Source organism: Amphiura filiformis, chromosome 7 (genome assembly GCF_039555335.1).
Source record: "Amphiura filiformis chromosome 7, Afil_fr2py, whole genome shotgun sequence".
In the NCBI taxonomy this organism is placed as follows: Eukaryota; Metazoa; Echinodermata; class Ophiuroidea; order Amphilepidida; family Amphiuridae; genus Amphiura; species Amphiura filiformis.
Window position 1 is genome coordinate 34,848,635 of NC_092634.1, and position 72,089 is coordinate 34,920,723.

The following is a 72,089-nucleotide window of genomic DNA, read 5'->3' on the forward strand; positions in this document are numbered from 1 at the left end:
TCTACATGTTGTGTCCATAATGTTGTCTATCCCATCCGGTCTCAATCAAATTCAGTCATAATCTTGTAATAGACTTGCTTCAAGTCTGCCAGGAAAATAACTAAACGCATTCAAAATTGTTGCAGTCATTTGATGTGCTTTGAGTGTGAAGAGTGAGTAGTATGTGATCAAGTTGGTATGGAACTTTGAAATCATTTGATTGAGTTTCTTTTGCTTACTAATTGCCACAGCAAACAAAATTCCAATTTTGAATTTCTTCGGCAACAGAAACAAATTAGTTTGATCTTTCGATCAACCATCGGTGCTTGGTCAATCCTTATCATTTATGAAATAAATTAAAGGTCCGTAACCCGATCGACAGCATCATCCCCGATTTTTTTTCATTGTTGATGAGGTTTTGGTATCACATAATAGATACTATTTTTCTCATTACTATCCTGAAATTTGACGCTCCAAGTCGATGTATTTCGGAGAAATCATGAATCACAGCGGTTTTACAGGTATACCAGTTTGTAAACAATGGTAAATACTTTGGAATTCTGGGAAGGAATTATGAACGAAATATCAGTCACCGCAAGACGGTGCGCCGTATATAGTTATGAAAACGGCAACAATAAGCGTGGTGTGCTAAATAGCTCAATTGACTAGCGCGTTTGTTTTTTACCCGAGAGGTACCCGGTTCAAAACCCGGTCTAGGAAGGTTTTTTTCCCTCTCCATTTTACCCAAACTTTTTTATATTCATTTGAAATGTACATATTGCAAGGGAAATATATTTTGTTTCCTTTTTTCTGAAACGATACGAAAAAAAAACATTTTCCGTTCAATACGGGCCGGGCATTGTACAGCATGTCAGCATTCGTCATTGCCTGCCCAGAATGCAATTCACGTATACCAAGGTATTGGATTGCAAATTTGGCTATTTATTCACATTTACGCTGAAAATGCTCTCGTTTTTTCACAAAGCAGCATAAAGGAGGCGATATTTGATATTATTATGTAATTTTAAAGACAATCCATATCCAAAACCAATAGGGTTACCCCCCTTTAATTGACTATTGTTAATTGTGATAGCATATGGATATTTGCCTGTACTGATATTGACCAATATAAATTTTGCGTTTATTCCGATTAATTAGTTGATAGTTCATTAATAATAAGCATTGAAGCAGCATCGACAGTCGAATCAAATATCAAACACATTTGGTTCTGGTGCCTTATAATACAATGCAAAATGGTATACAAATATCTGGCAACATAAGGTCCAAATGTTTTATTGAATTGTATTGTTAAAACAATTACAAATGAACAAAAAGCTATTAAAATATATACAACAGTAATGATTAAGGGCTCATATTGAAATACCCTACCACCAGGATTCCCCTCGCTAAGCGCACGCCTCAGGAAAGCTCGGTCATAAAACGGATGGATTATATGCATCAGTGATACACCCTGCCCAGGATTTAAACAAAAGAAGGCTAGCACAGGAAAGCTGCAGGATGGCGCACACCTTCCTGTGTAAGGGTATTTCAATATGAGCCCTAACCATATTCAATTTAATTAATGCCCCTCCCTTAATGCCCCTCCCTTAATTAGCACCCCTGGCATCTATTGAAGTGCCACTTTTCAATGCATTTTTAAAAAAGGGTAAGGGCTTGTACAATAATTATGAGCCATGGGGAGGGTAAAATTGGGGGAGAAAGAATTTTCTGGCAAGCTCAATGGGGGCAAGCAAGCCATTTTTGGCATGCAAAAACGGGAAGTCAGCAAATATTTGGTACGCATTTATGGGGCACCCTTTAAATAAAACGCTCTAAAAAGGCTAAGGATACAGTACAGACAAAATTAAATATATGTAAGGTTTCCTACTCGCATTATATATCTAGACCATTCAAGCTTTGTAAATTGGTTCCCAAAAATTTAGCATGTGCAATGGAGAGGGGCAAGGAATTTTTGGCAGGCCGAGGGGCAAGCAATTTTTGGAAGGCCAAGACAAGGGAAGGGCAAACAACTATTGGCAGGCCGGGGGTAAGCAATTTTTAGCATGCTGCTTGGAAATCTTCAAATCACAGCAAAAACATCTCAGGTAGAGTTGCAACACCTGTGGCATTTGTACTACTGATACTACTGCTATTTTCACCAACTACAACATTCTTAATTTGCATGGAAAAAGTCCAGAACGACTTGCAAAGCATGGGTTACAATTATTAAGGGGGGAGCCATGCTCAAAATTATTCATTTGGCCTCTCAAGGCAGTGTTGTCAGCACTTTGTCACAGTTACTTTGCATGTGTACATATGTATCCCTCTGATCGCAAGCATGCAAGTTCTTCTAAGTCAATTATACTGCGCCCACTGGAACGTGTACTGATGTGACTGCCTCAAGACGGCCAAAATGAACTATTAGGTCGAATAAAGTAACCATGTTTACAATATTAACAGCAACCATATTTATGTCAATCAACTATTTACATTGTATGTAGAATCTCTACACTGTTAAATGTTCAGACTAAGCTTAGAACTATAAATACCATTTCTACAAAAACATAGGATCAAAAAAAAATTGTTTCCCGCCTTTGTTCCAGAGGTGGCCTGAAAACCAAAATGCAGTTTTCATTTTTTCCCAGGATTTATCATAAAATGTTGTGTTTTCCCAATTTTAAAACAGGTTATATAAGAATGAAAAGTTTGTGAAAAATGATTTTTTTTTTACTTTTTACTATTTCTGAAATGTTTTTCCAGTCTTAATGGATTTTTGTTTTTTGGATGTTTTTTCCCACAATTTTTGTTTTAATTATACCTGATTTTTCAGATAAAAAACAAACACAAATGTGGTACAATTACTCAAAAACCAAACCAAATATGTGCATGGCCTACAGGACACAAACTTGTTTTGTTTTTTGCCTAATATTCTTCACATGTATTTATATCACAAATTAACATATATAGACTAAGCTTTGAAATGACAGAAGTCATATCACTGTGTTTGTCACAGGTTCATCTGCTGAATCAGGAGCAAAATTGCCAATTTATGAGCCCCTTGCAAACTTTGTTTTCGTAACGTGAACCGCAATACTATGATAAGTTTATAATAGACGAGAACGAGAATTATTCAGTTTTTACACAAATTAAAAGTATCCTGCCGTAAAATCTCACCAGCAAATAAGGGTACTGACGCTTATTTCTTGTTGGGATTTTCAGAGGAGGAAACTCTCTATTTGTATGTGAAATTTGAGGTGAACAGAGGTTATTTATACTCAGGCAAGGAACAGGCACATTACAACTTTCCTGACACCTTTTACAGGCCTGTAATTCTTTTTCAACTATTTTTCTACTTGATTTTGTCTCCTGTTTACCACAAATGTTAAAGCTTAACTTTACAACATAATAGAAAGAAATACATGAAATTTCATGAAAGACCTAAATATTCTAGGCCTTTTGGGAAACTTCATACATATCTTCAATACGAAAGGTCAAAATTTTCAAATGATGGCCGGCTTTTTATCCCAGCTACATACAAGATATGTACACATAATATTGCCTTTATAAAGGACTGTTGAATGTCAAAAATGTCAATCTTTAATAATTTGCCATAAAATTTGTATTATACAATGTAATAATCACAAATTTCAAAAAAATCTAAATTATTTGATAACAGAAGGACATTCCTTAATATTCAGACTGCGATTTGGTGCATCTGATGTGCTCTCATGTCCCACAAAAAATACTGTGCAAAGGTGGAAGGTGGGTGACCGAGCCCTTAAAAAGCTATTAAAAAAATCATGAAAAATCTTGATTTTTGCATTTCTGAAAAAAGTTAAGTACAAAAAATTATATTATGTACCCTGTAAGGGACAGGGCCGAAAGATACCCGGTAAAATTAATTGGCATACATATCTAGGTAAATGTTGGAAGTTTCTTTTATATGTGAACACTTCCTACAACTCGCATGTTTTCTACATTGCCATTTTCTTCCTTTTTGTTCATTTTCTCAAAAAAAAAATCCTCATGAATATTCTATCTAATCCATCATTATTCATATAAATTTCAAATATTTCTAAACCCTTTGCAGGGACCACTGATAGTGCCTTAGATTTTTGCTTGAAAACGAGCCTCAATTTCAAAATTCCCTACATTAGACTGAATCTAGTATACCAGGTGAATATATACAGTTTTTCCTTGCACAAAGAGTTTATAACATAAAACATATCAGACTAGTTTGACTAACAAACACAACACAATAAATGCCATGAAAAACAGTGTTTCAATTCCTATATATAAATTTTGACATCTCTAAATGGTAAATAATTCTTGAAACAGCCTCCACCCCAAGGAATTCGGATTTGAGTTAAGTTTTAGGGTTAGGATTAAATGATTGTAATGCTTGGATTAGCATCAGGATCATGATTAGAATTAGGATTATTAAGGTTTGGTAGCAGCCACTTGTTGCTGCAGCCCTTGTAACTAAAATGCATATTAGTTCACAATGAAACATGCTTCAGATATTTCAACATTTCTGAATCATCAACCAGTTTTATGGCTGGGGTGGCAACCATTTCTTAAGTTGTTGCAGCTACAATAACTGAAGTACATAATGTTCACAACAAAAAGTTCTGATGATACTTCAAAACTTACCTACATTTCATAATTCCCTAGATATCACATTGAATGGATCAGCAAGTGTTTAAGTATATTAAGTGTGCATATATGTGACCATCCACCACAACTGAACCCGAATGTCGCCAGTGCCACTATTGAGATATGCTCCATTGAACTTAACAATAAACAATAGGAAACAAAGGATTTATTGACTGTTTTATTGATTTTCACTACTTAAATGTCAAGTACTATAGACATGATATACATCATTTTAAAGCTAATTTCAAGCAGAATATTTCTCAAAAATGATGATTGGCGACTTCAGGGCTCAGTTGTGCTGGATGGTCACATATACAGCTTTTCCTCATACCACAATAACATATCAAACTATATAGTTTGAATAACTACATGTAAAATAAATCCAATAAATGCCATGAAACCAACGTTTCATTCCTATTTGATCAACTTTGATATCTCTACATGGCAAATAAATCTTGAAACAACAGCCTCCAACCCATGAAATAATGATTCGGGTAAAGTTTTAAGGTTAGGATTGTAATGCTCAAATTAGTATCAGTATCAAATTAGGATTAGGATTAGGGTTGGTGACTTTGTTAGTTTCTGCAGCTTTAATAACTACACTACATATTGTGTTCAGAATGAAAGTGAGTCAGAAACTTCAACAATATTAAATCATCATCAAGTTTCAGGATAAGGGTTGGGCTGGAAGCTGCAGCTCTTGTAACTACCGTGCATATTATGTACACAATGAAAATTGATTCAGATATATGAATAATTCAAAAATCCTTTGATTTCTGCTTGTACCTACATTTCATAATTTCCTAAATAATATTACATTGAATGGATCAGCTAGTGTTAAGTATAATAAGTTTGCAAATATACAGCTTTTCCTTGTACCACAATTAATGACAATAACATACCGTAAAACCCGTCTACAAGCATATAGAGTGCTTCTGATTAAAGCTACATTAATCCAGGCGCCATTATGGAGTTTGATCAAATAAATTACGGATCCAAGCATATACAAACATGTATTATTTTAAGACCAATCTATTGTATTGGTATATTAACCCTTGCTTCGAATTAATTTAGCTTTCATAAAAAACACTATATATGCTTGTAGACGGGGTTTTACGGTATTGAACTATATAGTTTAAGTAACTACATGTAAAATACATCCAATAAATACCAGTGTTTCCATTCCTATTTGATCAACTTGGATATTTCTACATGGCAAATAAATCTTGAAACAACAGCCTCCAACCCATGAAATAATGATTCGGGTAAAGTTTTAGGGTTAGGATTGTAATCATGCTCAAATTGGTACAATTACCGAATACATCCAATAAATACCAGTGTTTCCATTCCTATTTGATCAACTTGGATATTTCTACATGGCAAATAAATCTTGAAACAACAGCCTCCAACCCATGAAATAATGATTCGGGTAAAGTTTTAGGGTTAGGATTGTAATCATGCTCAAATTGGTACAATTACCAAATAGGGTGCAACTTACTAGACTTGAGTCCAGTCCTCGTTTACGGTGTTTAGGGTTAGGGTTTAGGGTTGGGCAGTCTTGTAATAAGACTAGTAGAGTTGCACACTATTCGGCAATCGCTCCCATCAAATTAGTATCAGGATCAGATTAGGATTAGGTTTGGTGGCAACCACTTTGTAAGTTGCTGCAGCTAAACTACATATTGCGTTCACAATGAAAGTGCGTCAGATACTTCCAACAATTCTTCAATAAGGGTTGGGCTGGCAGCTGCAGCTCTTGTAAGTAACAGTACACATTGCTATGAAAAGTGATTCAGATACTTCAATAATTCAAAAACCTTGATTTCTGCTTGTACCTACATTTCATAATTCCCTATATATTACATTGAATGGATCAGCTAGTGTTAAGTATGGTATATTAAGTGTATACAGCTTTTCTTCATACCACAATTAATGACAATAACATATCAAACTATATAGTTGATTAACTACATGTAATGTAAAATAAATCCAATAAAAGCCATGAGAACAGTGTTTCCATTCCTATTTGATCAACTTGGATATCTCTACATGGCAAATATACCTTGAAACAACAGCCTCAAAACCAAGAGATTATGATTCGGATTAGGTTTTAAGGTTAGGATTAAGTAATTGTAATATATGCTGAGATTAATATCTAGATTAGGGTTAGGATTAGGATTCATCAACCAATTTTAGGATTAGCGTTGGGGCGGCACCCACTTCTAAAGGCAAGTGCAACTCTTATAACTAAGGTATATAGATATTACATTCACAATGTACAATTCTTCAGATACTTCCAAGTTTCTGAATCGTCAATCTGTTGGGTTAGTAGCCACTTCTGAAGTTGATGCAGCTCTTGTGACCAAAGTATATATTATATTCACAACAAAAAGTGTTCCAATTACTACTCCACAAATTCCGAATCCTCCTCCTGGTTTCTCTGAGAGTGTTTGTGCACAAGAAGTCACTGCTCTTCTTCTCTTTTCCATACGCACAGATTGGACTATTCCAGTTAAAATCCATACACACGCCCCCTATAAAAGACATAACCTTAATTTCCCACACGGTGCGTGTGAATATCAAATGTGGTTACCAGAATTAGTGGATCCATTTGACATCTACATCCCCCCCCCCTTGTGTGGGAGATTAAGGTCATGTCTTCCACAGGTGCTTTATGAATTTCACCTGGAATAGCCTACTGTATAATGATACACAAGATGACCTATTCCTATTCATCTAAAGCCTCCGCTTCCTTTAGTCCATTCTGAAGTTTTTCAACATCAACTTTCTTTACCACTTTCTTCTTTCTCTCTTTCTTCTTCTCAGGTTTCTTTGAAACTTTGTCCTTCTTTTCTTGAGCCTCAAAGTCCTCAGGACTATCGTCCGATTCCTCCCCTTCCTTGTGCTCTTTGGGCAATTTGGCTTTCCACTCTAAAAAGTCTTTACAAATCGCCTTGTGGCGTTTCTTCCAGGATTCCTCCTGGCACTCTCGAGAACAATAGAGGGCAGTGCACTGCACACACCGCTTTAGTTTTTCACCGCGTCCACGACTACATTCGTCGCACCTGCTGAATGGCTCCACGCTGCGTTTGTACCGTATTCTTAGGAGTATCTGGAAAAGAACAAAAATTGAAAGTTAAATTTAAAAAGTTTGGAAACATTTTTCCTGCATATATTTTGCTGTTTCAAATTTTAAAAAATTGACCCGAGTGGATAAATCAAGTCACTTTTACCCAAACAACTTTGTATTCAGCGTGTAATGGGATTTACCTTAAGGGGGTACTACACCCCTCGATAAATTTGTGTCTATTTTTGCATTTTTCTAAAAAACTAATAACACAGTGGTAACAAAAGTTGTGTATATTATAGAGACAAGGAATCCAATTACTACACTGGAATTTAAGTGACCCAAGACAAGCGGTTTGTTATTTATGATAGGAAATAAGGTACCGCTATGATGTACCTCGTTTCCTATCATATATACTGAACCGCTTGTCTTGAGTCGCTGAAATTTCAGTGTAGTAATTGGATTCCTTGCCCCAATAATATACATAACTTTTGTTACCAGTGTATTATTATTTTTTGAGAAAAATGCAAAAATAGTCACAAATTTACCACAGGGGTGTAGTACCCCCTTAAATGCTCTACATGTAAAGTAATAAGTACATAGACCTCTTATCTGTAAATAAATATGATTTTCACGATACCACAAGTTCCACAATTGATTTTTTGGGGAATTGGCAAAAGGTTTTACTTTTCCCTTTTAAGAATCGTCATATGACAAGATTATGAATTCAGGCTGTATGTAATGCCTCATTTGATTCATTAACACACAAAATATCGAACAGACAGGTCAACTATAATGCTCTGTAAGTGAAGTGGGTGCACTCTTTGGCATTGTTGTAAAAGCCTAACAATTCCTGCTTATTTGGTACCAATCAAAATATATTTTCAATGAATATGGCAATTGTTATATGATTGGTAAGAATGCTGCAAGTGCAAGATTCCTGCATTCTCCTAATATAAGGACACAAAGTCCTTGTTCTCCTTTTTTAAATTCTTTGAGTCCACCATTAATCCCACCCATGCGTACCTTCTCCATGTGTATTTTGAATTGCTCGTTCTTCGGCTCCTGGATGAGACACTCGCTGACGTCCATCGCTGCACGGAAGAAGTTCTCGAGTTCGTACAGCGCCTTGGAACGACGGAACATGGCTTTGAGACGCAACGGGTCCACCTTGTTCCCCTCGTCTTTCCCGATGGTTTGGGTATTGACTGCAACAAAAGGTGAAGTATGTGATGTGAGATAGAGACAAGGGAAAGTGTCATCGTACAAGTACCCAGTGTACCAGGTTTGTCTATGAGACCCACTAATTTGGGCACTTTGCACTAGCACAGAAATCTTCTATTGAAGAAATATTCAGCCACTTAATTCCTCAACGGAGTCTTTACACCAATCTAACTCACAAATATCGTACACCAAGAATACACCCTAATTTGACCAAAATTTTGCTTACACCCCTCACCCATCCAAAACCACTTCATACAGCCCAATACCATGCTAAAAATAATGAATAACTATTGAAAATTATGGCCGGTAAGCCCGGGGGTGCCAGTTGAACCGTCAATGAAGTCATCACCGACCAAAATTTCGTGGTAAAAGGGTATCTTTTTAATCATAGGCCACGTCCCGCGCGGCACTCGAAAAGGGTCTCAATTTTGGTGTTTTCTGGAAAAAAGGGTACCTTTTTTTACAATAGATATGTCGGCGTTTTGGGTTCATGAAAAATCAAAGTCCAGCATTTGACGTCAGCCGCTGTTTTCGTTCCTGATTGTAAACAACTTCTTACTTCCGGGTCTGCAAGTGTAATATATTAGTCTTGTGCCCGGTCTTGTACCATGATTAAAACTCGGTGATGTTTGTGCATGCTGCCGAGCGGGCTGCGTAGAGACGGGCGTAGAGACTACGAATTTTGTACAAGGTACAGATACTGTGTAATCGGAATGGATTACGACATACGTTTGACTGCTGAACCAGATATGACAGGAACCATGCCTTTTGGAAATCGTGAAGTGACATTTGCCATCGCTGTTTGTCACCCACGCAAAACCGAAGTTAAACGGGGAAAAAAAGTGCTTTATATTTCAGATTTCAGAGCTTAGCGCGGATCATGGATTCGCCCGGATTCAGCACTGAAATCAAAGGTAAATAGCTACGCTTATTAAGAAAATGCAATCACGTTTTTCATCGCTTTTGCTGATGTTTCTTGCTTTCTACTCCCGGGTTTCTACTTCCGATTGCGGGTTGTGTACCATTCAAAAACACACCAGTCCAGAGGGTGCAGCTTGTTTGTTGTGTATGACCACAATTTTGTGTTAAGGATGATATTCCAGGCTATTTCATTTTATAACAGAAATTGTATGTAAAGGGATTGGAAATACACTAGGTAAATATTGCTTTCTACCTTCGTCAGTGAAAAGGGTCATTGGGACATGTAAGGTCAATGATATGGGTACCTTTGTTTGCACCATGGCTGTGGTCAGTGATTTGGGTATCCTTTTTTCATAGCAGGTCAGTGGTAAGGGTTACCTTTCAGCCCTTGGGCATGTCAGTGTTTTGGGTGAAAAATAAAAGTGTCTGGTCAGTGATGACAACATGCAATGGTATATGAGTGGCACCCCCGGGCCGGTAAGGCAGTTTTGGTTTCACCAGCATTTGTTTCATTTCTTTTAAATCAACATAGTATTTTGGCTGTAACTGAAAAACACACAACTTTCAAACCTAGCTGATTTCCTATAAAGCAGTAACTGGCTGAATCATCTGCTTCTAAGAACTATTTTGATTGGTTATAAAGAGGGCTATATCATGCATTGAGCCAATCAGAGATATGATAAGAATAGTCAGTAGGGCTGCAGGGGATTAAGTTTAAAATTTACAAGAGATCTAAAAGCTCTGTTTTGATTGGTTACTCAGTTGATTATTATCATGTAATTAACCAATTAGAGGCATTGTGAGAAAACCAGTGGTGCTCATGGAGTTAAACATAGCGAGTCCAACTTCTAATTTTCTTTTCGGTATTTAACTACAAACATTTGTTTTCCAATCATACTTACTTCCATGACATCTAATAATAGCCTCATCACAGTCATAGATGGCTGACTGGTATTCCTTGAGCTGTAGATGACACTGGGCTCGGTTGCAAAATAAAGACACTGGTAAATGGTACCTAGGATATAATGAAACAAATATACAGGGTGTATTAACAGTACCATGAATTGAATGTACATGGTGTGTTATCTAAGATCAATGTTTGTAGCTTATAAGTGGCAGAACTAACAAGACTTGCTATTTGGGTACTTTTTCTTTACTCTTATACCAACCTCCTTCATGGTAGCCAGACACATCCGTATACCTCACAAATAGAATGTGATGGTCTCCCCAAAGTTCACATTCCACTCTGGCTTCCAAAAAGAACAACACTCTCTTGCTATGATCTATGCAAGCACTGTTAATGAGCTACATACAAGGGGATTTGTGTGTATATGAGTGCCGCTCTACACCGACCAACGCTTCACTGATGTTAAGATTGCGATACATTTGAATTAGCCAATCAGAGTCCCACTTCTGTGTTTACACTGTGTATGCTCTCAAAATGTAATTAACAAGTGTTGTTTATCTCTGCCAAGAAGTCAAGGGTTGAGAACCAGAAAGTCCTAACTCACACTGAATTTCATTGTGAGTTAAGACTTTCTGGTTCTCAACCTTCCAAGTGTAAATGTACAGATTTCAACTAAAATCACTCACCACTTGGGTACTTTTTCTTTACTCTTCTTCATATTGTCCTTGATGGTAACCGGACACATCTGAATACCTTGGAACTAGAATGTGATTGGCTCCCCTAAGTTCCCATCTTTATAGAAAATATCTCCTAAATCTAGTTACTAAAGACTTAAATGACTCACCATTTGGGTACTTTTTCTTTACTCTTCTTCATATTGTCTATAACCACCTCCTTGATGGTAGCCGGACACATCCGTATACCTTCTGAGTAGCGTGTGATTGCCTCCTGATAGTTGCCTTTCTTATAGAATGTGTTGCCTTCTTCTTTTAATTCCCTCGCCTTCTCTCTGTTCAGAGGCGGTGGCTTAAATCTCTCATATTCTCTCAATGCCTCTTCTAGTTGCCTGTGATATAATTTAACAATACATGTAAATTTAATAAAAAACCTATAGTTCCCGACCTTTGTCAACTATGAAGAACTTAAAGTAAATGTATTTTTGATTCATATTATCAGGTCATCTTAATTTAATAGTTTATCTCAAAGCCCCTGCACGCAATAATGCAATTGCCCGCTTTTTGCGTGTTATTCAGTGTTTTTTAACTGTTTTATTTTGATTCCACACAAAAATCTCAAGCCTAAATCATAAATCTCAATAAAATTCTTCATCTTCACCACTTTGTAACCTCCTTGTGAGATGGTCTATTCTCGTCGAAAAGCTTGTCTCACAGATAAATTAAAGTAAACAAAAACTTCAAAAACATGCATTGCGCATTAGGTTTTTAACTTAGGATGGGCTTTGAGACAAACTATTAAATTAAGATGGCCTTATGTTACCTAATCATTGGGCAATTCCAGTTGAAATCCTTACAGCCCCTATGAAAGACATAACTTTAATCTCCCTCACAGGGAGTGTAGATTTCAAATGGAGTCACTCATTCAGGTTCAACCCCATTTGAAATTCACACTCCCTATGTGGAAGATTACGGTCATGTCTTAAATAAAATAAATAAATGTAGATATTTTTATTACACTTTATGCCGTAAACAGTCTCAAAGCGCTTTAAATTTATTCCGCCGTCATTAGAATATGTCGGAACCACGTTTGCAGCCTACAAATGGCGCAGGGTTCATCAGTACAACAACTGTGACTACCCTAACAGCTTCCCATTGCACCTGGGTGGGGTGAGGCAAGTGAGGCAAAGCGCCTTGCCCAGGGGCGTAACATAGTGGTGGGAGGGGGACTCAAACCCACGCAGGTTGAGCAAGCTCTAAGATTATGAATCCCAAGGCCATAACCACCGAGTCACTGTGTCCTCCACAGGAGGTGTAGTTCAGTTGATTTAAACATCATGTGTATTGTATTCATATAATATTATTTTGTTAGCTCATAGTTTATTTACTTCTTAAGTCTTACCTTCTTGAAAATTTGCGTAGACCATTTTGAAGATCACTAGCTTTCATTCCTACACTTGTTTGCTGTGTACAGAAATAGAAGCATACAAGTGGAATTAATTGTCACAATTTTCATGTCCTGTTGCCTAAGGGTACTTGATTACAGGTGAATACGAGTAGGTGTGTGCACGTGTGCGAGTCGGACAAGTTATAAACTTTTGGCAACGTTAACCAACACCCACCATCCGAAGTCATCTTTAGCGAAACAGATTGGTGGGAAGGCCTATAGTGTAACAGGCATATTATACTAGCAATTACAGTGTGCGATTCAAAAATCGCTAGTCATGAAATGCTGGAAGCCTTTTCCCTATTTCCAGCAGTGTGCAATCACTGCAAGCGTTGAAGCATCAAAGTTGCCTTGAAGTCAACTGGCTTGCGACTTGACGCTCAGCATGCCTGAGACTTATTGTTTAGATATCGGCAGTCGCTCAGCCAATCAGCGATGGAAGTGACATCATAAAAAGATGCTACACTCCTAAAATTGCTTGAAACATGATATGCCCCAGGTAATATTCTCTCTGTTTCAATTAATAAGAATACGAAGAAAACCGTTTTGAGTCAATTCGGTAACACTAAACAGGGTCACATATTTTCAATCACAACTTACATGCTATCAAAATATTGACAAGTTAGTTATATATTGTGTGTCAAAACAAGTAAATGAATGTATATGCCTTTTTGATGTTACCTTTTATAACCCATACGTACCTTACTATCAAAAGTATCTGCGTAAGTTAAAAATTTGTCGGGTCCAAAATACTTCAAGATGTTCTTTGCCCCACCCTGTACGTCCACGCTGAGTGCCATGACAGCCAGGGAGTACACACGTAAGTGCTCATACATGCAATACATGTGAATGCCTGCTGCTCTCATAATTGCCTGTTATCAAGAGGAATAAAAAAAATTCTGAGATTAGAAATGCTTGAACAGATTCATCAGGAATGGTGTAGTAAAGCACTGTTGACTTTACCAACTACTCATCAAGTGTTGATAAAGGCAACAGTGGTTGCTGAAACATATGCAAGTACATGCAATTTCTGGATCAGATACAGAGAACCCTGTCTACTGCAAGATTAAAGATTTTTATTTTAAGTTATAAGCTTGTTTATTCCAATTATTGTACTTCAAGTGCTTATTTATTCATTTAGCAATACACCGAAATACACAACAAAATATGAAATGAGAACTGCTGAGCTGCCAGGGAGCTTTTAACTGAAAGGTGGTCTGTGTAAACCAACCATCACAAAAGAGCACTGTCAAAATAAAAGATGCAGATGCCCAAACAGAAAGATGCATAGATGCATCTTTCTGTTTGGGCCTCTGCATCTATACTGAAGCAGCTTTTCTTGTTTATATCCACAGAATTAATGTCATAGTCTTGAATCTGCAAAAATTGCATGCCGCTCATAGAGGGTAAAATAGTCACCATACATCTTTATAAATATATTCAAACAAAATACACATTTCAAGCGTTTCTGATGAGTACTGAAAGATTGGTTTTACACTTGTTTGGACACTGGTAAGATCTAACTTGAAGCTATGATCTACTACCGCGGCAAGAAATGAGACAAAACTCGCCGCATGTTGCCATAGCAACCTACCTCGTTATTGGCTACTGTCGTCTTAAAAATACCACCTAGGATGCCCAGTTTGCTGCATACCTCCATAAACTGACAGGCTAGGTTGTGATCAGGGTAGTAAACTGAAAAAACAAAATTGAAAGACAAATTTTCTAAGTATCTATATTTTAACTATTGTAATCTTAGATAGAACACTGTCATGGCAAGATAAAAATAATTTGCTTTAACTTCTACAGGTCCATTTAGGTTGCAACTTTAATAACACATGAATATGAAGTGTCATATAAAGATGTTGTTAAAGGCATGAAAGGTCCTCATTTTTTCTTCACAAAATATCTACTTGTACAGTAGCAATCTCACCTCCAATCTCCAGGTACTTAAGAAATTTGTAATCATCCATAAGCTTCCATGCAAATGTATCCGAATCGGAAGCGAGGAGCTGATTTGTGACTCGTAGACAAGACTGCATTATGGCTCTCGTCTCCAGGTTGCAGATGGGTGAACGCAGCCACTTCTGAAAACTCTGTAAGGAACAAAAACCCGAGAAATGTTATTACTTACACAAAGTGTCACAAAAGTTTCTTTACCATTTAAAAAAAATGCTGAATCTCTTGTACACATTATATTATGAACAATATGAATGGATTTCCGCAGAGGACAATGGCCATTGTTTTGACGTCTAGTTTCACCAGTTTCTAGGATAATGTTAGATGCAGAATATACAGAAACTTTTCATCACATAAGTAACAAATCAAATCAAATTACAGCGTGACACATGAAACTTTTCACTGTGTAATTTACTGTGTAAAAGGATACGTGTTAATGAGGATCAATCAATACTTTCCAAATTGAAAAGACCACAGTCAGATATGGCTCACAACAAATAATCATATACGCTGACTGGCGCTCACTTAAATTTGCAACCATTCAAATCGCATCAAATTTCATCCAATTGTAAATTTCATTTTACATAAGTGTGGTATCAAACCGGAGCTTGAAACATTTGTATCAATTTGTTTGCTTTTTAAATTAATTATGCTCAAAGTTTTGGCTCCTCAAAGTAGTGAGGACTTTCTTTTTTAGATGTGCTTAAGGAATCGGATAGCATTGGATATTATTTGCCATAAAATGTGTATTACATGCATATCGCAAATTTCAAAAGATCATAATTATTTGATATCAGAAGGACATTCCTCGTATTCAAAATGCAATTCAATATGTCGATGTGCTCAGGTCCCACAAAAAATATGTTAAAATGTCGATATCCGAGCCCTATAAAGCAATTTAGCGTAAGTTTAGTTGCATGTTATGTAAATATTTCAAGCTTTTAGAGGACACACTAGTCGATCATTGCCGTGTCATCACTATGACTATAACCGTAATAACCAGTATTACCTTCATAGTGACAGGTTCGCCTACAATTTGAGAGCGTAGTCTTGGTCCGTCCTGAGCCATCTACAATCATGCAATTAGACAAAAATATGTTATCATTAAAATGTGACTGAAAGCCTTAATATGTAAAAATGACATTCACTGACAGTGGGGTCTTCCAAAAAGGTTCCTGAGTACATACCAACTACCAAGTGTCATCTGATTGTTGTATAAATACTTGCAAACATAAACCATAGCGTTGACAAGTTTATTTTGCATCCAATTCTAGAAGGAAATGCATTATATTGTTGGGTGTTAATCAAAAAGAGATATCTTGACACAAGAAGAAACAAAATGGCAACATTTTCCTTTTAATGTCTATTTTCTTGTTTGTAACCATAGAATCCCACAATTTATGCACTTTAAACTTGGGTTTTTTTATATTGTGTAATTCTTAGGATCTCATTGGCCAAGGAGTAACGAGTATGATGCACCGACAAGATTTTTTTAAATCCTCAACTTTTTGAAGCCCTTTTAAGGCTTTAAAACAGCTCTGCTTTCCTTGAAACCCAATTTTTGGAAAAGAATTCAATAGCTTTTCATAAATCCTTTATCCAACCAACACAGTCAGCAGACTAAAATGTTGATGTGCTAATTTTGGGAATAAGGCACCAGAAACAAATATGTTCGATCTTTGGATCGACCGTTGATGCTGCTTCGATGCTTGTTATTAATGAACTATCAACTAATTAATCAGGATTAACGCTGAATTCATATTAGTCAATATCCCTACATGCAAAAATTACTATTTTATCACAATTAACAAAAGTAAATTAATTGATGTCATAAATAATAAGGATCGAACAAGCATTGACTGTCAATCGAAAGATCGAACTAATTTGTTTTGATTGCCTAAATATGGTAAACTTGAAATCCAATGATATAATATGGATTTGTTGACTGACAATTACTATCAGCAATTTTTTCCTCTTCACAAAAGGAGCAATCAAACTCCTTAATTAACACAGCCACGATCATTATCGGTCCCCTTACTCACATGTGATATACAATGGAAACTACACTGCTGCAGTGTATCCGCCCAATGTATAGCTGCTAATAACAGTTCTTTCTGATTGAAAGCCTTCTCACCAGACTCAAACATGGCCAGCCCCGCCATGGGGATGAGCCCGTACTGGTGTTCGGCTATGGCTTCCAGTTCGTGGATTTTGATGCCTTTGTTGTACCACGCCAACATGGCCTTCATGCAGCCATCTTTGTGACAGTAGTAGCCGATCTTGGGTAGGACTCCTGCATGGTACACTTTACGACTCGGTGCGGAATTGTCCTCGAAGAGATGGGCAAAGATGTAGAGGGCTATCGCCGAGGCAACATAGTCTGGTGGATCATCTGGAAGAATGAAAGGAATGAAAAATAGAAATATTGAAATGCTGATGATTTAATTTAATACATGGATGCAGTCAATGCACTTCACTGCAAATTACCAGCACAGCACACTCCCAATTTATTCTGATTCAACTGAGATAAAACAGGGACTGTCTTTTGGAATTTGCAGGAGAGTATTAAATAGCTCTTCTTCTGGAGCCTTCAAGGAGAGCTGTTTAGATCATTTACAATAGAATGTAAGGAGAGAATGCTCAACTAAGGAGAGGTAAAAATCACTCTCCTATATCAGATTTAAGTAGTGCAGTAGAGAGCTCTCACTCTCCTCAAAAGGCTGTCCCTGATAAATCAGAATCATTTTGTATTAACAAGTGTGAAACCTCAGCACTGCTCCATCCCCTCAACACTTAGATAAGTCCAGTTCCAGTTGAAATTCATACACCCTCTATGGAAGATATGATCTTAATCTCCCACACAGGGAGTGTGAATTTCAAAAGGGGTTACCTGAATGGGTGACTCCATTTGAAATCTACATCCCCTGTGTGGGAGATTAAAATCATACCTTCCACAGGGGGTATATAGATTTCAGATGGAAGAGCCCATTTTGACCTAATAGATCCCATTACACCCGGGTGTGTGGGGTGAGGCAATCAAGTTAAAATGTTTTGGCCAAGTTGAATAGTTCACAACCTCAAACTACCTACTTCGGATTATCCAATTTAGTTACTGTGTAGGCTCAAACAAACTACAAGATTCACTTTATAAAATTAGGAGAATTTTGGTGAGAATGGACGATGCCCAAATTTCTGGGCCTGTTTGCAGAGAAATTTTGACTTTTGGTGGGTAAATTTACTTCCCAAAGGAAGAAATTGTAGGAAATATTTTAGGGACATTTTTTTAGTCAAGTAGTAATTTTTGTTTGGCAAAACCAGTAAATTTTTACTTACTAATATTTCGTCCATTTCGTCGGAGGACTTCATCAGATGTGAGCATCTGATCCACTTTCCCGGGAAACTGGCTTCCGGTTTTGAGTAGTCTTACTTCCAGTATTCAAAAGTGGGTCAAATACGCGACTTAGGAAATAAGTGCCTTCCTCTCTATTCATGGTCTTGGTCCCCCTCTTTCTGATCTCCATCGCTTCTCGTACTTCTCTTGACTTTCTGACATGCTCCTTGCCCAGTATCTTGGAGTCATCCCAATTGACTACATGATTTGCCCTTGCGACTTGATCCGATATGGCTGACTTTGTTTGTTCTTGCTCGGATGCCCTACGTTCTGACCGAGTAAACTTTTTCTCGTTGGCTTTCTTTACTTCCGCTTTGTGCTCCGCAAGTCTTATCCCAAACAGAGGTGAGGTTTCGCCAACAAAGTGAGATCGCCTGACCTTTAGACAAAACTTATTTCCTAAGTCACGTATTTGACCCACTTTTGAAGACTGGAAGTAAGACTACTCAAAAACGGAAGCCAGTTTCCCGGGAAAGTGGATCAGATGCTCACATCTGATGAAGTCCTCCGACGAGATGGATTTGAAATATTAGTAAGTAAAACTTACTGGTTTTGCCAAACAAAATTACTACTTGATTTGATTTACAAACCTGATGAATCTATTCACTGAACATTTTTTTAGGCCTGCATAGACATTTCAGCTGTAAATATACATATTCATTTTTTTATATTATGACATCTATTTTTGTGTAATTTCAGGTAATTTCATGCATTTTTTTAATTGCAAAGTAATTGCATAGTAAAAACTGAACAGTTTGGTTTTTAATGACCGACATAGCTGTGGCTAAACAAGTCATTTTAGAGACCTCTGTTCTTTATACCGGCTATCTACTTGCTATACTGGTCAACAGACCTACATGTAATTACAGTGAACAAACAATTTTTACCAGGCCTGACCTTTAGACAAAACAGACTCGGGAATACAAAGATAAAAATTATGATAATAATCTTGATACAGTTGTGTCACCAGCATCCAGAAACCACTGCATACTTTCTTTGTGAATGTCTGTCTATCCAGCAATTGTGGAAAGACATCACTACTTTGAGTTTTCTTAATTCTAAAACAGGTTCCTTTTCTTTTACATTTCTGATTTTGAACGCATGACTGGATGAAAATCATAATTCCATCAAACATGTATTAATTAACTTGGCTGTAAGTTTCAAACACAGAAACATGCTTTCCCAGCTCTGCATGGTTTCATTTTAAGCATTAAAATTTGCTCTGGATATTGAATGATTGCCAACAAAAATATTAAGCTTGAGCAGTATTAGAAATTTCTTCTAGCCTTAATTTGATTTGTCCTCCAGCCCATGGGTGATCTCCATGACTTTATAACCACATATATGTGTGATTCCATTTGGGATCATTTGCCTCCCCTAAGATTTTTGCTGTAAACTGAGTGAGTGCACATTCATACATACATGTGCTTATAGTAATAGGGAGAGCGTGGCGCACTGGTTAGGGTACTTGCCTTTAGTGCATGAGGTCCCGGGTTCGATTCCCGGCGGTGGCGATTTGCTGGGATATTGACTTGGAAAAAGAAAGTCTGAAATTATTTGGCAACTCCTGTAGATTAAATTCAGACTTCCGCTCTCCCCATGGTTCATTTATAATTAGGTAAATGAATCATGAAAGTACTCCGTCCTTCGGAGGGGACGTTAAGCCGTCGGTCCCGTGTACAGAGAGCCATACATGTTCCTGTACATGTATCTCGCAGCCAGTTTGGAAAAGAGTAGGGTGTTAACCCCTGACTGTTCCCAACCCGTCCCGGTGTTCAAATGGACCCCAATGGAAATAAGCTTCAATAGAGGCTTTCTTGGGTTATCCAGGGTTGTCAAACCCGAACAAATCAAATAGTATGTGTATTTTCTTGTTCTACATTCTGTGAATGAGTGGAGAAGTGTGTGTGATGATGAGGTTGATTTCAGGGTTTATTCTGGTGTCTGTAGCAACATTGGTGTACAATTCATTTAGAATTTCACATTCAATTAGGTAATGTACCACAATGAATATTATAAAATATTTCGGTAAAATCATCCTCACAAAATCGGTGTATGTTCCTCGTAAGTGTATCGTACTGCTCATGCGAGTATGAAGGGAGCACTGCTGGAGTACACGATGCATTGGTAAAATAAAACAATCTGTGCAAATGATCTATGAATTGACCCACCTCTGATGAAGGCCAGACAGGCGTCAACAAAATCACTAAACGCAATTTGTTTCTTGACCGCTACTTTGGCCTTATTGTTCTCCCAATAACAGCTGATGACAACATGACCCACGATGGACACGCAGTAGTAGTAGATAGCCTCCCACACGTCCCCTTCGGGATCCTCTCTGCATTTCTCGTACTCGGGCAGTTTCACTCGCAGCTTTAGGGCGGTGATGCAGATGTCGACGATTCCTGCATCCAGCAACATGTTGACGTAGTCCTTGAATTTCACTCCATAGATCTGCGGCAGAGGAGAATTCATGTTAATTATTTCAATATTATTTAGATGGTCATCATTGCAAAATATAAAACAGTAAGCAATACTTGCACATAATATCTTCCTAGTTTGGTGATGCCAAGGAGAAGGTGATGCCATGCACAGCATCTGATTAAAAAATTCATATACTTAACGTGAAGAAGACGCTCAGTGCTTGATAATTACCACATAAACACATATAAAAAAGCTTTTTAAAGATTCTTTTTTTTTTAAACTTAATTTTGAAGCAAAATGTCATTTTTGAGCGCTCAAAAGTACACTGCATAAAATTCTGGTTGATTTACACAAGCGAAGTACAAATTATATCAATTGTTTTATACCTAAACAACGCGAGTATTGAATCCAGTAACTTTTCTTCCAAATTTGTCTCAGAATTTCATGATTTTACAGCAAAAAAAAAGGGAACTTTTTTCAGCCTTAAACAGGGTGTAACTGTATTGATTTTGAACTGGAAACTGGGTGGGAAACTTGACTTAGCAACTCATCCTAAAGAACATTCATCCTAGAGTATTTTGTGAACTTGTGAATGGTCCCACAATACTCCATTTGCGGCGTCTTGGAAAGGATTTGTCTAGCTCCAACAGCCCCCACCCCCACCTCCGAGATATAACCCATTTTCATGATTACTTACGGACTCGTTGAATCTGGCCAACGTCAATGACTTCTGCACTGCACGAAAAACCTTGATTTGTCGCAGGCGCCATTCTGTGTCTCGTCCGATAGCAAGTGAAATTACCTGTACAAAATGTGATATTGATAATATGAATCAATAGGGACAAAAAACAGGCATGCAATGATAGAAAACAACCATAAAATGGGAAATGGCATTCAGTCGCACCAAGATCGCAAAACCGAATACCAATACTCACACATGGCATACCAGATATAACTTAATTGTTTAAAGCAACATTGTACATGTAAGACTTGCCGGACGACATCCTAAATTTCTATTCAAAATTCTAATTTTACACACTGGGTAAAATTTCCGAACGGTGTGCCAAAAATTACTTCCCCCTCTCTAGTCTCAACCTGCCAAAAATTGCATGCCCCCTTTTAGCCAGCAAAAAAATCTTTGCCTCTCCCCCTATTGCACCTATGCCAAATTTTTGGATTGCCAATTTCCAAATCTTATTTTGCATATTTTTAATGTTTCTTTTTTAGCATGTAATAAACAATGTTACCCCCTTGCAAAAATTTTTTTGCATGAACCTGGATGGACGCATGCAATGGTTATAATGAGCACATCTGAAATGGCACTGTTCATTCATTAAAAATTCTAACAGAAGGTACTGGTAATTCGGAAAAACAGTGGCATGATCGACGGGAATTATATAAATAAACAGGATGGCAATTTATTTCTCGCATTTACGGCCCTAGCTACTATGGGCTATTTGCGGGGAGGAGATAAGTTTAAGTGACCGCATATGGGTGCGAACTTCAACCAGACTAATCATGAAGCTCCCAGGGCCAAGTGGTTAAGGTATAGGTCTCGTAAACCTGAGGTCCTGGGTTCGATTCCCAAGAGGGATCACTTTTTCTACTTGTCTCCTTTATTATTTGCGACGGCGAACCTGGTGAAAAATAATGTTTATTTGTACTGGTAATTATTGGAAATTATTGGCCAAGCTGAAACATTACCCGTTGCTTCCAAAACAAATTTATATTGAATGTTTCGTTGAATTAGGCATGTTCACGATAATTTTTTTGTACATCGCGATAAATTTTCATGATCGCGATAGCAGTTGGACAGGTCACGATATTTGGTAAAAATGTGTCTTCAAAAATACGAAATCAAACCACAGCTATTTTATGAGGCTTTTCAACTTGATATCAATCACTGCCAACACATTTTTCGGCGAAATTTGATATTAAGTCCAAGATCCAAGATCCAAGAAGAAAGTATACACACGCCTTACACTGCGTACACCAGGGTTCCCGTTAAGGTTTTTTAAATAAGCGTCCATAGTGACGCAAGTTTGCTGACAAGGTTGCAAAAACTTGCGTCCAGGCAGATTTTTGTGCGTCCATCTGAAATTCATGATACACACATACTCCGGGTCTGCACCTCATCAAATGTTGATTGTTAAACAAAATAAAAGTGCATTTTCGCCGTGATATTCCATCTCCATTCGCTATGATAATTTTTCTCATTTCTGTTATCAGTTTTGGTCCGAAACATGGTCAAAAACAGGTGCAAAAACATGAGCAAAGTCTGTCAATCTTAAGCAAATTTTCGTACTTTTACTTCCGCATTTCTTTTTTAAAATTAACGTGTTGTTGATGCTACAAAGCTAAAACACGCGCTGCCACAAATAATACAAAAAAAGGTTATTATTTGGATTTTGTCTCCAAAATTGCTTTTATTCATCGTAACAATAATACTAATATAAAGGAAACATAGATTATTTATGAGAAAATAAACTTAAAACATTAAAAATTGAATATTGTCAGGTTGTGATAAATAATTATATAAACATTAACCGCACGTTAGCGGCACATCGTCAGTCCAGCATGCTTGCTTGTAAACAAATCAATCGGGACTTCCCCATCAAACAGCGATAGTTCGGAAAGCATGCAAAAAGTGCACGATTTTCTGACGTTGCATTACAAATATAGCAGAATTTACTTCAATTCTTAGCAGGTGGGTCAAAATTTTGGGGCTTTTATTATTTTAAAAATATAATAAAAATTTCTTATTTTATCATCAATAGGCCCATTCGCAATTTCGGTGAACTGTACCGTTTGCATAAAAACATCTTGTACTGGGATTTTGCCAATTATTTTGTCTTTATTTCTTCATGATATCAATATATTTAATCAAATACAATGAATCATGAAGAAATAAACTAATAAAGACAAAATAATCGGCATAATTCCAGTTCAAGATGTTTTTTTTTATTTTTCAAAGTTCACCGCATTGGAAACGCACTGCAGCCTCCTTGTGTTTATCTCTCGTTGAAAAACTGTGTGACGATGTCTGAGCATGCTAAAATTTCGGAAATTTTGTCTGTGTCCACATGCATGTGACATGGACGCAAAATACTTGATTAGCCATGTGAACTTGGGTCCAAATTTGTAAAATACGCGTCTGGACGCAATGACGCACACTAACGGGAAGCCTGGCATACACGCTTTAGTACACTACATGGACGCAATGCGAATGTTCCAGTTTGGCCAAGAATTACTTAATTTGATTATAGTTTTGTACAGAGTCTTAGCCAGAAATCAGAACGCATGGCTGGCTAAGACCTTGGTTTTGTACTAAAAAAAACTACTATTAGTATATTTGGACCCCTAGGTCCGTATGCACAAAAGAGTTAGACCGCGTTTAATTAAAGTTAGACCTGGTCTGGTCTAAGTGGAATTTATTTCCATCAGGAATGGTCCTTTACTATTGAACCATGGCATAAGTAGCTAGCAAAATCTTAAGATTTAAATGCAAAGGTCAAAAATAATACAAAATGACTGAAGCAAATGTAAAGGAAAATGTCCTTTCTCCTGGGATAAAATTCCACTTAGACCAGGTCTAACTTTAAATAGTAACTCTTTTTGTGCTGGAATTGTGCGTATTATGGCCGCATGGCCTAATAATATAGGTATGCTAGGTGAATTCAAATTTGCCATCAAACTGCATCATTTTACATATCAAATTAAAGCCCTTGAGTAAAGAAAGCCAAAACTGAAAACATTTTTGTCATAGCACTTTCCGTAACAAAGTTACATCTTGTCAAAGATTGACTTTCATCAAAAAGATTGTTAACTAAGGTTTGCCTAGACTCGCTTGCCAGTCCTATATACGCCGTACCTATGTATATTGAGGACTGGCTTACGTCATTTTGGATGTCAATGGGAAATACACACTTAACGATTTGCGCCGGTTAGAAACTTGAAAAAAAATCTTTAAAATTTCATCAATGTATAAAAGTGGTACCAACCGTATTGTGCTTGCTAATTTAAGACTCGGTTGAAACAAAATTAAGGATCGAAAGCATTTTAGTGTCCAAAAAGGCAAAATTATTGTCAAAGTTCTGCCGAAATCGGCACCCTTGCAAAGGGTTCAGAATTCGAATCGGGAACGAAAATATCCGATCTTTGCGATCAAAAACACAAACTTACAACTTAAACATACTATTGGCAAAAGACATTATTACCAAACAATACAGAATAGAAAATTTGACATCATTTTCTCAAAATATTGAAAAAATTTGCTCACTAGACACAGGGCTGTCAACTTTGGGCAATTCCACACCAAAGTGGACATGAGAAAAAAATTGAAAAATGCTTAGAACTTTGAAACTACAAATGCTACAATGACACATTTGGTATCAGATGAAAGAGTTCAATGTGCTCTGTCATTTGAGCTATCTTACAGATAATTTAAAATATGTCTACAATGAAATTTCTTCAAAAACCTGTTTTTGGCCAAATTTTAGGATTTTTAAAGAAAAACTGCCTCACTTTGGATCCAATTTACCCATCCTCAATAAGATGTTGTTACATGTTTTCTGTACAAAATTGCTCAATGAGAGTTAAAAGTTTTACATACTGTGGTGTTTTTCATGATATTTGCATTTCTTATGTATTTTATTATCCTCTAAAATTTAGTAAACCTTTTGTCCTTCCGTTACTGTCCTTCCGTTACCATGGCTAATCCACTTAAGGCATTGTAATTAAATTACAGAAACACATAAATTCAAATGAAAACTGATATTAAGTAGCCAACACTCAAAGGATTACATTTCCCACCTTGAAAACAATGTTGCCTTACAAAATTCACATAATTTATGCAAAAGAAATTTAGGTACAAAATCCATGTCCGTTTTACCGTCCTTCCGTTACCGAGCTCATTAATATTCATATTTCATACGCGAAAGGTATTTCTGTGAAAAAAAGATGTGGAATTTGAAGGTAGCACTATTAGTAATGAAATGGTAACATTTGTTTGATATAACTAATAAAGGTGTTTTTGATATCCAAGTTTGAAAAGTCGTTTTAGAGTGCAAATGTCCTTCCGTTACCGTGGAATTGCCCTTTTGGAATTGCTTGGCGTGAGACAGAGGCGTGCAGGATTTGCCGACTCAATGTTCATTTTGTACCATGATTATTTGAGCCACGGCGCTCGAGAATGTGAAATGCGGGGGTAGGAGCAACAAATTATTCATGACGATGCGTGAGATTTTACTCATTTCCCAGCTTTTTTGCGTGAGCTTTACTACCTTGGCGTGAGATTATACTACCTTGGCGTGAGACCGTGAGAAAGTGACCCAATGCGTGAGACTCACGGCCAATGCGTGAGAGTTGACAGCCCTGCTAGACATCGAAAAAGTACGCAATCCAATTCCCGTTCAAACGCGTGGGAAACTGAAAGTGCGATTTTAATCGTGACTAGGTTTGCCTGGGATACCTAAATAATATATTATTATTAAGTTTAATGTTCACCAAATTTCAGAGGTCTGGTCATGGTCTTATTCTTGGCCATGTTGCCATTGATTGTTGTAATTGTTGACAATTGTTCATTTGTTGGTAAGCTTATCAAAATATTAAAAAGAGGAAAATCTGCCGAATTCGACAGCATACCTCTGGATCAGCTTTCTCGCCGTAGTTCGTTCCCATCAAATCCCACAACAAAGCAGCCAATGCTCTCTGTTTGTCCAAGCCATCGCTCGACAAAAGATCTTTCATAGGTCTTGCCAAACATTCTGTGCACCTAATTTCACGTTTTTCTTCGACGAATTCGGTACTATTTGACTGATATTGTCGCTTTTTACAAGTCGACATTTTGCCGAAGTGGCCGCAGTGTGTAGACTGTTGCACATGCCAAGAATGTATGACGTTAAAAATGGGTTAATTATGAAGCATGCGTCGCAGGCTATCACACTGTGGGGCATGATAAGGGACCGTTCACAAACACTTGTAAGGCAAAAAGGGGCCCTGAAATTTTTACCCTCCCAAGGGGGGCCTGAAAAAATGACCACAAATTTTCTTGGAAAAATTGAGTTTATATGCTACTACGGGGTTGACCCATAATTTTCATGTCAAAAAGGGGGGGGCCCTGAAATTTTTGAGGTCTGTAAAGGGGGGGGGGGCTGAAAATTTTTCGCTATGAAATTTGTTTGCATCAGGCCCCCCCCCTTAGGTCTACAAGTGTTTGTGAACGGTCCCTAAATATGACGAACTTTAATAATACTACTAGCGGGTACCCGCGCTTCGCGCGGGCCCCCGCTAGATGAGTAAATGGGAGCGGTTAGTAAACGGGATCGGTTAGTATAAACGATGGAAATGGTAATCATGTCAATTGGTATCGCTTTTAACAGCTCAATTATTACGCGGTTAGTGATGTGGTAGGCCTACCATTTGTTGCCTCTACTTTGCAAACGACGTTCTTTCTTTCTTACTTTCCCGTTTTTCCTTCTTGCTTTCCCGTTCTTTCTTTCTTGCTTTCCCGTTCTTTCTTTCTTGCTTTCCCGTTCTTTCTTTCTTTCTTTCCTGTTCTTTCTTTCTTGCTTTCCCGTTCTTTCTTGCTTGCTTTCCCTCCCTTTCTCTCTTGCTTTCCCTCACTTTCTTTCTTGCTTTCCCTTTCTTTCTTTCTTTCTTTCTTTCTTTCTTTCTTTCTTTCTTTCTTTCTTTCTTTCTTTCTTTCTTTCTTTCTTTCTTTCTTTCTTTCTTTCTTTCTTTCCCTTTCTTTCTATCTTTCTTTCTTTCCCTCTTTCTTTCTTTCTTTCTTTCTTTCTTTCTTTCTTTCTTTCTTTCTTTCTTTCTTTCTTTCTTTCTTTCTTTCTTTCTTTCTTTCTTTCTTTCCCTCTTTCCTTCCCCTTTTTACTTATTTTTTCTTTGTCTTTCCCTTTTTTTCTTTCAGTTTCTTTCTTTCCTGCGTTCCATTTCTCTTTCTGTTTCTTGCTTGTTCACTTTCTTTTCTCTCTCTCTCTCTCTTCTTTCTTTCTTTCTTTCTTTCTGTCTGTCTATTTCTTCTTTGTTTTCGTTTCTCTCTCCCTTTCTCTTTCTTGCTTTCCCGTTGTTTCTTTTTCTTTCTTTCTTTCTTTCTTTCTTTCTTTCTTTCGTTCTTTCCCTCTTTCTTTCCCTCTTTCCTTCCCTCTTTCCTTCCTTTTTTCCTTCCTTCCTTCTTCTTTCTTTTACATAGGCATAAATCCCGGGATGAGTAATAAATTCCTCACTATTTCGATAAGGGGCATGATCTACTGAATCACCTCCATGTTGACGCATGTATGTGGCCAATGTGGGTTCCTTTATTTCTTCGTTCGTTCTTTTTTTATACGTGTTTCTGTTTCATCAAGTAGGCCTATAGCAACATTGGGTTTCAAGAAGGTTGAGTTACATAGCGTAAATTCCGGTGTTGGGGTGGGTATACCCCCCCAATGTTTTGATAAGGTCAATGGTCCGTACAATCACCCCAAGTTCACACATGTATGATAGATGTGGGTTTCTGACAAAATTAACCTCATTTTTGGCCAAACTAAAAAGTGCCAATTTTTGCGGCCTTCTTGCGAATTTGTTCCACTTTTGCACATAAAATTCACCAGTAGGCCTAATTAGCTTGCCATAAATTATTCTGTCGCCAAGATGCTGGCTTCACTGTAGGCCTATTGCAAGAAATTGATTTAAACGGACCCATCCCCCATGCCATGTCAAGAGAAATCTACGCCATTGTTAATGTTGCCAAAAGATGCCGGATTCACTATTAATATGCCTACTTCAAGAAATGTTTTCATCCCTCCCCTAATGTCAAAAAGAAATCTACGCCACGGATATTTAGCGGTTGCGGTTTTATACCATGCTATAATCTGCTAATAATGTCCCACACTCCCCATCGAAATTCATCACAACATGACAAACGAATAAACTCAAATTACTTTCCAATACCGTATATATGCCTAGGCCTACCTTGAATTTAAAATCTTCGGAAAGTCATCACAAAGAAGTTTCCGAAAGTCATAATTTGCATAAACGAATGCAGTTGATTTATTATTATAGCCGTTGCGGTTACCATGCCGCATAATGCCCACTCTCCGTCGAAAGTCACCACGAACGGATAAACTAATATCACTTTCAAAATTATTAGATCACTTGGACCATTTATTTTCAAAATACGTAACTTAAAACCACCTTTGTCTTAGCCATTAATTTGTTAGTTCCGTCTAAGAGAGTGATATTTTCCGTCTTAGATGAAACTGGAAGTTTTGTTACCATTAGCGCGTCGGGAAGTTGCCACGACCTGTGCGTAATCCGCGTATAGCAACGCAGCAACGGACCGTAAATAAGCGGGCCACCATTGGTTGATCTACCGAATAAATCCAAATAATTATTTGTATTTATTAATTTATCTATCTATCTATGCATTTATCATTCATCTGGAAATGCTAGAACTTATTTATTTATCTATTTATTAATTTATAATTTATCTATAATCTCCGAGATGATACCGATGAATCGATCAGTTCCTCTTCAAAGTATCGATTATCGGCAAGTTCCTCTTTAATAGTATAGATGGCGTGCCCTGGCACGTGACGCGCGTAGCCAAGATCTGTCCCAGGTGCGGATCCAGAGTGGGGGGGCGGAGGGGGCACGCGCCCCCCGTAAAAATAGCAAAAGTAGGAAAGATGGGGCGCGCGCCCCTCGTAAAAACGAGGAAAGGGGAAAGCAGAGAAAGAGAAAAGGAGAAAAAGAGAAGAGAAAGGCGAGAAAAAGAGAAGAGAAAGGTTAAATTGCGCGTAAGTTGAGTCTTTCATTTTGCAAAATTTTCCCCCTCAGACACACCTACGTATGCGTAAAAGCTCGTAAACAACTGGCCGTTTTTGCTTTTGTTCGGACACCCGTACACTTTAGGCCTAGGGGCCTATATCTTCTATAGGCCTAGGGGCCTACTACTAAAATAATAAGCGGTCTCTGTCTGTCTGTCTGTCCGGCTATGCGTTCCGCCGCGCTGCAACGCATCGATCCGATATTTGGGACATGGGTAGGTGTCGGGAAAAGCATGTTGACCATGTGTTTTCGAAGGTCATAGGAGGTCAAGGTCAAAGGTCAAATTTTCAAACTTTGTCCAATCGGGCCCAAACTTGGTGAGTCGGATCCTTGATACGAGTGGAATATAGGCTCCCCCCCCCCCCTATGGGCGAAATAAAATCGAGGTCAACCGAGGTCAAAGGTCATTACGGAGGGGTCAAATTTCAAACTTTGCCCGATCGGGCTCAAACTTGGTGGGTGGAATCCTTTGTATGAGGGGAGCATGCAAAACATTATATGGAGGTCATCCGAGGTCAAAGGTCAAAGGTCATGGATTTCAAACTTTGTCCTATCGGGCTCAAACTTGGTGGGTGGAATCCTTGATATGAGGGGAATATAATTTTTTTATGTGCGAAACAAAATTCAGGTCAAAGGTCATCTAGGGGCTAAATTTAAACTGCCCTATTGTGCTTAAACTTGATATGAGGGAGCATGCAAAAATTACATTGAGGTCATCTGAGTTCAAAGGTCATCTGGGGTCACAAAGTATCTCTATCATCATCTGGGGTCAAAAAGTATCTCTATCATGCAGATGGTGCCCTTAGGCTATAGCTACAGGGCTATTACAGCAGCAGGTGCACTATTATAAAATAATGAGCTCTGTCTGTCTGTCCGGCAATGCGCTTCGACGCATCAATCCAATATTTCGGATATAGATAGGTATCGGGCATTCCACGTTTATGGGGTGGTTTGAAAGGTCATCGGAGGTCAAGGTCAAAGGTCATGGATTTCAAACTTCGTCCGATCGGGCCCAAACTTGGTGGGTGGAATCCTTGATACGAGGGGAATATATGCCCGAAATAAAATTGAGGTCAACCGAGGTCAAAGGTCAGTACGGAGGGGTCAAATTTCAAACTTCGTCCGATGGGGCTCAAACTTGGTGGGTGGAATCCTTCGTATGAGGGGAGCATGAAAAACATTATATAGAGGTCATCCAAGGTCAAAGGTCATGGATTTCAAACTTTGTCCTATCGGGCTCAAACTTGGTGGGTGGAATCCTTGATACGAGGGGAATATATGTGCAAAACAAAATTGAGGTCAACCGAGGTCAAAGGTCAGGGGCTAAATTTAAACTTTGCCCTATTGGGCTTAAACTTGATAGGTGGAATCCTTTGTATGAGGGGGCATGCAAAAAAATTACACCGAGGTCAAAGGTCATCTGGGGTCAAACAGTATCGCTATCATGCCAGTGCTCTCACAGCATCAGGGCTCTCACAGCTGCAGGTGCACTAGTTGTTTTAAGTAATAACTGAATAATAATGATTAGGCCTACAGTAATAGTGAATAATGATAATGATAATGTTCCACGAATGGCTTCGATTGGGCCTTCATTTTCACACATTTCCGAACTTTATCTAACTAAAATTTTACACAATAATACTTTAATAGTGTCAAAATCGTCTACCAAATGGCTTCAACTGGACCTTCTTTTTGCACAATTTTCCAACTTAATAGACACCCCCCTGCGTATGTATAAAGAAGTTGCCCTTTTCTTTATGCTTTGGATACCCGGAACTTTATATGTTTAAAGCAACTGAATTTATACAATAATATTGAAAACTTGTCCACGAATGTGAAATGAGCCGGCATGGTCATTTCACAAATTTTCCGCTCTTTAAAACTCAAATTTCACACAATAATAATGTCAAAATGGTCCACCAAATGGCTTCAATTAGGTCTTCATTTTGCAAAAGTTTCTCACCAAGTTCTGAGGGGGCACATCCCCCTCACACACCCCCTGCGTACGTCGCACAAGCAATTAAATTTATACAATTATAATATTAAAAACTTGTCCACGAATAGGAAATGAGCCGGCATGGTCCCCGGAGGGGGTTCTCCCTGGTTGAAGGTATACGGGGATGTGCCACGGTTTTGGGGTACCTTTTCAGCAATTTTGGTATATATCGATGGGAGGGTTTTCAGTGGAGACCAATGCGCCTAATTGGGCGCATTTGGAAAAAATTCCCCTAAAAGCACCCAATTAGGGCAAATTTGGGTGTTTTTTGTGGAAAATTGGTATACTGATGGGTGGCAAAAACAGCAAAAAGTAGGTATAGAGAAAGTCGGCATCCGAAAGTCTGCGTGGCACATCCCCGTAAATTTTTTTCGAAGAACCCCCCCCCGGGCATGGTCATTTCACAAATTTTCCGCTCTTTAAAACTCAAATTTCACACAATTATGTCAAAATGGTCCACCAAATGGCTTCAATTAGGTCTTCATTTTGCAAAAGTTTCTCACTTCTGAGGGCAGACACCCCCTGCGTCGCGCGAGCAATTAAATTAATACAATTATAATATTGAAAACTTGTCCTCGAATAGGAAATGAGCCGGCATGGTCATTTCACAAATTTTCCGCTCTTTAAAACTCAAATTTCACACAATATAGTATCAAAATGGTCCACCAAATGGCTTCAATTAGGTCTTCATTTTGCAAAAGTTTCTCACTTCTGAGGGGGCCACATCCCCCTCAGACACCCCCTGCGTCGCGCAAGCAATTACATTTATACAATTATAATATTGAAAACTTGTCCACGAATAGGAAATGAGCCGGCATGGTCCCGGGGCATGGTCATTTCACAAATTGTCCGCTCTTTAAAACTCAAATTTCACACAATTATGTCAAAATGGTCCACCAAATGGCTTCAATTAGGTCTTCATTTTGCAAAAGTTTCTCACTTCTGAGGGCAGACACCCCCTGCGTCGCGCGAGCAATTAAATTAATACAATTATAATATTGAAAACTTGTCCACGAATAGGAAATGAGCCGGCATGGTCCCGGGGCATGGTCATTTCACAAATTTTCCGCTCTTTAAAACTCGAATTTCACACAATTATGTCAAAATGGTCCACCAAATGGCTTCAATTAGGTCTTCATTTTGCAAAAGTTTCTCACTTCTGAGGAGGGCACATCCCCCTCAGACACCCCCTGCGTCGCGCAAGCAATTAAATTTATACAATTATAATATTGAAAACTTGTCCACGAATAGGAAATGAGCCGTTATATTATAATATTGAAAACTTGTCCACGAATAGGAAATGAGCCGTTATGGTCATTTCACAAATTTTCCGCTCTTTCAAACTCAAATTTTACACAATAATAGTGTCAAAATGGTCCACCAAATGGCTTCAATGGTCTTAATTTTGCAAAAGTTTCTCACTTCTGACACCCCCCTGCGTCGCGCAAGCGCGATGCCATGACCGCTTCGCGGCCATATAGTTCGTCGCCCTCTAGAAATCTCATGTATTTTGCGCCCCCCGTATTTTTTTCTCTCTGGATCCGCGGCTGTAACAGTCCCGTCTGGTTTGTCTCATGTCTAGTCTTTTTTATCTTTCGACATTGTCTCATGATTGGTTGATTGATTGATTGACTCATAATTTACAAACAATTTGAAAAGGTACCGTACCCTAAACAACAAGTTGCTCAGTTTCAGAAAGCTATACCCTTCTTGAAAATCAGTATTAATTTTTGTATACCCTCAAAAATGTGTCACGTGCATAACTTGCCTTTATGCCTAAGGCCAAGTAAAATAAAAAACATGTTTCACGTGCACGTCCGGGTTTTTGAAAAAAAAGGGTTAGAGGGGGCTTTTTATTTATTATTTTTTATCGCAAAATCGGTGTAAATACCCATAATGAGAGCTGTTTTGGCGTATACAATATTTAGAGAATAAAGGTATTGTTTTTAGCCGCTGGAGTACATAACACGGGCGACATCGTTATTTTAAGTAAATCAACGAGGCGAAGTGTTTAAGAATGCCAGAAAAAGGAGGAGGCCTCTTTTTATTTGTTGTTCTGAGAGATAGGCCCCCTCTAACTATCACAAAACCTTATAAAAGTGTTTCTTGTATATTAGCAAGGCTATAGAAAGCATCTCTACTTCTAGACATAGGGGGAAGTGGGGCAAATTGGTCCACCTAATGTCCCATTTTGCCCCACCAGATTTTACTCGGCTAGTCGGCTATTAATACTAATACCTGACAACTTGCGACAAGTGACCACTACAAAACGAAATTTACATCACCAAGAGTATAGTAGACTAACGTTTCACAAAAAATGGTGCCCGTCGGCCTCCGGCTTCATTATTTTATTAAGGAGTCTTTAAGGCGTCCCATTTTACCCCACTGCGAAATTGTTGCTGTAAAGAGGCTGGGGTAAAATGGGACAGCTGGGGTAAAATGGGACGCCATTGATTTACTAAGGGATTTCTTTTGTTGGGGCAAAATGGGACAGTGCGAGTTAGCACACAGTAAATCAATGGCGTCCCATTTTACCCCAATTTGGCACATTTCTAAAAGAAATCTGTTCTTATAATTTTCGAAGAAAAGAGTAACAATTTTTGTCTTATTTAATTGAAAAAGGTGGCTTAGAAGTTATTTTTTAATTTGAGAAACACTAATTCGGGCCATTGATTCAGATAATTAGCCTCAAGTCGTGACCCCTGCTTAGACATGACAAAAAAATGGAATACTTATTTTGATGTGTTAAGCTTACGGCCCTCAGAAGTTAATTCCTGTTTAATGAAGAATGGTACTTTTAAATGGTTGGAAATATAAATAGACATTATTATCAAAGTTCTTTTGTTGCAAAAATGGGCAAAATGTGACAATTTAAGGTAAAAAAGTATTTCTGAAATCACTGTCCCAAATTACCCTGTGTCCCAATTTGCCCCAAGTTACCCTATTTTTTTAAAAGTTATAACTGAATTTCAAAAAATAAAAATAAAATTGAAGAAACCTCAAATGCATAGTCCGACGTGTAGGGCAGTGGCGTAGCTAGTGGTTGTGTGGCGCACAGGGCTAAGGATACATAATGGCATCCCTCCCCAATTCTTGGAGCGGAGCTTGCGAAAACTTGCACAAACATGACAAATAGGACCAATCACGCATTAATTTGTGGTCTTATAATGAAGTTAAATATCGGTCTTAAATATCACACATGGCGCAATAAAGACGAATCACGAAAGTCCATTGACCTTACCGCGTGTTTTTTGCACAGTTTTTAAATTTTATATAATACAGAAATTTGTAAGCGTACTTAGTTTTAGGAAACCACACCATTCCTTTAAAATGAAATCCAAAGCAAATTCCACCGATCTAAACACATATATCAGCGGGCAGCAATAAAAAGATGGAATCTATGCCTGTCTGAGAAATGCTTCATCATGATTTCTAAATACTCATCTCTCAAAAACGCGCTGAACTCATCGCAAACTGTAGGCACAAATTTTTTTTTATAAACTCATCAATTTTAGCATCACTGAGTAAATATCAGACGGCAACACCAAGAGTGATTGAACTGATTGAACTGTTTTGTATGCTTTATCTTCAAGTACTGTAATCAATAAGTTTATTATTGTTTGCAATCAATAGTTGTTCACCTTGTTTATGTGTGGACTGACTCTGATCAGGGGGATGACACTCACCTCATTTGCATGGCAAAATTACCCGTCTCCTCTGCAGCCAATTTGTTTCGCTCCATCGAAATCAAGCTGGTCACGGAGGAGACTACCTTCCTTTGTGTTTGTTCATTTGTGTATGGAGAGCCTTTCTTGGAGTCCATGACTTAGGCTACTACGCTCTCAGCTAGAGTCCGACGCTGCATTGTACTAGAAATACCTTTTCTGTGAAATCGCTATAGAGCCAATCGGGAACACGTATTCAATTTATAAATATAGCATTAAATTAGTATCACATAGTGGCCTCCGTGCAGTGGAAAACCTTAATTCTTTCATCAAAAAGAAATGAAAATGACCAAAAAACCGGATCCACCTGTACGCCTATAAAATGGGCACAGAAATTTGTCTCAAATATGAATGAATTTTAAGAAACATACGGGATATGATGAACCAATGACCTGACGCCATGATAGCAGGATCTATTAGTTGTTTTATATACAATGCATATACCGTGTTGTCATAATACCAATATTTGGCATAATATATAACGACTAATATTTAGTATTGTAAATATGCAGTTCATATGCACAAACGAACACTGATCTTTATGATATTCAGGTTGTTGTACATCTCATATAACATGTCATATAGGAGGTCATATGTGTTGACCTTCTCCTATTGTATTTGTTCATCTGTGTATGGAGAGGATTAGCGCCATTAAACGCCATTAAAACTCCATCAGTATTAGGGCGTAGTTCAGTGAACTCACCAGATTGCTATTCCAAGTACTTTGATAAATCAGATAATATGTATTGATGGGTCGAGGCGATTGCATTGAAAACCTAATACATTATTCATAACAGTTACGTAATCAATCGATAGTGCGGACACTTTTCATTTGCAAACCACCAAAATTCATGATCTTTTAGCGTTGGAAAAGAAACCACGTGAATAGAGTGCCCTCTCAAGAATATCAACTCTCTGCTCTGATCATGATTGCCACTGAGCACTCAGTCTGTGCTGGCTAGACTGCGGAACTAGTCTTCCATGATATTGATAGTCGTCGTTTATTTATTGGTCGTTAATGACTATCAGGGAGTAGTGCTGGCATGAAACTGACAGTAACTGAATAACTGATATGTAATATCAAAAACAATCTGCCTTTTTGATTATGTTAGTTTTATACATGAACATTTTTCCGAAACTCGATTTACAAAGTAATAGCGGTGGTTATATTTGTTATTGGTGTGGCACTTCCTACAACTCGAGAATAATATCTTCAACCGTTCGAAATTTGTAGTGACCAGACAGTGACCAGACATGGGACAGTAGAGAAAACTATACTGTCTATGCTCACAGAGTACTACAGAGAGCGTACCACCAGTCAAAGTCTCCGCATCATCCGATAATGAGGGCCGATTGTTCCATGAAATGCGACAGGCGAGACAGCTACGCAATTACCGCGTATTTCCATGGTCATGGCCCTCATGAATATGCGAGAACTTACATCATAAGCCTATAATACACGGGGACTTGGACTGGTGGTACGTACTCTGTGTCTATGCTACAACTGGGTTACATTCAACATTGTGAACTACACAAATTCTTACGCAGATTGAATTTTAAACGGGTAAATTCTGCAGGAAGAGTGAGCACGAGTGAGAGTAAGATTTACTAGAACTAGTAGGGCCTATGATCCCAATTTCATGAATGATCTCTATAAGATGACATTCGTTTTACTGTCTGGTCTGCTAAAGTTCCAATCCAAGCAAAATTCAACTTCCCTGAACCAAAGTCATTTATTTTCATAAATTATTCAGCCGGCTTTTAAATTGTTATTTGGGGCTTGTCGTACCATCAGTTAGTAGTCTCCTATGCGGTTTAGGCCTGAATCAGCAGCAGGCATTTACGTACCTTTTATACCGTAGTCTCCTCCGCCGCCGGTTTGTGTTGAATGAGCGGAATCATCTCGGCTGTGGAGGAGACCAGCGAAAAGACTTTTTGAGCATTAATTAGCGCCCCCTACAAAATTGTTTGGGAAGCAAAAACTAAAAATCACAAATCTTTTATGACGTTGATTTAGATCAACTTATGATTTGTGATAAATGGGGGACGTTTTACTTCCTGGAACCCCAAACCAGGCGTCCTCTACCCATCAGATGGGTAAAGGCTTAACTTCAATCACAATTTTAAAAACATTCACGAGTTCTTATAAATGGTGTAAAAAGTACGAAAATATAATCCATGGTGTCAGCACGAAAAATGCATTTTCTGTCTCGAAATTGGCGACACATCACGAAACGACCCCTTAAAATGCGATACCGTTGATTGAAATTGTTTTGGCCCTCTATTCATGCCAAACGAGTTCGACGACAGAGGTCGCACTTCCAGTTGTCAATGTTTTACCCCCAAATCAAATGGAGAACAATGCCTTCTAGATTCTGATTGGTCACACCCACTTCACTCCCTTTTTTGTTAGGCCAAGTAAAATAAAAAACACGTTTCACGTCCGGATTTTTGGGAAAAAAAGGAGGAGGAGGGGGATTTTATTTTTTATCGCAAAATCGGTGTAAATACCCATAATTAGAGCTGTTTTAGCATACACAATAATGCCTGGAAAAAGGAGGAGGCCTCTTTTATTTGTTGTTCTGAGAGGTAGGCCCCCTCTAATTATCTCAAAACCTTCCAAAAGTGTTTCTTGTATATTAGCAAGGCTATAGAAAGCATCTTTACTTCCTAGACATATTTTATGAAAAGTTATAACTGAATTTCAAAAATAATTTAAAAAATTGAAGAAACCTAAAAAAATGAAGCGGGAGGGACGTGAAACATGTTTATTTTATTTTTTGGCCTTATATACTCCAGTAGCAAGGGACGAGCGATAAACAGATACTAATGAGCTTGATTGTTACAATGTTGGCCAGAAAGTACAATCGATCTCATTGGATCAAATTTAGGACTTCAGTTATTCACAGCCCATTGAGCAGTATGCCTGTATCGGACTCAAACACGTTGAAGTAAACATTACATTGATTGTCTATGGTATGTGAATTTATAGCTTGCATTACAATGTATTAAAATGTATCAACTGTTAGGCTACTGCGAAACATGAAAATTGGCATGCGTGTTATTAAGTTATGCCGTCCAGTGAATACCAGTTGTAGTAACTACAAATTTCGAACGTTTGAGGAGCAGAGAGTTTAAGTTATTGGAACTGAGTGAATACACATAAATAAAACCATTTTACATGGCTGTCTAATTATTGAGTACCGAGTTCGTTCCGCAGTCTATTTGCATTATCTTCTGGGTTCGCCGGACCTCTTTGCAATGTAAGTCATATCAGTGATTAATATCTCATAATTTAAGACAGAATAGTCTGTCGCCGTGTCGCGGGTGAGAATTTTATTATTGTTGGGCCTAATTGTGTGCATCAATAGAGTCATTTTACTGTCAAAACGTTTGCAGAGCATAGTCGAACAAATCAGAAGTCACGATAAATTGCAAATGTAAACCTGTTATTTCTGAGATAAATCACGGGCAAATAGTTTGATTTTGTATGAATAATGTCATCGCTCGATATCTAAAAAATTCTGGTTCTGGTTCTGGTTGAGTTGGCATTGCCAGACATGCTGTACTTCACCAACTTCGCGGTCAAAGGTCTATGAGCAAATTAAGGCGTCGCGTCGCGAAAAGAGCTAATTATTTCCCGGGACAAGTTGAAAAGCTCTGGTTGCAAAGGGAAATTTATGCGTGACGGGGGAAGATGTCCGAAGTTCGATTCAGTCATTGACATAGCCAAGGAGGAAGCTGCACCATGTGTAGCATCTGCGAGTTCACCAGAACGCCATACTAAAAGTCCCACGAAAACCCCTGCAAGGGAAAGGGCCTACTCACCATTCCAGAAAAATACAGCACTCATTTTTTGAGATTAAAAAATTCTAAAGACTTGCACGAAATCTAATTTTAATTTATGCATTCTAATTTTTGGAAAAGACATGTTTCATTTAAAGGAGGATTTCGTGATCCTAGCATCCTCTTTTTATGACATTTTTCAGTACATATCCACGAAAAAAGCTTATTCCCAAAATCTCAGTTGATTCCGATTTTGCGTTTGCTAGTTAAGCATGATTATGTGTATTACACTGCTCCATAGACAATGCGTTGTAATTTCGTTCTGGTGCACCAGAACGAAATTAAAATTTCACGATATCTTTGCAAAACGAATTAATCTGCAAGAAATATTTTGTACATAAACATTACATGTATGTAGCCAGAGGTTTCCAGTGATATAAAAATCTCAACTTTTTTTGAGAAAAGTGGGGGGATGAGGCTGTGGATCACGAAATGCCCCTTTAATAAAGTAATACAAAAAAAGTGAAAATCAACTCAAGATCTTGAATGTTTAGGCTTGGTGCAAGATTTTTTGTAACTTAATTGTCAGAAAACATGCCAAAAATGCATGTTTTGGCTCTTTTATCAAGAAATTGGTAAAAATGTGTTGTTTTATCTCCAGTTAGTATTAAATGAATGATTAGGATTAAGCTATACAGTCCACAACTTCAAAAAATATTTTACGAAATATAAACATGTAAAAAGATAATGTATAACCCTATTTGTTTTACCCCTGTGTGCCAATTTATAGCGTCACACATTATTGCGTTCAGTCGCAATGGTTAATTGTGTAAAGAAAAGAGGCCGTTTTAAAAGTTGCACTTGAGTCCAAAGCAGTCAAGTTTTCTTTAAAAAAACACATGAATAGGCCTGGCCTACTGTATTGTTGAGATCTGACTCTTATGGACTCGGATGTCACTTTTAACACCGTCACTTTTTTTACATAATGAACCATTCACTGAACGCAATGACGTATGACGTCATGTGTAAAACGGATACGGCTACTTATTTCTTTTTACACATTTACATTTCGTCAAATATGTTTCGATTTATCTTTAAAAGTATTTAATCCCAAAAATTAGTGCTGTATTTTTCTGCAATAGGGAATAATTTGCGTAAAACCAAAATGGCTGATTATCCGGGGTCAAATTTTAAAGATGATGAAATCTGGTTAAAAATCATAGCGATGCACGCATCATAAGGATTCCTTGGTGTTTTGGGGGGGAAAATCTATATCTTTAATACAAAAGATCACAATTTTCAATTGATTATCGGAGTTTCCTCCCGGTTACATACATATCATTTATACCTCGAGGACTGTTATATAGATGTCAAAAAATATCAATTTAGAATAATTTGCCATAAAATTTGTATCATATTGCGAATTAAAAAAAAAATCAAATTATCTCACGTCCCACAAAAATTACTGTGTAAACGTTCATACCAGAACCCGAACACTGAGTATGAGTACATTACGCACACCAATGCGAGGGAAGAGGACACAGTGAAATTTGTCGTCAATTTTTTTTTCCATATGCGTAAATATTGACCGGTACCTACATGGACATTTTGTGAGTTTTGCATGGCGATGCGTGAGATTTTACTCAATTTTCAGCTTTTTGCGTGAGATTTACTTTCAGGCGTGAGATTATACTACCTTGGCGTGAGACCGTGAAAAAGTGACCCAATGCGTGAGACTCACGGCCAATGCGTGAGAGTTGACAGCCCTGACCATTTTGTGAGTTTTGATTATCGCAGCCAACTTGGAGGGATTCTTTAACTCTGTGTAATTATTTTATTTCAGGAAATGTAAATCCCTGGAATCGTTAGCCCCAACAATTAGAGATCAGTCACTAAATTCAATTGAATGTAAACAATGCAAGTGGATGGTGCGAATCCGCTAAAAAACACTTTTGTCCTGACCCTTTACGCAGTTTACTCACACACATACCGGATTTCTTTTGGTCACTGAAATTGATTTGATTTGAGCAAAGTGGGCTATTATAGAAGTGTAATATCTATAACAAAAGAATCATTATATCAAGATGTTCGTAGAATAATTAAAAGGGTCATATATTGCCAACCATGCATTTTATCAAATCTGTGATGGTCCCTGAACAAAAATCGTTATCAGTAGGCCTATTAGAGCCTATACTGCCTATATCAAAATCTCAAGGACCATCCAATTCTTGTTGATTGAATAGAGAAGCCCTGCTTGTAGCTTGTTATCGATTGAAAGCTCGTACACTGCTCGTATACTGTATGCAGTATATGGTCAGTATGGACGTTAGTCGTTAGTCAGTGCCCACTCAGTCTGTCAGTCATTATTGTTAGGTCAAACACCTCAATTTGGTGACCACTCTCTGGCTAGTAAGGTTTGACGATTGATTCGACTTCTATAGACCATTTGGAAAAAAAATAGCCCCATGTCCCTCGCGAAAATCCCAGCATTTTTCGCTAGAGGCCAAAATCCAAAATGGCCGCCGTCACCATTTTGAAAATTTAAGTTTTGAACCAGAGCACCTATAATCATGCACAAAGACACTTTTTCGGATATGTCGAGTACAAGGATTCCGATTCTGACATTAGTTTGACATTACGGCATTATTTTCACCCAGAAATCCAAGATGGTGGCCATCACCATCTTGAGATAAGGCATCTAAACCCCAGATAAGGCGCCTTAACTTCAGATGAGGGATGTAAACCTAGGATAACACAGTCTAAACCCCAGATAAGACATCTAAACCCCATATAAGGCGCCTTAACCCCAGCTAAGAGACGTAAGCCCAGATAAGGTAGTCTAACCCCAAGATAAGGCGCCTTCCATCATAAGGAGCGTAAACCCCAGATAAGGCATTTAAACCCCAGATAAGGTGCCTTATGTTTTCCACAATTTTTTGACCAAAACTCATTTTTGACCAAAAATCACATTTTTGACCAAAAATCACATTTTTGACCAAAAATCACAATTTCGACCAAAAATTACATTTTTACCAAAAAATCACATTATTTACCAAAAATCACATTTTTTACCAAAAGTCATGTTTTGACCAAGAAAAGATTCTGAAAACATAGTATTAAAAATTGGATGGTTTATTTCACCCAATACAAAATTTATTGGTTTCGCTATGAGTTAAAAAAATATTGGACTCCACTTCACGTCTCTGTCAAAGCATAGCAGAGCTAGGGCGAAACGTGGCAAGTCACGCAAAATGTCACGAGTTGCCAGAGGAAAGAAAGAAAGAATTGGCAAAAGACAGTACACAGCGAATTTGCAAATTCGCTGTGTAAAGAAAGAAAGAATTGGCAAAAGACAGAACACAGCGAATTTGCAAATTCACGGTGTAATAATATTATTGCATGCACTGTGCGCGTCGCTTCATTTACTCGTAAAATCTTCGATTGTCCCTAGTTTCTTGGTCAGTTTATAACACATAAACGGATCAACAATCTTATTCAGAAATGCTATTTTCCAGCACTGGGATCTCAAACATGCTCAAACAAAACTATTATGGCACAGTTCCTGAACCCCAATCGATTTCTACATTCATGACCTTCCATGTGTTGGGACCACAATGGCCTCATCCCAATGGCATAGTTCAACAACCTCAATTAAACAATGGTGCAAAATTTGACCTCAAGTTTCAGCGTATGAGTTTTTGTGCCCAAATTTTTTAATGTCAATCAATGACTGTGCAAATGTATTGGGATTAAAGAACTGTGCCTTGATAGACGAGCTTGTTGTGGATCCTTGTTACTCATCTTCCAAGATTCAATGTCAAATTTAGAGCTATGAAGCCGTATTGAATGGAGGTTATTGACTGAACTTTTACATTGAAGAATTGTATCGTGTGCTGAAATACTATCAGGTTGAGAACCTCTGACTCTGCTACCGACTACCAAATAAATACAGAAAATAATAATTCATACATTTAGCAAAACGCATGTTTGGAAAGTCTTTTATTTAGCGGTATGTTAGTTTTTGCTATCTACTGAAGATAGCATTTACGGCACGTCGGGCATATAAAAATGCAGACAGTTTGAAAACAGTTGATGTGACCGATTTTGGTGTTGAAAAACATTTGATTGAGGCCTAAAAAGTTGACAAATATTTTAATAGTTGAAAAATCTATAAAAATTTGACAAAAGTAGATAGAAAAGGCCTAATGTTGGTGTTGCAAATGATCGACAAGACCCAAAAACGTTCCCCGTCCCTCCAGTGAGAAACTTTTGTAAAATGAAGGCCCAATAACGCTCGAGCCATTCTATCTAAAACTGCAGGTTTACATCTATAATCTGATATGTTCTCAATGTGTAGGCCTATTTCAAGCTATTTCAATCGCAACCATTTGGTGCACCATTTTATCACTATCATTGTATGTGTACAATTTTAATTTGAAAGAACCGAAAATTGGTGAAACGAATGTCTGATTGAAGCCATTCGTGGACAGGTTTTCACCAATTATTGAACAAGTTGGACCTATTGAGTTTCGGGTGTCCAAAGCAGGAGCAAAAAGGGAGACTTCTTTGTGCTTACTCTCTACATTCCAGGGACTTAAAATTCAAATCTAATGGATTTATATACTCTAATAAAGATTTGAATTTTAAGTCTTTCAAAAGTTTAGTCATTTTAATAAGTCTCTTAGTCTTATTTTTAAATCTTAGGAATTTAGAGAGTATGGAGGAGTGTAATAAGTAGCAAATTTTGTAAAATGAAGGCCCATTATCCTGATTATTGAGCCATTTTATGGACAGTTTTGAAACTATTCATGGTGCATGGTGTTCTGAAAAACTGTATCGTCGGAAACTTAGGCCTAATTGTTTGGGTATTTAAACGCCACAACTAAATATAGCTAAATAACTGGTGTGGGTGAGGTATAAAACAACTAGGCCTATTACATACTTTTGAATTTTGACAATTGGCTATATGAGAGTTTTGGAATTAAATCTAATACTGGAACTTACTTTTTGCAACTATTGCAACTATTTTTGCAAATAGTTGCAAAAAGTAAGTTCCAGTATTAGATTTTAATTCCAAAACTCTGTTTGAAACTACTGGATGACTAAGAACATTCACTCATTTAATTGGCTATATCGTCGCCCCCCCGAAAAATACCTCCCTGCAACCACTGGAAAACAATTGTGTTGCCACCATGATCACCTTCACGGTTAGTGATGAAAACACAAATCGTCTGACTGATGATGGCAATGTGCTTCTACTGAAGATAACTTTATACCGACACCTTGCTATCTACTGAAGATAGGCCGGGGTGCCATACCCTGTCGAAGGCCTTACTGATGTCAAGGCAGGCAACTCTACTTTCTTCTCTGTCATTGATGGAGTTTGATAGCCGCTGGGAGACATATGTTAGGGCATCGGAAGTGGAATGGCCAGCCCTGAAACCAAATTGCTGCTTAGATATTAGCTGATGTGAGTCTAGGTGGCGCCACATAGCTTCATATATCAGTCTCTCCATGACTTTAGACAGTGTTGACAGTAGGGATATAGGGCGATAGTTGCTGGGAGAATGCCTGTCCCCTTTCTTGTGGCATGGGATGACATTAGCAACCTTCCACTGGTTCGGCACATGACCTTTATCAAAGCAAAGTTGGAAGAGACGAGCAAGTGGGGTAGCAAGCTCAGGGGCAGCGGTTCTAAGCACAATGGATGGGATACCATCTGGTCCAGAAGCTTTGTTGATGTCGAGTTTCTTCAGCTGCTTACTGACTTGCTTTGGCCAGAATACAATGTTGCCGCACTTGGAAGTAGTCTTGTTTGGAATGTTGGGGACTGGCTTACAGTTCTCAGCATGAGGGATGGTTGATTTCTCACTGAAGAATGTTGCAAAGCACTCAGCTTTAGCCTCTGATGTTATGTAGGTGTTGCCATCAGATTTGAGGACTGGTATTTCACTCTTGCCCCCTTTGCCCATAAGCCGATGTGCGGTCCACCACCAAGACTTTGATCCTGTCTGGAGCTCGTCTGTCATCTTCTCCTTAACTCTAGACTTGTGCGCAGATGCAGCTTTTCTTGACACAGATGTGTACTCTGTCCTGGCTCTGTTATATTCAAGTCGGGACTCTGGAGTCTGGAGGGATTTCCAACATCTCCACTTGGCGCCAAGATAGTTGTTAACCTCCCGTTTGAAGCTCAGCCGATTCTGGTTAGAGATAATTGGACCAGGTAGAGCGTTCCAAAGGTGAGCTGAGGATGGAAGGAATGACCTCTGGTGGCTGACCAGGTTGGATCTTGGGATTTTGACAGCTTGGTCGTGGGATCTGACAGAACGCCGCAAACGAGGATCAATAATCATACGATCTGGTAACAGATGTTGAAGGAGTTCTGGAGCTTCGCCATAGAACATCCGATGAAATAGAGTGATGGCTCCCACTGCTCTTCTATGTCTCAGGTGCTGTATTTGATGGTTCTTTCCATCTGCTTCTGAGATGCCAATGATACGTACCGCTCTTCTCTGTATAGCATCAAGTTTGGACAGAGAAGTGGGTGGAGCACCCATCAATGCAGAGCTGGCATATACCATCTTGGATCGGATCATAGTCTTGTATATCGTTGCTCTCTGAGAAGGGACAAGGTAGGGGGCCGCACGACGTAGGAGACCAAGACGTTGGCTAGCTGTTCTTGCCATCTTGTCCACTACAGGGGTCCATGACAGGTCTTTGTTAACAGTAAGACCAAGAAGGTCAACACTGTCTGCCTCTTCTAGAGTTGTTCCAAAAAGTGGAGGTTAGGGTGACTATATGAAGCATCTCTGCGGTTAGAAATAGTGGTGGTCTTGCACTTCGCAGCTCCAAACAGTACATTCCATGTGTTTGCCCATGTCTCTATTGCTTTGAGGTCTACATCAAGTGATATTGCAGCGCCAATTCTATCTTCCTTGGACTTGATGGATGACATCAGGGTTACATCATCAGCATATAAGATTGATGGATTTGTAAGTCCGGAGGTGATGTCATCGATGAAGATGATAAACAGAAGTGGTCCAAGGATGGAGCCTTGTGGGACACCAGCATTTATAGGCTTTTCAGTTGATGAAATCCCATTCAGTGAGACTCTTAGGGAACGATTGGTGAGGTAGTCCTTCAACCACTTCAGCAGCTTTCCAGTGAAACCCAGAGCAGATAACTTTGCCAATAGGCCGGGGTGCCATACCCTGTCGAAAGCCTTGCTGATGTCAAGGCAGGCAACTCTACTTTCTTCTCTGTCATTGATGGAGTTTGATAGCCGCTGGGAGACATATGTTAGGGCATCGGAAGTGGAATGGCCAGCCCTGAAACCAAATTGCTGCTTAGATATTAGCTGATGTGAGTCTAGGTGGCGCCACATAGCTTCATATATCAGTCTCTCCATGACTTTAGACAGTGTTGACAGTAGGGATATAGGGCGATAGTTGCTAGGAGAATGCCTGTCCCCAACCTTCCACTGGTTCGGCACATGACCTTTATCAAAGCAAAGTTGGAAGAGACGAGCAAGTGGGGTAGCAAGCTCAGGGGCAGCGGTTCTAAGCACAATGGATGGGATACCATCTGGTCCAGAAGCTTTGTTGATGTCGAGTTTCTTCAGCTGCTTACTGACTTGCTTTGGCCAGAATACAATGTTGCCGCACTTGGAAGTAGTCTTGTTTGGAATGTTGGGGACTAGCTTACAGTTCTCAGCATGAGGGGTGGTTGATTTCTCACTGAAGAATGTTGCAAAGCACTCAGCTTTAGCCTCTGATGTTATGTAGGTGTTGCCATCAGATTTGAGGACTGGTATTTCACTCTTGCCCCCTTTGCCCATAAGCCGATGTGCGGTCCACCACAAAGACTGTCTGGAGCTCGTCTGTCATCTTCTCCTTAACTCTAGACTTGTGCGCAGATGCAGCTTTTCTTGACACAGATGTGTACTCTGTCCTGGCTCTGTTATATTCAAGTCGGGACTCTGGAGTCTGGAGGGATTTCCAACATCTCCACTTGGTATCCTTCTTCTTGAGTGCCCTTTCACAGCCATTATTCCACCATTCTGGGTAGTTAACATAGGAGTGCACAGATCTCTGGGGTATAAACTCATGCATTGCCTCACAGATGACATTGGTCACATTATTATCACATGCAGCTTCAGGGTTGTTTTTCGTGATCAACTTGTTCCACGGAGCTGCGGCTAAAGCACTTCTGAGTCCATTCCAATCTGCCTTTTTGTGGAGCCATACTTTTCTGGGTGGTGGTTGTTCAGATAGAGGTTGAGCTTGCAATGTTGTCTTGACAAGGTAGTGGTCGGAGGTACCAATGTTATGATCTATGATGACTGGAGTGAACAGGTTGGGGGCATCTGTAATGATAAGATCTAAGCGATTACCAAGCTGGTGGGTGGCTCCTGAGACAATTTGAGTAAGATCATGTGTACAGCAGAAGTCATATGCCATCCTGCCCTCTGAGATCTGCTGAGAAGCCATTCGCGATGGTGACAGTTGAAATCGCCAGCCAAAATAGAAATGTTGGCTTTGGTTCTTGTGATTAGGCGGTCCATGTTATTATCATACCACTCCAAGGTTTTGATGACTTTCTTTTGAGGACAATACACAAGAGAAAGCAGTACTGTACCACTCATGGTTTCCATGGTGAAGACCATTACCTCATGCCTCTTGGGCTCCATGCTGTATTCTCTCACTATTGGCAAGCCATTCTTGTAATAGACTATGCAGCCGCCCCATCCACTGTTGTCAATCATGTCTCTTCTCATGCTAGAATAGTCAGCTAGGGAAATGGCTGGACTATCTTCAGGGATTGAAGATTCCAGCTTAGATTCAGTAATGAGGATGAGATCAGGCTTGGACTTCGTTGGAGCAGAGCAGATCCTAGCCTCTAGCTGTCCTTTATTAGTTCTTAAGCCTCTCAGTTAGTTCTCACCTTGCTATCTACTGAATATAACTTTATACCGACACCTTGCTATCTACTGACGATAACTTTATACCGACACCTTGCTATCTACTGAAGATAACTTTATACTGACACTTTGCTATCTACTGAAGATAACTTTATACCGACACCTTGCTTTCTACTGAAGATAACTTTAAACCGACACCTTGCTATCTACTGAAGATAACTTTATACCGACACCTTGCTATCTACTGAAGATAACTTTAAATCGACACCTTGCTATCTAATGTAGATAACTTGACACCTTGCTATCTAATGTAGATAACTTTATACCGACACCTTGCTATCTACTGAAGATAACTTTATACCGACACCTTGCTATCTACTGAAGATAACTTTATACCGACACCTTGCTATCTACTGAAGATAACTTTATACCGATACCTTTCTATCTACTGAAGATAACTTTATACCGACACTTTGCTATCTACTGAAGATAACTTTATACCGACACCTTACTATCTACTGAAGATAACTTTATACCGACACCTTGCTATCTACTGAAGATAACGTTATACCGACACCTTGCTATCTACTGAAGATAACTTTAAACCGACACCTTGCTATCTACTGAAGATAACTTTATACCGACACCTTGCTATCTACTGAAGATAACTTTATACCGACACCTTGTTATCTACTGAAGATAACTTTAAACCGACACCTTGCTATCTACTGAAGATAACTTTATACCGACACCTTGCTATCTACTAGAGATAGCTTTATACCGACACCTTGCTATCTACTGAAGATAACTTTATACCGACACCTTGCTATCTACTAGAGATAGCTTTATACCGACACCTTGCTATCTACTGAAGATAACTTTATACCGACACCTTGCTATCTACTAGAGATAGCTTTATACCGACACCTTGCTATCTACTGAAGATAACTTTATACCGACACCTTGCTATCTACTAGAGATAGCTTTATACCGACACCTTGCTATCTACTAGAGATAGCTTTAAACCGACACCTTGCTATCTACTGAAGATAACTTTATACCGACACCTTGCTATCTACTGAAGATAACTTTAAACCGACACCTTGCTATCTACTGAAGATAACTTTATACCGACACCTTGCTATCTACTGAAGATAACTTTATACCGATACCTTGCTATCTACTGAAGATAACTTTATACCGACACCTTGCTATCTACTGAAGATAACTTTATACCGACACCTTGCTATCTACTGAAGATAACTTTATACCGACACCTTGCTATCTACTGAAGATAACGTTATACCGACACCTTGCTATCTACTGAAGATAACTTTAAACCGACACCTTGCTATCTACTGAAGATAACTTTATACCGACACCTTGCTATCTACTGAAGATAACTTTATACCGACACCTTGTTATCTACTGAAGATAACTTTAAACCGACACCTTGCTATCTACTGAAGATAACTTTATACCGACACCTTGCTATCTACTGAAGATAACTTTATACCGACACCTTACTATCTACTGAAGATAACTTTAAACCGACACTTTGCTGTCTACTGAAGATAACTTTAAACCGACACCTTGCTATCTACTGAAGATAACTTTATACCGACACCTTGCTATCTACTAGAGATAGCTTTATACCGACACCTTGCTATCTACTGAAGATAGCTTTATACCGACACCTTGCTATCTACTGAAGATAACTTTAAACCGACACCTTGCTATCTACTGAAGATAACTTTATACCGACACCTTGCTATCTACTAGAGATAGCTTTATACCGACACCTTGCTATCTACTGAAGATAACTTTATACCGACACCTTGCTATCTACTAGAGATAGCTTTATACCGACACCTTGCTATCTACTGAAGATAACTTTATACCGACACCTTGCTATCTACTAGAGATAGCTTTATACCGACACCTTGCTATCTACTGAAGATAACTTTATACCGACACCTTGCTATCTACTAGAGATAGCTTTATACCGACACCTTACAAGTGTAAAGATGCTTGTGGATGAGGCTGTATCGGATCAGGACAATCCATTTATATTTTACAAGGAGCAAGGTGTCGAACCTGAACCAAATGACATTGGACTGAAGAAAGATGATTTTCTCTTGGTTATCCAAAGGAATATACAAAGACATCTCATGGTTCAACTTGGATATCGTTCGCGAATCTGCTTTGATTCTACCCATAAGACAAAGTTAACGCTTATGATTTTTATCTGAATTTCGGCGCTGGTGGTGCATGGACGAGTATGGCCAATATTATCAGCAACAGGTGTGTTAACTCTGCATGCTCCTGGGATTTTTTAAATTTATATGCGGGTTGTAACATTACTATGTCCCGAGATGAATGTATTTAAAAAAATCTTGTATCAAAATAGTGCCTGAAACTGGTTTTGTTATTTTGTCACCATACTATATTGAAAATTATTTGTAGTTTTGGTCATGTCCCAACAAACGCAAAAATGCTTTCTAAAACATTGTAAACGTGTTATGTTTAAGTCAAAACATTTTAATAGGTTCCATTATTATAAAAGGTCATGAAAACATTCTGCGCATAATAAAACAAAAACATTTAAAAATGATGTTTTGAAGCGACTTTTGAGAACTTTGTGCGCTATTTTAATATTGTTTTTGTTTACATGTATAAAAAACATGATTCTTTATGTCTCGTAATGATTATGATGTTTATATAATAATTTTGTCATGTTTGTGTATACTATACCGTACAATCTGTATCAAAGTGATGGCTGCTCTCTTTTTTCACTTATTAGAACCAATACTTGTTTATGACTTGATGATAAAAAACAGTGCCAAAATACTTTATGGTAACCAATAATCGCGGTTGTGATACAGGTTGTATACCGTATTGTACGATGATACAGTTGCATGGTTTTTTTTCTGCTTATGTCTTTACAGGGAAGATAGCAGTCTCCTGAAGGTGGCTTTCCAGAAGTTAAAGAACAAACTTGACGAAGACGCGGCTTTTGAACCTGCATACATCATGACAGGACAGACGACGCAGAGATGCAGAAATATTGATTTCAACGCGTGGAATGATATCTTACGGGACTCGCTAAACTTTTATGTACGTGGCACGTGGATCGCGAAGACGGCAATGTGAGGGAGACGATCTTCAAGATTCTGACAACTATTCGCGAAGAGACGGACGAAGGGAAATTTACGACAATGTTAACCGAGTTGCTTGATACGCTAGACGCATCAGACACCACTACAAGTTTTGGAGAGCACTCTTCCAGCGCTACTACGCGAATAGGCCAAAGCAGTGGGCTGTATGTTACAGAAGAGGAGCTGGCATTAACACCAACATGTTTCTGGAAAGTTTTCATAGACTGTTAAAGGAAAATTATATGGGTGGAAAAGTCAATAAGCGCGTAGACATGCAGCGGCGTAGCTGGGATTTTTTTTCTAGGGGGGGCAAGCCTGTATGGGGCGGGGCCCAAATCTACCAAATTTCCCTGCACTAGGGGGGGCCCAAATAGACAAATTTTGCCAGGCTTATTGATAATAATCATAAAATATTGCATATCGTATGGATTCCCATCTCTCTGCCCTCCTCTTCCTCTCTCCCCCTCTCTCTCTCCTCTCTTTTTCCTCTTTCTCCCTCCTTTTTCCTCTTTTTTCCTTGCACTATGGGGCGGGGGCCCAAATAGGCAATTTTTCCCAGGGGGGGCAATCCCCCTGCCCCCCCCCCCCGGCAGCTACGCCACTGTAGACATCTGTATCGACGTTCTGCTGAAAGTTGCTAGACGGACATTGCGTTTGATCGTTTACGGCAAAACAACGTCGCGATTAAGTGACCTCCGAAAGCGCCACGACGAAAGTGTGAAGCTGTCGACTGATGACGTGCAAGAAGTCAACCTTAACACATGGACAGTGAAATCTTCAGAAGACGACGGCAAACAATACCAAGTTAACCGAAGTGAATGTGTTGTACCAGGTTGTCAGCTCATCTGTATACCGTGTGGTTCTTGCGCCCATGTGATTGAATGCCAGTGTTATGACCATCAAGTGAAGGGGAACATGTGTAGGCTATAAGCACATCCATCTTGTTTGCAGGACTGCGAGATGCCACCAATGTTGTGCTTGCCAGCGGAACAACTACTCGTGTACCATGTGAACTTGAGATGGTAAAGACCGCAGCTTCGAGGCCCACGCAAGTTCGCGAAAGAGCAAAAGACAAAGCCAGATCCCTCGTGCAGCAAGCATCTGCCCTCGTTGCCGAATTGAACAATGATGACGAACTGAAAATATTTATTCAGGGTTTGAAACAAACCATGGCAAAAGTTGAACTCATGCACAATACTCAGTTTCCGCAACCATATGTACAATCCGAAGAAAATGCACGTGCTCCGACCAACAAGAAACACCAACGACGTTACTTTACAACCAAGAAGCCAAGAAAGACTAAATACCCGAGTAAGATTGGCCAAGCCATCTACCGATGAACAAACCGAGATCACCACCAAACTAACATCGGGGCAAGGTGCTTCCTTCATCATCCAACAGTTGGAGAAGGCTTCATCCCAGGTGGTAACAATCTATTCACTCAGGTAGGTCTATCAATAAAATACATGGTATACAATTTCTGTGTACTGTTCATGTTCAACTTAATGGAACTTAATAACATTTTAATTGTTCCTCTACAGATGGGAAATATGATAGAGCATGATCATGTTATATATCGAAAGCACTACTTTTATCAACATGACTTTGGTTGCTCCTTCATGTAATTATACACGAAATCTATACACACACACCCTATACATAACACATAAGACCCATACAAATTCGACTATACACGAAATGTACGCACACAAATTTTATATATACAATTAGACTATACACGAAATGTACGTACACGAATTTTATATATATAATTAGACTATACACGAAATGTACGTACAAAAGTAATATACATTAATCAACATTATTCTCAAACTTGTTCCAATGTTCCACGTTCCAAAAGTCCAATAGATCTTTACACACATGATACAACATATATATAGACCATTACTTGTAAACTTGTTCCAATGTTCCACGTTCCAAAATTCCAATAATACTTTATATACATGAAACAACATATATAGACCATTACTCTCAAACTTGTTCCAACGTTCCACGTTCCAAAAGTTCAAGAGATCTTTATACACATGATACAACATATATACCATTACTCTCAAACCTGTTCCAAAGTTCCACGTTCCAAAAGTCCAATAGATCTTTATACACATGATACAATATATATAGACCATTACTTTTAAACTTGTTCCAATGTTCCACGTTCCAAAATTCAAATAATACTTTATACACATGATACAACATATATAGACCATTACTTTTAAACTTGTTCCAATGTTCCACGTTCCAAAAGTTCAAGAGATCTTTACACACATGATACAACATATATACCATTACTCTCAAACTTGTTCCAATGTTCCACGTTCCAAAATTCAAATAATACTTTATACACATTATACAACATATATAGACCATTACTTTTAAACTTGTTCCAATGTTCCACGTTCCAAAATTTCAATATTACTTTATATATTAGAAACAACATAATATAGACCATTACTCTCAAACTTGTTCCAATGTTCCACGTTCCAAAAGTCCAATAGATCTTTACACACATTATACAACATTATATAGACCATTACTTGTAAACTTGTTCCAATGTTCCACGTTCCAAAATTTCAATATTACTTTATATATAAGAAACAACATAATATAGACCATTAATCTCAAACTTGTTCCAATGTTCCACGTTCCAAAAGTCCAATAGATCTTTACACACATGATACAACATATATAGACCATTACTTGTAAACTTGTTCCAATGTTCCACGTTCCAAAATTCCAATAATACTTTATATATATGAAACAACACATATAGACCATTACTCTCAAACTTGTTCCAATGTTCCACGTTCCAAAAGTCCAATAGATCTTTACACACATGATACAACATATATATAGACCATTACTTGTAAACTTGTTCCAATGTTCCACGTTCCAAAATTCCAATAATACTTTATATACATGAAACAACATATATAGACCATTACTTTTAAACTTGTTTCAATGTTCCACGTTCCAAAAGTTCAAGAGATCTTTACACACATGATACAACATATATACCATTACTCTCAAACTTGTTCCAATGTTCCACGTTCCAAAATTCAAATAATACTTTATACACATTATACAACATATATAGACCATTACTTTTAAACTTGTTCCAATGTTCCACGTTCCAAAATTTCAATATTACTTTATATATAAGAAACAACATAATATAGACCATTACTCTCAAACTTGTTCCAATGTTCCACGTTCCAAAAGTCCAATAGATCTTTACACACATGATACAACATTATATAGACCATTACTTGTAAACTTGTTCCAATGTTCCACGTTCCAAAATTCCAATAATACTTTATGCACTTGAAACAACATATATAGACCATTACTCTCAAACTTGTTCCAATGTTCCAAGTTCCAAAATTCAAATAATACTTTATACACATGATACAACATATATAGACCATTACTTTTAAACTTGTTCCAATGTTCCACGTTCCAAAATTTCAATATTACTTTATATATAAGAAACAACATAATATAGACCATTAATCTCAAACTTGTTCCAATGTTCCACGTTCCAAAAGTCCAATAGATCTTTACACACATGATACAACATATATAGACCATTACTTGTAAACTTGTTCCAATGTTCCACGTTCCAAAATTCCAATAATACTTTATATATATGAAACAACACATATAGACCATTACTCTCAAACTTGTTCCAATGTTCCACGTTCCAAAAGTCCAATAGATCTTTACACACATGATACAACATATATATAGACCATTACTTGTAAACTTGTTCCAATGTTCCACGTTCCAAAATTCCAATAATACTTTATATACATGAAACAACATATATAGACCATTACTCTCAAACTTGTTCCAACGTTCCACGTTCCAAAAGTTCAAGAGATCTTTATACACACGATACAACATATATACCATTACTCTCAAACTTGTTCCAAAGTTCCACGTTCCAAAAGTCCAATAGATCTTTATACACATGATACAACATATATAGACCATTACTTTTAAACTTGTTCCAATGTTCCACGTTCCAAAATTCAAATAATACTTTATACACATGATACAACATATATAGACCATTACTTTTAAACTTGTTCCAATGTTCCACGTTCCAAAAGTTCAAGAGATCTTTACACACATGATACAACATATATACCATTACTCTCAAACTTGTTCCAATGTTCCACGTTCCAAAATTCAAATAATACTTTATACACATTATACAACATATATAGACCATTACTTTTAAACTTGTTCCAATGTTCCACGTTCCAAAATTTCAATATTACTTTATATATAAGAAACAACATAATATAGACCATTACTCTCAAACTTGTTCCAATGTTCCACGTTCCAAAATTTCAATATTACTTTATATATATGAAACAACATATATAGACCATTACTCTCAAACCTGTTCCAATGTTCCACGTTCCAAAATTTCAATATTACTTTATACACATGATATAACATACATAGACTATTACTTTTAAACCTGTTCCAATGTTCCAGGTTCCAAAATTTCAATATTACTTTATACACATGATATAACATACATAGATTATTACTTTTAAACCTGTTCCAATGTTCCAGGTTCCAAAATTTCAAAATTACTTTATACACATGATATAACATACATAGACCATTGCTTTTAAACTTGTTCCAATGTTCCAGGTTCCAAAAGTCCAATAGATCTTAATACACATGATACAACATATATACCATTACTCTCAAACTTGTTCCAATGTTCCACGTTCCAAAATTTCAATATTACTTTATACATATGAAACAACATATATAGACCATTACTCTCAAACTTGTTCCAACGTTCCACGTTCCAAAAGTTCAAGAGATCTTTACACACATGATACAACATATATACCATTACTCTCAAACTTGTTCCAATGTTCCACGTTCCAAAATTTCAATATTACTTTATACATATGAAACAACATGTATAGACCATTACTCTCAAACTTGTTCCAATGTTCCACGTTCCAAAATTCAAATAATACTTTATATACATGAAACAACATATATAGACCATTACTTTTAAACTTGTTCCAATGTTCCACGTTCCAAAATTCCAATAATACTTTATATACATGAAACCACATATATAGACCATTACTCTCAAACTTGTTCCAACGTTCCACGTTCCAAAAGTTCAAGAGATCTTTACACACATGATACAACATATATACCATTACTCTCAAACTTGTTCCAATGTTCCACGTTCCAAAATTTCAATATTACTTTATACATATGAAACAACATAGACCATTACTCTCAAACTTGTTCCAATGTTCCACGTTCCAAAATTCAAATAATACTTTACACACATGATACAACATATATAGTCCATTACTTTTAAACTTGTTCCAATGTTCCACGTTCCAAAATTCCAATAATACTTTATATACATGAAACAACATATATAGACCATTACTCTCAAACTTGTTCCAACGTTCCACGTTCCAAAAGTTCAAGAGATCTTTATACACATGATACAACATATATACCATTACTCTCAAACTTGTTCCAATGTTCCACGTTCCAAAATTTCAATATTACTTTATACATATGAAACAACATATATAGACCATTACTCTCAAACTTGTTCCAATGTTCCACGTTCCAAAATTCAAATAATACTTTTTACACATGATACAACATATATAGTCCATTACTTTTAAACTTGTTCCAATGTTCCACGTTCCAAAATTCCAATAATACTTTATATACATGAAACAACATAGACCATTACTCTCAAACTTGTTCCAACGTTCCACGTTCCAAAAGTTCAAGAGATCTTTATACACATGATACAATATATATACCATTACTCTCAAACCTGTTCCAAAGTTCCACGTTCCAAAAGTCCAATAGATCTTTATACACATGATACAACATATATAGACCATTACTTTTAAACTTGTTCCAATGTTCCACGTTCCAAAATTCAAATAATACTTTATACACATGATACAACATATATAGACCATTACTTTTAAACTTGTTCCAATGTTCCACGTTCCAAAATTTCAAGAGATCTTTACACACATGATACAACCTATATACCATTACTCTCAAACTTGTTCCAATGTTCCACGTTCCAAAATTCAAATAATACTTTATACACATTATACAACATATATAGACCATTACTTTTAAACTTGTTCCAATGTTCCACGTTCCAAAATTTCAATATTACTTTATATATAAGAAACAACATAATATAGACCAATACTCTCAAACTTGTTCCAATGTTCCACGTTCCAAAAGTCCAATAGATCTTTACACACATGATACAACATATATAGACCATTACTTGTAAACTTGTTCCAATGTTCCACGTTCCAAAATTTCTATATTACTTTATAGACTTGAAACAACATATATAGACCATTACTCTCAAACTTGTTCCAATGTTCCAAGTTCCAAAATTCAAATAATACTTTATACACATGATACAACATATATAGACAATTACTTTTAAACATGTTCCAATGTTCCACGTTCCAAAATTTCAATATTACTTTATATATAAGAAACAACATAATATAGACCATTAATCTCAAACTTGTTCCAATGTTCCACGTTCCAAAAGTCCAATAGATCTTTACACACATGATACAACATATATAGACCATTACTTGTAAACTTGTTCCAATGTTCCACGTTCCAAAATTCCAATAATACTTTATACACATGAAACAACACATATAGACCATTACTCTCAAACTTGTTCCAATGTTCCACGTTCCAAAAGTCCAATAGATCTTTACACACATGATACAACATATATATAGACCATTACTTGTAAACTTGTTCCAATGTTCCACGTTCCAAAATTCCAATAATACTTTATATACATGAAACAACATATATAGACCATTACTCTCAAACTTGTTCCAACGTTCCACGTTCCAAAAGTTCAAGAGATCTTTATACACACGATACACCATATATACCATTACTCTCAAACTTGTTCCAAAGTTCCACGTTCCAAAAGTCCAATAGATCTTTATACACATGATACAACATATATAGACCATTACTTTTAAACTTGTTCCAATGTTCCACGTTCCAAAATTCAAATAATACTTTATACACATGATACAACATATATAGACCATTACTTTTAAACTTGTTCCAATGTTCCACGTTCCAAAAGTTCAAGAGATCTTTACACACATGATACAACATATATACCATTACTCTCAAACTTGTTCCAATGTTCCACGTTCCAAAATTCAAATAATACTTTATACACATTATACAACATATATAGACCATTACTTTTAAACTTGTTCCAATGTTCCACGTTCCAAAATTTCAATATTACTTTATATATAAGAAACAACATAATATAGACCATTACTCTCAAACTTGTTCCAATGTTCCACGTTCCAAAATTTCAATATTACTTTATATATATGAAACAACATATATAGACCATTACTCTCAAACCTGTTCCAATGTTCCACGTTCCAAAATTTCAATATTACTTTATACACATGATATAACATACATAGACCATTACTTTTAAACCTGTTCCAATGTTCCAGGTTCCAAAATTTCAATATTACTTTATACACATGATATAACATACATAGACCATTACTTTTAAACCTGTTCCAATGTTCCAGGTTCCAAAATTTCAATATTACTTTATACACATGATATAACATACATAGACCATTGCTTTTAAACTTGTTCCAATGTTCCAGGTTCCAAAAGTCCAATAGATCTTAATACACATGATACAACATATATACCATTACTCTCAAACTTGTTCCAATGTTCCACGTTCCAAAAGTCCAATAGATCTTTACACACATGATACAACATATATATAGACCATTACTTGTAAACTTGTTCCAATGTTCCACGTTCCAAAATTCCAATAATACTTTATATACATGAAACAACATATATAGACCATTACTCTCAAACTTGTTCCAACGTTCCACGTTCCAAAAGTTCAAGAGATCTTTATACACACGATACAACATATATACCATTACTCTCAAACTTGTTCCAAAGTTCCACGTTCCAAAAGTCCAATAGATCTTTATACACATGATACAACATATATAGACCATTACTTTTAAACTTGTTCCAATGTTCCACGTTCCAAAATTCAAATAATACTTTATACACATGATACAACATATATAGACCATTACTTTTAAACTTGTTCCAATGTTCCACGTTCCAAAAGTTCAAGAGATCTTTACACACATGATACAACATATATACCATTACTCTCAAACTTGTTCCAATGTTCCACGTTCCAAAATTCAAATAATACTTTATACACATTATACAACATATATAGACCATTACTTTTAAACTTGTTCCAATGTTCCACGTTCCAAAATTTCAATATTACTTTATATATAAGAAACAACATAATATAGACCATTACTCTCAAACTTGTTCCAATGTTCCACGTTCCAAAATTTCAATATTACTTTATATATATGAAACAACATATATAGACCATTACTCTCAAACCTGTTCCAATGTTCCACGTTCCAAAATTTCAATATTACTTTATACACATGATATAACATACATAGACCATTACTTTTAAACCTGTTCCAATGTTCCAGGTTCCAAAATTTCAATATTACTTTATACACATGATATAACATACATAGATTATTACTTTTAAACCTGTTCCAATGTTCCAGGTTCCAAAATTTCAAAATTACTTTATACACATGATATAACATACATAGACCATTGCTTTTAAACTTGTTCCAATGTTCCAGGTTCCAAAAGTCCAATAGATCTTAATACACATGATACAACATATATACCATTACTCTCAAACTTGTTCCAATGTTCCACGTTCCAAAATTTCAATATTACTTTATACATATGAAACAACATATATAGACCATTACTCTCAAACTTGTTCCAACGTTCCACGTTCCAAAAGTTCAAGAGATCTTTACACACATGATACAACATATATACCATTACTCTCAAACTTGTTCCAATGTTCCACGTTCCAAAATTTCAATATTACTTTATACATATGAAACAACATGTATAGACCATTACTCTCAAACTTGTTCCAATGTTCCACGTTCCAAAATTCAAATAATACTTTATATACATGAAACAACATATATAGACCATTACTTTTAAACTTGTTCCAATGTTCCACGTTCCAAAATTCCAATAATACTTTATATACATGAAACAACATATATAGACCATTACTCTCAAACTTGTTCCAACGTTCCACGTTCCAAAAGTTCAAGAGATCTTTACACACATGATACAACATATATACCATTACTCTCAAACTTGTTCCAATGTTCCACGTTCCAAAATTTCAATATTACTTTATACATATGAAACAACATAGACCATTACTCTCAAACTTGTTCCAATGTTCCACGTTCCAAAATTCAAATAATACTTTACACACATGATACAACATATATAGTCCATTACTTTTAAACTTGTTCCAATGTTCCACGTTCCAAAATTCCAATAATACTTTATATACATGAAACAACATATATAGACCATTACTCTCAAACTTGTTCCAACGTTCCACGTTCCAAAAGTTCAAGAGATCTTTATACACATGATACAACATATATACCATTACTCTCAAACTTGTTCCAATGTTCCACGTTCCAAAATTTCAATATTACTTTATACATATGAAACAACATATATAGACCATTACTCTCAAACTTGTTCCAATGTTCCACGTTCCAAAATTCAAATAATACTTTACACACATGATACAACATATATAGTCCATTACTTTTAAACTTGTTCCAATGTTCCACGTTCCAAAATTCCAATAATACTTTATATACATGAAACAACATAGACCATTACTCTCAAACTTGTTCCAACGTTCCACGTTCCAAAAGTTCAAGAGATCTTTATACACATGATACAACATATATACCATTACTCTCAAACCTGTTCCAAAGTTCCACGTTCCAAAAGTCCAATAGATCTTTATACACATGATACAACATATATAGACCATTACTTTTAAACTTGTTCCAATGTTCCACGTTCCAAAATTCAAATAATACTTTATACACATGATACAACATATATAGACCATTACTTTTAAACTTGTTCCAATGTTCCACGTTCCAAAATTTCAAGAGATCTTTACACACATGATACAACCTATATACCATTACTCTCAAACTTGTTCCAATGTTCCACGTTCCAAAATTCAAATAATACTTTATACACATTATACAACATATATAGACCATTACTTTTAAACTTGTTCCAATGTTCCACGTTCCAAAATTTCAATATTACTTTATATATAAGAAACAACATAATATAGACCAATACTCTCAAACTTGTTCCAATGTTCCACGTTCCAAAAGTCCAATAGATCTTTACACATGATACAACATATATAGACCATTACTTGTAAACTTGTTCCAATGTTCCACGTTCCAAAATTCCAATAATACTTTATGCACTTGAAACAACATATATAGACCATTACTCTCAAACTTGTTCCAATGTTCCAAGTTCCAAAATTCAAATAATACTTTATACACATGATACAACATATATAGACAATTACTTTTAAACATGTTCCAATGTTCCACGTTCCAAAATTTCAATATTACTTTATATATAAGAAACAACATAATATAGACCATTAATCTCAAACTTGTTCCAATGTTCCACGTTCCAAAAGTCCAATAGATCTTTACACACATGATACAACATATATAGACCATTACTTGTAAACTTGTTCCAATGTTCCACGTTCCAAAATTCCAATAATACTTTATACACATGAAACAACACATATAGACCATTACTCTCAAACTTGTTCCAATGTTCCACGTTCCAAAAGTCCAATAGATCTTTACACACATGATACAACATATATATAGACCATTACTTGTAAACTTGTTCCAATGTTCCACGTTCCAAAATTCCAATAATACTTTATATACATGAAACAACATATATAGACCATTACTCTCAAACTTGTTCCAACGTTCCACGTTCCAAAAGTTCAAGAGATCTTTATACACACGATACACCATATATACCATTACTCTCAAACTTGTTCCAAAGTTCCACGTTCCAAAAGTCCAATAGATCTTTATACACATGATACAACATATATAGACCATTACTTTTAAACTTGTTCCAATGTTCCACGTTCCAAAATTCAAATAATACTTTATACACATGATACAACATATATAGACCATTACTTTTAAACTTGTTCCAATGTTCCACGTTCCAAAAGTTCAAGAGATCTTTACACACATGATACAACATATATACCATTACTCTCAAACTTGTTCCAATGTTCCACGTTCCAAAATTCAAATAATACTTTATACACATTATACAACATATATAGACCATTACTTTTAAACTTGTTCCAATGTTCCACGTTCCAAAATTTCAATATTACTTTATATATAAGAAACAACATAATATAGACCATTACTCTCAAACTTGTTCCAATGTTCCACGTTCCAAAATTTCAATATTACTTTATATATATGAAACAACATATATAGACCATTACTCTCAAACCTGTTCCAATGTTCCACGTTCCAAAATTTCAATATTACTTTATACACATGATATAACATACATAGACCATTACTTTTAAACCTGTTCCAATGTTCCAGGTTCCAAAATTTCAATATTACTTTATACACATGATATAACATACATAGACTATTACTTTTAAACCTGTTCCAATGTTCCAGGTTCCAAAATTTCAATATTACTTTATACACATGATATAACATACATAGACCATTGCTTTTAAACTTGTTCCAATGTTCCAGGTTCCAAAAGTCCAATAGATCTTAATACACATGATACAACATATATACCATTACTCTCAAACTTGTTCCAATGTTCCACGTTCCAAAATTTCAATATTACTTTATACATATGAAACAACATATATAGACCATTACTCTCAAACTTGTTCCAACGTTCCACGTTCCAAAAGTTCAAGAGATCTTTACACACATGATACAACATATATACCATTACTCTCAAACTTGTTCCAATGTTCCACGTTCCAAAATTTCAATATTACTTTATACATATGAAACAACATATATAGACCATTACTCTCAAACTCGTTCCAATGTTCCACGTTCCAAAATTCAAATAATACTTTATATACATGAAACAACATATATAGACCATTACTTTTAAACTTGTTCCAATGTTCCACGTTCCAAAATTCCAATAATACTTTATATACATGAAACAACATATATAGACCATTACTCTCAAACTTGTTCCAACGTTCCACGTTCCAAAAGTTCAAGAGATCTTTACACACATGATACAACATATATACCATTACTCTCAAACTTGTTCCAATGTTCCACGTTCCAAAATTTCAATATTACTTTATACATATGAAACAACATAGACCATTACTCTCAAACTTGTTCCAATGTTCCACGTTCCAAAATTCAAATAATACTTTACACACATGATACAACATATATAGTCCATTACTTTTAAACTTGTTCCAATGTTCCACGTTCCAAAATTCCAATAATACTTTATATACATGAAACAACATAGACCATTACTCTCAAACTTGTTCCAACGTTCCACGTTCCAAAAGTTCAAGAGATCTTTATATACATGAAACAACATATATATACCATTACTCTCAAACCTGTTCCAAAGTTCCACATTCCAAAATTTCAATATTACTTTATATATAAGAAACAACATAATATAGACCATTAATCTCAAACTTGTTCCAATGTTCCACGTTCCAAAAGTCCAATAGATCTTTACACACATGATACAACATATATAGACCATTACTTGTAAACTTGTTCCAATGTTCCACGTTCCAAAATTCCAATATTACTTTATATATATGAAACAACACATATAGACCATTACTCTCAAACTTGTTCCAATGTTCCACGTTCCAAAAGTCCAATAGATCTTTACACACATGATACAACATATATATAGACCATTACTTGTAAACTTGTTCCAATGTTCCACGTTCCAAAATTCCAATAATACTTTATATACATGAAACAACATATATAGACCATTACTCTCAAACTTGTTCCAACGTTCCACGTTCCAAAAGTTCAAGAGATCTTTATACACACGATACAACATATATACCATTACTCTCAAACTTGTTCCAAAGTTCCACGTTCCAAAAGTCCAGTAGATCTTTATACACATGATACAACATATATAGACCATTACTTTTAAACTTGTTCCAATGTTCCACGGTCCAAAATTCAAATAATACTTTATACACATGATACAACATATATAGACCATTACTTTTAAACTTGTTCCAATGTTCCACGTTCCAAAAGTTCAAGAGATCTTTACACACATGATACAACATATATACCATTACTCTCAAACTTGTTCCAATGTTCCACGTTCCAAAATTCAAATAATACTTTATACACATTATACAACATATATAGACCATTACTTTTAAACTTGTTCCAATGTTCCACGTTCCAAAATTTCAATATTACTTTATATATAAGAAACAACATAATATAGACCATTACTCTCAAACTTGTTCCAATGTTCCACGTTCCAAAATTTCAATATTACTTTATATATATGAAACAACATATATAGACCATTACTCTCAAACCTGTTCCAATGTTCCACGTTCCAAAATTTCAATATTACTTTATACACATGATATAACATACATAGACTATTACTTTTAAACCTGTTCCAATGTTCCAGGTTCCAAAATTTCAATATTACTTTATACACATGATATAACATACATAGATTATTACTTTTAAACCTGTTCCAATGTTCCAGGTTCCAAAATTTCAATATTACTTTATACACATGATATAACATACATAGACCATTGCTTTTAAACTTGTTCCAATGTTCCAGGTTCCAAAAGTCCAATAGATCTTAATACACATGATACAACATATATACCATTACTCTCAAACTTGTTCCAATGTTCCACGTTCCAAAATTTCAATATTACTTTATACATATGAAACAACATATATAGACCATTACTCTCAAACTTGTTCCAACGTTCCACGTTCCAAAAGTTCAAGAGATCTTTACACACATGATACAACATATATACCATTACTCTCAAACTTGTTCCAATGTTCCACGTTCCAAAATTTCAATATTACTTTATACATATGAAACAACATGTATAGACCATTACTCTCAAACTTGTTCCAATGTTCCACGTTCCAAAATTCAAATAATACTTTATATACATGAAACAACATATATAGACCATTACTTTTAAACTTGTTCCAATGTTCCACGTTCCAAAATTCCAATAATACTTTATATACATGAAACAACATATATAGACCATTACTCTCAAACTTGTTCCAACGTTCCACGTTCCAAAAGTTCAAGAGATCTTTACACACATGATACAACATATATACCATTACTCTCAAACTTGTTCCAATGTTCCACGTTCCAAAATTTCAATATTACTTTATACATATGAAACAACATAGACCATTACTCTCAAACTTGTTCCAATGTTCCACGTTCCAAAATTCAAATAATACTTTACACACATGATACAACATATATAGTCCATTACTTTTAAACTTGTTCCAATGTTCCACGTTCCAAAATTCCAATAATACTTTATATACATGAAACAACATATATAGACCATTACTCTCAAACTTGTTCCAACGTTCCACGTTCCAAAAGTTCAAGAGATCTTTATACACATGATACAACATATATACCATTACTCTCAAACTTGTTCCAATGTTCCACGTTCCAAAATTTCAATATTACTTTATACATATGAAACAACATATATAGACCATTACTCTCAAACTTGTTCCAATGTTCCACGTTCCAAAATTCAAATAATACTTTACACACATGATACAACATATATAGTCCATTACTTTTAAACTTGTTCCAATGTTCCACGTTCCAAAATTCCAATAATACTTTATATACATGAAACAACATAGACCATTACTCTCAAACTTGTTCCAACGTTCCACGTTCCAAAAGTCCAATAGATCTTTATACACATGATACAACATATATAGACCATTACTTTTAAACTTGTTCCAATGTTCCACGGTCCAAAATTCAAATAATACTTTATACACATGATACAACATATATAGACCATTACTTTTAAACTTGTTCCAATGTTCCACGTTCCAAAAGTTCAAGAGATCTTTACACACATGATACAACATATATACCATTACTCTCAAACTTGTTCCAATGTTCCACGTTCCAAAATTCAAATAATACTTTATACACATTATACAACATATATAGACCATTACTTTTAAACTTGTTCCAATGTTCCACGTTCCAAAATTTCAATATTACTTTATATATAAGAAACAACATAATATAGACCATTACTCTCAAACTTGTTCCAATGTTCCACGTTCCAAAATTTCAATATTACTTTATATATATGAAACAACATATATAGACCATTACTCTCAAACCTGTTCCAATGTTCCACGTTCCAAAATTTCAATATTACTTTATACACATGATATAACATACATAGACTATTACTTTTAAACCTGTTCCAATGTTCCAGGTTCCAAAATTTCAATATTACTTTATACACATGATATAACATACATAGATTATTACTTTTAAACCTGTTCCAATGTTCCAGGTTCCAAAATTTCAATATTACTTTATACACATGATATAACATACATAGACCATTGCTTTTAAACTTGTTCCAATGTTCCAGGTTCCAAAAGTCCAATAGATCTTAAAACACATGATACAACATATATACCATTACTCTCAAACTTGTTCCAATGTTCCACGTTCCAAAATTTCAATATTACTTTATACATATGAAACAACATATATAGACCATTACTCTCAAACTTGTTCCAACGTTCCACGTTCCAAAAGTTCAAGAGATCTTTACACACATGATACAACATATATACCATTACTCTCAAACTTGTTCCAATGTTCCACGTTCCAAAATTTCAATATTACTTTATACATATGAAACAACATGTATAGACCATTACTCTCAAACTTGTTCCAATGTTCCACGTTCCAAAATTCAAATAATACTTTATATACATGAAACAACATATATAGACCATTACTTTTAAACTTGTTCCAATGTTCCACGTTCCAAAATTCCAATAATACTTTATATACATGAAACAACATATATAGACCATTACTCTCAAACTTGTTCCAACGTTCCACGTTCCAAAAGTTCAAGAGATCTTTACACACATGATACAACATATATACCATTACTCTCAAACTTGTTCCAATGTTCCACGTTCCAAAATTTCAATATTACTTTATACATATGAAACAACATAGACCATTACTCTCAAACTTGTTCCAATGTTCCACGTTCCAAAATTCAAATAATACTTTACACACATGATTCAACATATAGTCCATTACTTTTAAACTTGTTCCAATGTTCCACGTTCCAAAATTCCAATAATACTTTATATACATGAAACAACATATATAGACCATTACTCTCAAACTTGTTCCAACGTTCCACGTTCCAAAAGTTCAAGAGATCTTTATACACATGATACAACATATATACCATTACTCTCAAACTTGTTCCAATGTTCCACGTTCCAAAATTTCAATATTACTTTATACATATGAAACAACATATATAGACCATTACTCTCAAACTTGTTCCAATGTTCCACGTTCCAAAATTCAAATAATACTTTACACACATGATACAACATATATAGTCCATTACTTTTAAACTTGTTCCAATGTTCCACGTTCCAAAATTCCAATAATACTTTATATACATGAAGCAACATAGACCATTACTCTCAAACTTGTTCCAACGTTCCACGTTCCAAAAGTTCAAGAGATCTTTATACACATGATACAATATATATACCATTACTCTCAAACTTGTTCCAATGTTCCACGTTCCAAAATTTCAATATTACTTTATACATATGAAACAACATATATAGACCATTACTCTCAAACTTGTTCCAATGTTCCACGTTCCAAAATTCAAATAATACTTTACACACATGATACAACATATATAGTCCATTACTTTTAAACTTGTTCCAATGTTCCACGTTCCAAAATTCCAATAATACTTTATATACATGAAACAACATAGACCATTACTCTCAAACTTGTTCCAACGTTCCACGTTCCAAAAGTTCAAGAGATCTTTATACACATGATACAACATATATACCATTACTCTCAAACCTGTTCCAAAGTTCCACGTTCCAAAAGTCCAATAGATCTTTATACACATGATACAACATATATAGACCATTACTTTTAAACTTGTTCCAATGTTCCACGTTCCAAAATTCAAATAATACTTTATACACATGATACAACATATATAGACCATTACTTTTAAACTTGTTCCAATGTTCCACGTTCCAAAATTTCAAGAGATCTTTACACACATGATACAACCTATATACCATTACTCTCAAACTTGTTCCAATGTTCCACGTTCCAAAATTCAAATAATACTTTATACACATTATACAACATATATAGACCATTACTTTTAAACTTGTTCCAATGTTCCACGTTCCAAAATTTCAATATTACTTTATATATAAGAAACAACATAATATAGACCAATACTCTCAAACTTGTTCCAATGTTCCACGTTCCAAAAGTCCAATAGATCTTTACACACATGATACAACATATATAGACCATTACTTGTAAACTTGTTCCAATGTTCCACGTTCCAAAATTCCAATAATACTTTATGCACTTGAAACAACATATATAGACCATTACTCTCAAACTTGTTCCAATGTTCCAAGTTCCAAAATTCAAATAATACTTTATACACATGATACAACATATATAGACAATTACTTTTAAACATGTTCCAATGTTCCACGTTCCAAAATTTCAATATTACTTTATATATAAGAAACAACATAATATAGACCATTAATCTCAAACTTGTTCCAATGTTCCACGTTCCAAAAAGTCCAATAGATCTTTACACACATGATACAACATATATAGACCATTACTTGTAAACTTGTTCCAATGTTCCACGTTCCAAAATTCCAATAATACTTTATACACATGAAACAACACATATAGACCATTACTCTCAAACTTGTTCCAATGTTCCACGTTCCAAAAGTCCAATAGATCTTTACACACATGATACAACATATATATAGACCATTACTTGTAAACTTGTTCCAATGTTCCACGTTCCAAAATTCCAATAATACTTTATATACATGAAACAACATATATAGACCATTACTCTCAAACTTGTTCCAACGTTCCACGTTCCAAAAGTTCAAGAGATCTTTATACACGATACACCATATATACCATTACTCTCAAACTTGTTCCAAAGTTCCACGTTCCAAAAGTCCAATAGATCTTTATACACATGATACAACATATATAGACCATTACTTTTAAACTTGTTCCAATGTTCCACGTTCCAAAATTCAAATAATACTTTATACACATGATACAACATATATAGACCATTACTTTTAAACTTGTTCCAATGTTCCACGTTCCAAAAGTTCAAGAGATCTTTACACACATGATACAACATATATACCATTACTCTCAAACTTGTTCCAATGTTCCACGTTCCAAAATTCAAATAATACTTTATACACATTATACAACATAATATAGACCATTACTTTTAAACTTGTTCCAATGTTCCACGTTCCAAAATTTCAATATTACTTTATATATAAGAAACAACATAATATAGACCATTACTCTCAAACTTGTTCCAATGTTCCACGTACCAAAATTTCATTATTATTTTATATATATGAAACAACATATATAGACCATTACTCTCAAACCTGTTCCAATGTTCCACGTTCCAAAATTTCAATATTACTTTATACATATGAGATAACATACATAGACCATTACTTTTAAACCTGTTCCAATGTTCCAGGTTCCAAAATTTCAATATTACTTTATACACATGATATAACATACATAGACTATTACTTTCAAACCTGTTCCAATGTTCCAGGTTCCAAAATTTCAATATTACTTTATACACATGATATAACATACATAGACCATTGCTTTTAAACTTGTTCCAATGTTCCAGGTTCCAAAAGTCCAATAGATCTTAATACACATGATACAACATATATACCATTACTCTCAAACTTGTTCCAATGTTCCACGTTCCAAAATTTCAATATTACTTTATACATATGAAACAACATATATAGACCATTACTCTCAAACTTGTTCCAACGTTCCACGTTCCAAAAGTTCAAGAGATCTTTACACACATGATACAACATATATACCATTACTCTCAAACTTGTTCCAATGTTCCACGTTCCAAAATTTCAATATTACTTTATACATATGAAACAACATATATAGACCATTACTCTCAAACTCGTTCCAATGTTCCACGTTCCAAAATTCAAATAATACTTTATATACATGAAACAACATATATAGACCATTACTTTTAAACTTGTTCCAATGTTCCACGTTCCAAAATTCCAATAATACTTTATATACATGAAACAACATATATAGACCATTACTCTCAAACTTGTTCCAACGTTCCACGTTCCAAAAGTTCAAGAGATCTTTATACACATGATACAACATATATACCATTACTCTCAAACTTGTTCCAATGTTCCACGTTCCAAAATTTCAATATTACTTTATACATATGAAACAACATAGACCATTACTCTCAAACTTGTTCCAATGTTCCACGTTCCAAAATTCAAATAATACTTTACACACATGATACAACATATATAGTCCATTACTTTTAAACTTGTTCCAATGTTCCACGTTCCAAAATTCCAATAATACTTTATATACATGAAACAACATAGACCATTACTCTCAAACTTGTTCCAACGTTCCACGTTCCAAAAGTTCAAGAGATCATTATACACATGATACAACATATATACCATTACTCTCAAACCTGTTCCAAAGTTCCACATTCCAAAATTTCAATATTACTTTATATATAAGAAACAACATAATATAGACCATTAATCTCAAACTTGTTCCAATGTTCCACGTTCCAAAAGTCCAATAGATCTTTACACACATGATACAATATATATAGACCATTACTTGTAAACTTGTTCCAATGTTCCACGTTCCAAAATTCCAATAATACTTTATATATATGAAACAACACATATAGACCATTACTCTCAAACTTGTTCCAATGTTCCACGTTCCAAAAGTCCAATAGATCTTTACACACATGATACAACATATATATAGACCATTACTTGTAAACTTGTTCCAATGTTCCACGTTCCAAAATTCCAATAATACTTTATATACATGAAACAACATATATAGACCATTACTCTCAAACTTGTTCCAACGTTCCACGTTCCAAAAGTTCAAGAGATCTTTATACACACGATACAACATATATACCATTACTCTCAAACTTGTTCCAAAGTTCCACGTTCCAAAAGTCCAATAGATCTTTATACACATGATACAACATATATAGACCATTACTTTTAAACTTGTTCCAATGTTCCACGTTCCAAAATTCAAATAATACTTTATACACATGATACAACATATATAGACCATTACTTTTAAACTTGTTCCAATGTTCCACGTTCCAAAAGTTCAAGAGATCTTTACACACATGATACAACATATATACCATTACTCTCAAACTTGTTCCAATGTTCCACGTTCCAAAATTCAAATAATACTTTATACACATTATACAACATATATAGACCATTACTTTTAAACTTGTTCCAATGTTCCACGTTCCAAAATTTCAATATTACTTTATATATAAGAAACAACATAATATAGACCATTACTCTCAAACTTGTTCCAATGTTCCACGTTCCAAAATTTCAATATTACTTTATATATATGAAACAACATATATAGACCATTACTCTCAAACCTGTTCCAATGTTCCACGTTCCAAAATTTCAATA

General features: G+C 36.3%; 1 protein-coding gene across 1 annotated transcript; it reads right to left on the minus strand.

Moving 5' to 3' along the window:
• Positions 1 to 1,246: 1,246 nt before the first annotated feature.
• On the minus strand, positions 1,247 to 26,528 carry LOC140157066 (uncharacterized). Its single transcript, XM_072180132.1, has 13 exons — positions 26,293 to 26,528; positions 21,347 to 21,451; positions 20,397 to 20,679; positions 16,877 to 17,226; positions 15,844 to 15,903; positions 14,809 to 14,971; positions 14,470 to 14,570; positions 13,577 to 13,747; positions 12,831 to 12,892; positions 11,599 to 11,820; positions 10,750 to 10,862; positions 8,729 to 8,910; positions 1,247 to 7,747 (listed from the first exon to the last, which is right to left on the minus strand). Exons 1-13 carry the CDS (start codon positions 26,491 to 26,493, stop codon positions 7,364 to 7,366), a joined length of 2,397 nt encoding a protein of 798 aa, XP_072036233.1. The 5' UTR covers positions 26,494 to 26,528; the 3' UTR covers positions 1,247 to 7,363.
• Between the last annotated feature and the right edge of the window lie 45,561 nt (positions 26,529 to 72,089).

What these genes read in the sequence shown, in the direction of transcription:
- LOC140157066 (XM_072180132.1), bottom strand. Translation starts at nt 26,493, where the DNA reads ATGTCGACTTGTAAAAAGCGACAATATCAGTCAAATAGTACCGAATTC. An exon ending in GTTTCCATTGTATATCACAT is followed by an intron (nt 15,904 to 16,876) that starts GTGAGTAAGGGG and finishes GCATGATTGTAG; the next exon opens with ATGGCTCAGGACGGACCAAG. An exon ending in CTACGCAAATTTTCAAGAAG is followed by an intron (nt 11,821 to 12,830) that starts GTAAGACTTAAG and finishes ATTATATCACAG; the next exon opens with GCAACTAGAAGAGGCATTGA.